This window comes from Nuphar pumila, chromosome 7 (genome assembly GCF_984573655.1).
Source record: "Nuphar pumila chromosome 7, dmNupPumi1.hap1.1, whole genome shotgun sequence".
Lineage (NCBI taxonomy): Eukaryota > Viridiplantae > Streptophyta > Magnoliopsida > Nymphaeales > Nymphaeaceae > Nuphar > Nuphar pumila.
In genome coordinates, this window is record NC_143255.1 from 113,528,303 (window position 1) to 113,600,391 (window position 72,089).

The following is a 72,089-nucleotide window of genomic DNA, read 5'->3' on the forward strand; positions in this document are numbered from 1 at the left end:
TTTTTATTTTTTCTTATTTTTGTAATTTTTTCATTTCTTATTTTTGTTCTTTTTATGTAATATTTCTGTACACACAGTATACAACAGTCATTGTAGACAGTTTAAAAAGATAAGACATTGGGCTGATTCCCAACGTCTCTAATAAGAGCCGTTGGGAATAGCCCAACGACTCTTTAAATGTGCCTTATAAATAAGGGTTATGTAAGCCCATTGAAAATATGTATTACACTAAGGAGTTTTGTCTCTTTAAGCTAATAAACAATATGCATTTATTGCACTTCTTTTGTGGTGTAAAGCTTACAAACACTGTGCATTTATTTTGTGTCTTGAGTATTTGAAGTATCAAGTTATTTGAAAACTTGATTGTTTGCAAGGATTCTTCACATGGTATCAGAGCCATTGGGAATTATTGAAGAAGGAAGGTGATTATTGAAGAAGATTGTGTGCTTTGAAAAGTGTGCACCTACCTTTCTCTTGATCCTCGACGTGTAAACTGCTTGCAATATATATCGCAAGAATCATACCACATCAAGTAAGCTCTAAAGACTCATTTGTGGTAAAGATTATTAAAGAAGATCATGGGTCTCAAAAAGTGTGCACCTACCTTTCTCTTAATCCTTGGCATGTAGACTACTTGCAATATATATTGAAAGAATCATACCACATCAAGTAAACTCTAAAGACTCGCTTGTGGTAAGATCTTCTTCACTCTATATTCCCTTCTTCTCAAAATTGGGGAAAAAGACACTTCTCTCTTGGGTTCAAACTCAATGGCTCAAATTATCATATTTGGACCCGTAATATGGAAGCACATGTCAAGGGTAAAGGGCTTTGGGGATATGTCCAAGGCCCAATACCGAAACCGGAACCAATGATTACTTTGATAGAAAGAGGAGAAATAAAGATTCTTGAAGGTGAAGAGAGAATCAAAGCGCTTGAAAACTACAGTAAGAAACATGAGGAATGGGAGATGAGAAATTTTAAAATCCTATCATGGATCTTCTCATCCGTTGAAACAAGAATCAATGCCAACATTATCAAATTCAAAAAAGTTTCTCAAGTATGGCAATATCTTGAAAAAATGTATGCTTCAAGAGACTTGTCCCACAAGTACTATCTTCAAAAAAGAGCCTTGACCCTCCAACAAGGCGAAATGACTATTAGAGAGTATTTCGCGGAGTTGTCCTCTATTTGGGATGAGCTTGTCATGCTTGAGCCCAAATAAAGTGGTGAAGTCATTGAGCTTAGGCATAAACAATTAGAAAATGATTGTTTTTTTAACTTTCTAAATGGGATTAGACCTGAATTTGAACAAATACGATCCTCCCTTCTATCCACCTTTACTTCCCCTTCTCTTAAAGATGTAATTACTAAATTAAGTGGGGAAGAGACTCGTATAGGTATAAGCAAAAATAACCCAAATGTTCTTGCTACACCTTCCAACCAAGAAGAAGGTGAAGGTGTTAATGTCGTTTCAAGACCGGGAAACAATTTGAGAACCTACAAACCTCCCCACTTCAAAAATCAAAATCAAGGAGCAAGGAAAAATAGTGGGCATGGCGGAAAAAGAGATTATAACAAAATTGTGTGTCACTTTTGTAAGGAATCGGGGCACGTCAAACCGGTTTGTCCAAAATGAAAGAAGTTGCTAGCCATGGCTACCACATCTCAACCCCAAAAGGAAGAAATTTCATCTTCTTCCAATGGAGCTCTCTCTTTACATCAAATTGTGGAAGCGCTTCAACTTCTTCTCAAGGGGGCAATTTTCGGAGTTGTCATGTCAACTTTCTCTCCTCCTGGTAAGACTTCTTGGCTCTTAGATTTGGGTGCCTCCTTTCATATGTCTCCAAGTATTTTTCCTTTTCCGAATATTCAAAAAATTCATCTTCATCCTTTGTTTTAACCGTGGATGGAACTTCTCTTGAAATCAAAGGAATTGGGAATTTTGAAAAACAAGGTTTTTTATCCCAAAAATTAGATTTATACCAAAATTGAACTTAAATTTGCTTTCGGTATCTCAACTCTCGAACCATGGATGTGATATAAAATTCTCATCTGATAAATGTTGGATACAGGATCGTCAGTCCGAGAGGTTGATTAAGGAAAGTTCTAGGAAGGGAGATCTAGAATATGTCGACTTCGTTTAAATTCCAAAAAACCTTTTTTATAATGTTGTACAACATAAAGATATTATGGTATAAAAGGCTTGGACATCCAAATATTGTTAAAATTTCTTATTTACCTTTTGTTAAACATCTTTGTAAAAGTGATTTCACTTGTAATGATTGTACTCTTGAAAAGATGAGAAGTTTATCTTTTAATCAAACATCTATGTTTACAACAAGACCATTTGAAATTATTCATTCGAACGTATGGGGACCGACACTTGTTTTATCAAAAGGGGGGGGGGGGGTTTGTATTATGTGATTTTTGTTGACGATTACACTAGATATTGTTGGATATTTTTTCTTAATCACAAACATGAGGTATTTATGACATTCAAAACATATCATATGATAATCAAAAATCAATTTAATGGTGACTTGAAAATTCTTAGAACTAACTCTGGAGGAGAATACCTATCAAATGAATTCAAAAGATATTTTGAGAGTTATGATATTATCCATCAAAAATCTTGTCTGAAAACACCTCAACAAAATAGATTAGCCGAAAGAAAATATAGACATATTATTGAAACTACTCGAACCCTTCTCATTTCGCAAAACATACAAAAAAAAATTGGGCGGAGGCGGCTCTCACATCTGTCTATCTCATAAATCGGCTTTCATCCAAAAATTTAAACAAAATTTCGCCTTTTGAAAAGTTTTATACAAAAGAACCTGATTATAATAGGTTAAGAATTTTTAGATGCAAATGTTTTATTCTTACGGACAAGAATGACAAGCTTTCACCAAAAGCTATCACATGTGCTTTTCTTGGTTACTCTGAAACTCAAAAAGGGTTTCGATGTTACGATATTAAAAACGACAAGTTATATGTGTCCAGAAATGTGAGTTTTCTGAAAAATGTTAGTGGTTTTGAAAGATGTGAACCTTATAAAGAAAATATGGATTATTCCTTTTTATTTGAGTTATTATCTAGAAATGATGATGCTAGTGATGATGAGTTCCTACATAATGACTCTAGTGATAATGAAGTTAAGGAAAATAACTTTTTATTACACCCACCTACCTATCAACATATTGACGAAGGAACATCTAGAGATCCTATCACATATTCCCATAGAGATAAAAATAGTTTTAGAAGTGCAATAGAAAAGTATAACGAATCTAATGAAACTACATTTTCAAATGAGAAAAATCCACGAAGAACTGAAAGAAATAGAAAAGTCTCTTCTAGATTCATTTCTTATGATTCATTCACACCTAAACATAGAGCTTGCCTTAGTGTCATTCACTCATATGTGGAACCCAAAAACTTTGAAGAAGCCAAAAAAAGTATTTAATGCATAGAAGCTATGGATAATGAACTTAGAGCTCTCAGAAAAGCGAATACCTGAGAATTTCAAGATCTTCCTAAGGGTAAAAAAAACATAAGGTGTAGATGGGTGTTTAAGGTCAAAACCAAGAGCGATGGATCTCTTGAAAGATATAAAGTTTGTCTAGTAGCTAAAGGATATACTCAAGAATATGAGATTGACTATGAAGAAACATTTGCCCATGTTGCACGAATGGTTACTGTCAAATTCCTTATTACCATCGCTTCTATTAAAAAATGAAACATCTACCAAATAGATGCTAAAAACGCCTTTTTAAATGACGATCTTAATGAAGAAATGTATATGGATGCTCCTCCAGGAATGAAGACTCCTAAAGGAAAAGTACTTTGTCTCTAGAAAGCACTTTATGGACTAAAACAAGCCTCCAAGGTTTGGTATGACAGATTTAACTCTGTAATGTTGAAAAATGGTTTCTCCTCATGTTTTACTGACACCGCTTTATTTGTTAGAAAATCCAATGCAGGAATAGTAATATTGTTGTTATATGTCAATGATATGCTAACAACTGAAAGCGATTCTAAAGGAATTAAGAGCATAAAATCTATTTTAAAAGATAAATTTGAAATGTTTGACTTAGGATTTCTGACCTACTTTTTGAGAATTTAAGTTGCATACTCACATAGAGGTTATTTTTTATCTCAAACTAAACTTGCTTCTGAAATTCTTGACAGGTCAGGTATTACAGATGATAAAATTTGTGAAACTCCTGCTATAGTAGGAACCAAAATGAAAATTGATGATGGAATTCTTCTCAAAGATCACACTCCCTACAGACAGCTTGTACACTCCTTGATGTATCTGAGTATTACTAGACCAGATATTTTACATACAACCAGCCAATTTCAACATGCACCAACATCCGTTCATATGAGTGCAATTCTACGGATTATCAGATATATAAAGGGATCGTTGAATAAGGAAGTATTTTTATCCTCTTCCTCTGAATTAAATTTAATAGCTTATACTGACTCTGATTGGGGAGGTGATCCAAATAACCGTCACTCCACCACTGACTTTTGTGTATTTTTAGGAGACTCATTAATCTCATGGAGATATAAGAAACAACAAAAGGTATCGTTATCCTCTACCGAAACTGAATACTGAGCCATGGCAACTACTACCATGGAGATTGTATAGATTCATCAGCTACTAGAAGATATGGGGATTAATGTAGAAGGGCCCACCAAGTTATGTTGTGATAACAAGTGTGCAATTTATATTGCCAAAAAACACACATTTCATGAGCAGACCAAACACATCGAGATGGACTGCCACTATGTCCGAGAAGTATATCTGAAAGCAGTCATAGATCTTCTATATGTAACTTCAGAATATCAGCTAACAGATTTCTTCACCAAATCGTTGTGCTCTCCGCGATTCAACTTCCTTCTTGGCAAACTTTTGGTCATTATGCCATAAGTTTGAGGGGGAGTGTTAAATTGTAATTCATAAGACAATGTATTTTCTATATATATTTTATATATATAAAAGAAGATACATATATATATATATATCATATATATGTACATGTATCCATCTACTTATATATATATATAATATATATATTTCTTTCTTGTATTAGTTGTACGGATATTTTAGTCATTTCTATATTTTACGCATATTCATGTTTTTAATATGATTGTAATTCCTCCTTTTTAATTTTTCTTATTTTTGTTCTTTTTATGTATTATTTTTGTACAACAGTCAGCCACTGACTGTTGTACCCAGTTTAAAAAGATAGACGTTGGGAATAGCCCAACGACTCTTTAAGTGTGCCTTATAAATAAGGGATATGTGAGCCCATTGAAAATATGTATTACAGTAAGGAGTTTTGTCTCCTTAAGCTTATAAACACCGGGCATTTATTGCTTTTCTTTTGTAGTGTAAAGCTTATAAACATTGTGCATTTATTGCACTTCTTTTGTGGTGTAAAGCTTATAAACACTGCATTTATTTTGTGTCTTGAGTATTTGAAGTATCAAGTTATTTGAAAACTTGATTGTTTGCAAGGATTCTTCACAGTCCAACAGAATCCAACATCCTCCCGATAGGTGGGTTAGTTATGAAGCCTTTTCCTTGGACTTTCAGGTTTATGCTACAGCACTCAATACCATTCAAGAGCCGAGATCTTTTGTTGAAGCTAGTCGAAATCCACGTTGGACAGATGCTATAAATGAATAACTTGCAACTCTTCATGAATGTGGTACGTGGAATGTTGTCCCTAGGCCTGCAGATAAGAATGTTGTTGGATGTTGTGGAGAGTATAAAATCAAATGGAAGTCTGATGGCAGCATTGAACTATTCAAAGCAAGGTTGGCGGCTAAAGGCTATACTCAAGAACATTGGTTGGATTTTGATGAAACATTCAGCCCAATCGTTCACATGAGCACCATTAAAATCATTTTATCTCTATTTGTCTCCAATGGATGGGACTTGTTTCAACTGGATGTCAAGAACGCTTTTCTCCATGGCGATCTGTATGAAGAGATGTATATGGAGCACCCACCTAGACATCCTGAGGGAGACACACACCTCGCTGTACTTAAGTTAAAGAAAGCTATATATGGACTTAAGCAAGCATCGCGGGCCTGGTTTGATACATTCAGCACTGTTGTTCGTTCTCTTGGGTTTGAGTGAAGTCATTGTGACTATTCTTTGTTTGTCCACTAGGACAAATCAGATCTCACTATTGTTTTGGTTTATGTGGATGACATAATCATTACAGGTAGTAATGGAACCAAGATTGCGCAGCTGAAATCTATGCTCCGTAGTTGATTTCACATGAAAGATTTGGGTCTTCTTCGGTTCTTTCTGCGAGTGTAGGTTGACCAACAACCAGATTGTCTTGTCTTATAGCAACACAAGTATGCCAGAGATGCCCTTTAACGTGGTGGTATGTTGGAATGCAATCCCGTAAACACTCCTATGGCTGCTCATACTCAATTGGGCAATCTATCCTCTGATGATGAAGACTTTCCAAAACCAAAAAAATATCGCAGCATTGTTAGAGCCTTGTAGTACCTGACTTTAACTCGACTAGACTTGGTTTTTTCGGTGAATCAGGTTTCACATTTTATGCATAAGCCCCAGGTGAAACATATGGAGGCCGTAAAGAGAATCCTCCGATACATCAAAGGTACTCTCTCAGATTATCTTATATATGTCAAACCTGATTCAATAAGCTCCCAAGTATCCATTAAGATCACTGCATATTCTAATGTTAACTGGGCTCATGACGCGATTACAAGAAGATCGGTCACTGGTTATAGAGTTTATCTAGGTTTGCATCTTATATCTTGGGTCAGTCATAAGCATAAACTGTCGCTCATTTAAGTACTAAAGCATAATATCGAGTCATGGCCGCAGTCACTGCAGAAGTTGCATGGATCAAACATATTTTATTCAGTTTGCGTCAACATATCTCCAACTCGTTATTATATTATGATAGTAGTAGTGTAGTTGCTATCTCCACAAATATGGTAAAACATGGCAAGATGAAACATGTGGAGATAGACTAGCACTTTGTCAGAGAGAAGGTAAAGGCCAAAGAAATTTAGCTAGTATTTATCAGAGGAGAAAACCAAGTCACTGATCTTTTCATTAAGGCCCTTACTGTAGATCGTCATTGGTATTTGAAGTTCATCCATAGTCCTTAACAATGCACAGTTTGAGAGGGCGGAGATAGACGTCTATTCAGTTTTCCAAATTCTCTCTCTTCCTCTTTTCTTGTCTGTTTGTTTGTGCAGGACACAACTTTCAACAACATATTTTGCATCATTGAGCTTGGGACAATTGGGTCTTATGTGTTCCGTTTCATAGCAATGGTGACAAATAGCTTTTTTATAATCACCACTATAACTATTATTACCACTATAGTTATTTTGCCTCTCAAAGTGTGGAGGCTTGTAAAACTTCACATGGTTGTTGAGATTAAAAACCGCTAACACTTCATCGCCTCCCTTAATCATACCAAGACGAGTTTCTTCTTAGCATATTTCGGCAACCGCAGCTTTCAAAAGAAGAGGTTTAAATCTATGGAAAAGAAAAGATCTAACTTCTTCGAATTTGTGCCGAAGCCCATGTAAAAATTAAAAAAAAGTATTATTTTTTCATTTGTTCTCTTCTTAACTTCACATCTTCACTAGCAACCCACTTGGGTTCAAGAAGTGTTAACTCATCCCATAGAGGAGCTAGTGCACTAAAATAATCGCGGACACTCATGTCCCCTTGTTTGATGGTTCGTATTTTCTTTCGCAAGAAAAATTGTCTTTAAAGGGTTTTTTTTTGTATACATACCCTTCATAAAGAACTAAGTCTCATTGGCTTTACGAAATTTTGCAATGTTAGGCACATATTTTGAGCTCAACATTATTTATAAACCATGCAAGAATTTTTGCATAGTTACTTTCCCAATCTTCTACCTTAGATTGATGATCTTAAATAGCTTTCATTCAAGCATCTCCTTCTAAGGCCTTCTCTTGATCTCCTTCGCGCTTGGTGAGCTTGAGTTGAAGCTTCGAGATAGTGCTCATCACATATCTTCAAAGTTTCTTTCCTTTGAGGTTATTTTCTATTGTGGATGCCCATAGTTAGAGCCATTTAGCTTGAAGGGGAGATCAATTTTTTGTTCATGTTGCATTTTGAATGATAGAAGAGAGAAAGAGAAAAATGTGGAAGAACATGTTCACTTGAGTCACGACAAGCACCACGAACACACGAACACTTGAAGATGGTTTCCATAATCACGAACACTTGCTGGCCACTTTACATAAGTCCAAGAGCACTATGGCTCACATAATGAAATATGCGAAAAATATAAGCAAAGGCCTTTAAGGGCCTACAAGAACAATCACAAGCACGCAAGCACAAGTCCATGATGGGACAATACAAGAGCCAATAATGGCAACATAAAAAGATAAAGAATATAACTTTATTGAGCATATGCTTGAGCTCCAAGCATTGAAGAATGAAGAGGGGGAAACACCCCTATTTATACAAAATACAAGAGGGAGAGGGAGGCCACTTGGGAGCTCCCAACGGCTCTATGGTCAAAAGACCATAGAGCCCATGCTCTAATATCTAAAAGACTAAAAAAGAAAAACAAATAAAATGGAATAAATACTATTCCAAATGACAATTCCTTATTACATGTAAAAGACTAAAATGCCCTATAGGGCTTTGCATATTACAAAATTGTCTATAACTGAAAATATATACATATAAGTATATATACACACATATATATAATATTCAATTATTCATAACATATTCAGTATAATCAACAAAATATGCTTTAAGCCTTTCACAGAAGTATTGATTTTAACACACATATATACATATACATTATATCGTATAATAATAAGAATATATATATACAAAAAAAAGCAGACTTTCAGCCTTTCACAGAAAAAAATCACAGAAGCACAGTAACACATAAATAAATAACATATTACATAATCAGTAATACTAAACATTCTTTAAGGCTTTTATAAAAAACATTCACAAAAACCCACACATATATACAAATAAAAATCATATATATATATGGGAAAATATTTTCTACTAATGCAGGTAAGGAACTAACGAGCTAGAAATCATAGGTGCAAGTTGTACCGACTCAATCTAACCACATAGATGTGTTCAGCGTGGTTTGTTTGCTAAGGATCAAGCCACGGATCATGCTTTTCAGATGTAAAAATTTGATCTTTTGAGTTATGAAATTTTGGCACATTTTGGGCCGTTGATTTTTGGACCCCTTCAAAAACCTAATTAATTGTCATAATCACATGATTCAAAACAAGTTTCCTACTAAACAAACCATGTAGATCACATCCGTAACATTTGATCTACAAAAATTGAAATTATTTTAAGAAAAGAATGATTTCTACTCATTAGTTCCTTACCTTCATTAGTAGTCAATCTTTACCTTATATATATATATATATATATATATATATATATATATATATATATATATAATTGTCATAATCGCATGATTCAAAACAAGTTTCCTACTAAACAAACCATGTAGATCACATCCATAACATTTGATCTACAAAAATTGAAATTTTTTGAAGAAAAGAGTGATTTCTACTCATTAGTTCCTTACCTTCATTAGTAGTCAATATTTACCCTATATATATATATATATATATATATATATATATATATATATATATATATATATATATATATATATATATATATATATATATATATATATCACTTTCAAGTTTCAACCTTTAACAAAAAAATTCATCCGAAAGAAAGTAACACACACATATATAAAAAACATAATCAATTAAAATTAATTGTGCATAGTTTCAATGCTTCACAGAAAAAAATCCAACAGCAAAGTAACACAAACACACACACACACATATATATATAATTATATATACAAAAAAATAACAGAATACATGTAACAATAATAAAAAATGATTAAACTGCCCTTGCGCCTAGGCGAGGGCAGCTTAGTCGCAGACTAGGCACCCTAGTCAGCCCCTAGTCGGCAAAATTGGTACTTTTTAAGGTACCCACCTAGAAATTGCAAAGCCTAGGAGCTTTACTTACGCCTAGGCGGACTACTCGGTGCCTAGTCAGTGCTTTTGACTACATGGTTAACCGGTGGGCTCCGTAAGGGCTTGGGTAGGGATGGCAGTGGGGCGGGGCGGGGGACAAGGTCTCCACCCCCGCCCCGCCTCAAGATTTTATCCTCCACCCCCGCCCCGCCCTGCCTCCCTGGCGGGGATGGATTTTATCCTCCACCCCCGCCTTCATCCCCGTTTCATGTCCTCCATCCCCGGTTCAAACGGGGATGAGGCGGGGCGGGGCGGGGCGGGGAAAAGTGCACGTCCATCCCCGCCTCCACCCCCGGACGGGGATGGATTTTAACCTTCATCCCCGTTTCATACCCTTCATCCCCGGTCCAAACGGGGCGGGGCCCCGCTTTCCCCCGGTCCACTGCCATCCCTAGGCTTGGGTGTCAATGACCCCACCAGGGGTTTACCTTAAAGGGGGGTGGGCCCATTAAGTGGTCCGGTTCTCAATAAGGGTTCCTCGTTAATCGTCATAAAAAAACATTTGTATCTTTTGAAAATGTCATAATAACCAATAATATGCATGGTTATAACTTCATATCTTTCTTTGACTGCTATCAATGTGAACATAGCACCAACATCCAAAACTTTCAAGACTTGAATAATTTGGAACAATGTTTGTGAGTAATTCATAAGGCGTCTTCCCATTGGGGACATTTGAAGGTAGTTGATTCATGAGATAGGTTAGGGTATGGAAAGCTTCTATCCACAAATATTTGGGAACACCACTGTGTACATAAGTGCCAAACCAACTTCAATTATACGTGTATGTTTTCTTTTAGTTTTTTTTTCTTTTGTTATTTTTTTTTCACGCATACACATGGAAAGTTAGAAACTATGTTAGGCATGAAGAACTAACCTAATCTTCACTTGAGTGTCATTTTAGAAAGTTTTGGCAATTTCTAGGTTTGCCATTGTCATCTCTTCATCCATAAGTACAAGCTCTGCCACCAAAAAAGGTGAAAAGAAAGCTCATTTGGAGATGCATGGAATTTTCCTTTTGAGGATATTGCTGGAATTGCAAGAATACAAATATGAGAAACTTCAGCAAGAAGTAGGCCATTTTTTCCCCTTGAAAAAATTCAGCAGGAAAGAAAAAGAACGGCTTTTGTGTCTCGATTCTAGATGTAGCTTTCATGTGGTTTCTCACTGCTTCATCATAATAATTTCAATTTACTGATAGAATAACCGTTTTTATCAGGGAAGGGATATGAAAAGTAATGTTTGGTCAAGAAGGAAAAACGAGAAACAAAACAAAGCTTAAGCTTGATCAGGTGCAAGAAAGTTGCTACAAATATAATAATTATATTTTTCAGTTGTGTCACAAATTCGGTCCTTATTCAACATTCTGGTGCCTTCTATGGCAACACATAAACTCCAGACCCCCAAGTCCAGAGACACTATATGTGTCAAATATATACCCAATGAAGTCTGTAACATGTTCAATAAAGGCCATAAGAAGATACAAGTATGTAAATGGATGAACCTTTTCGTTCAGCAGGGCAAATAAGTGGGTGAAATGTAGTAGCATACAGATATAAAGAGGAACATGGGAAAAAACCCTTACATCGAAGAAATGTTCCTCATTTGTGATGAATGAGTTACAGAATTTCCATTTACAATGACAGAAATAGATTCAATTGAAGGCAACTGAATGATTTACCAGATTAGGATTGCATTCCACAACATAACTCCTACTTGAGGATCTAAATATATAAGACTCCTATTTGAAATTCCACATTCCTTCTCATGATGCTGATGTGTAAGTGTACCGTGTTTGGGCACCAATAATAAGTTCAACCAGTTTAGCTGCATGCACAATATAAGCAAAATATTATCATGAAAGTGTACTAAAGAATTTCAAATGTACCCAGCTATAAAGTTCCACATTTAGAACACCAGGGAAGGATATGGACTGTTAAAGAGCATAAAAATTATACCTGTAAAAAAACCTATAAAGGGTATAGAATCCAATATTTTCTCAGAGTTCTCAAGATGGCACCTGAAACACCAGAATCAACAATAGTCAAAAGAAGATGTGCATAAAATAATGGTGACTACACTTTAAAAGAAAGGCAATTTACCTAGTATATTTGCTGAAAAAAGGATCTCTCAAGATGTAAAATGCCAATAAGAGCTTTCTTCTTTTTAACTGCAGCACGATTCAAGATGTGCAAAGCAAGTTAGCATAATTACACAACACTGTTCAGGAAATGAGAGATGCTAACAGGAGTAATGCTTTCCACAATACAGGACTGGTCATACTCAATAACTCTTATCTGCAACTACCACTTGAAAGTTGGTTCCTTTAATAGGCATGATCCACTAGCAAACAATATAATAAAATTTAGGACTAGGAACTTGACGAGTACTGACCTCATCTTTCTCAGCAACAGTAAGTGGAAATGAATTCTTGCTCTTACGAGATGGATTCATTATGAAAGAAATAAAGCTAATAGCTACAATGTCCACCGAGAGGGACGACAACCATGGTATCCAGGATCGCAGTCCATACTTTCTAATGAATAGAACATAGATGACTGGTCTCATGATGTAAAGCACTTCTCCAAACACAAAGAGTCCACCAAATAATCCTTTCTCAGAACATATTGACGCAAGTGTTGGTTTTGCTGGTGGTGCACCTAAAAAAAATACAAGCAGCTATAATCAGGTAAAACAGTGCCTCATATACATCCCATTTTATCACCATACTGATAGAAATGTAGCCCAACAAAATTATCATAATAGAGTAACAAACTCATGTAATATACCAGGCAGTTTCCAAATGTTGGACAGTGGTAAAGGATAACTGTGCAGGTAAGGATGTAGTGTTAACTTAAGACTAGCTTACCAAAACGTTCACTATGTGGTCTGTTCAACCACGTTGGTCTGTAATCCATCTTTGCATTCTCCCCAAATCTATTAAGTGCAGCCAAGGCTCTACCTTCAAGACTTTGAGAACCGCTGTATCTAAAATCATGGAAGTTACCAGGACCATAACAACCACCCGGCCTACCAGTAACAGAATGTACAGGAGCATTCCTAGCAGAAGACACTGAAGCATCTACAGCTTCTTCAATGTTCATTGACACCCCTCCGTGCAGAAGCATCTTGTAGCCACTCTCGCGCAGCATGATTAAACGAATCATCGCCCTACATCGAGTACACATGCCTAACATTTAGAACACCACCACTTCTATATTAAACATTCAAAATTAGGAACCATTAAGGACACCATTAGTTGTCCAAATAAAATAGCACTTTTCTGTTTTTCTGTTTCTGTTTTATCAAGGAGAACTAGAGAGAAAACATAAAATGGCTAAGATGGTTTTAAAATTCAAAAAGGAAAGACAGAGATGCATACTTAGTACCCTCTATGACAGCTATTGAATTCCACTTTTTATCATCTCCGTAGAAACTTTGAGCTACAACTTCAACCAGTGTCTCAAACTCTTTGATAGCAGATAAACATAAAGACCACGGGAAACCATGATCTTGAACACCATTTTGAAATTGGGCTGCTGACTGTTCTATAATATGCTGATTGATACCACTGATTATGCCCAAAATGGACGTCACTACAAAAAAATTCGAAGACCCAATAAATCATTCCACATAATAGCCAAACCAAGAAAGTGGTAACCGAGAATCAGATCATAAAAACTACATCCCATTAAAAAATTTACCAAAATTCTACAAAACCTGCTTCGGGAGCGATCTCTGAATTCGAAAATCGTTCAGGAAGAAGCCATGTCAAGCCCTGAGCAAGAATCATACACACCATCAAACCCCTGATTAAAGAGAAACCCTCCAATCTTTCAAACATAAACAGGTAGATAACACCCAGGAGAAAAAAATGGGTGGTTCAGAAACTTACGTTCATGAAGGTTTCCAACGAATGGACGAACTCCCGATTCCTCCAAACCCATCTCTTGTAGGCTTCCATAGTATCAACTATCAGGGCCACTTGCTGCCTCCAAGATCCAAGATAAATAGCTCAACCATTCGTTTGTTAGTATATCTTCAGATTCTTCAAGAGGGAGAGAGTTTTTTCTCCAATTCTAAACAAAACAAGGGGAAACCACCAATTTGTGGATATGCCTTTCAGATATTCTCAAAGCAAAAATATGGGGAATTTCATGATGCATCAGGGATTATGCATTAAACGAGGAAATGGGTAATGAATTACCATCCATTCTGAACGAAATATATATATATATAGAGAGAGAGAGAGAGAGGCCTGTTTTAAGTTGAGAACTTACGAGCACCGAATAAAAATCAGAGGGTCCAAACAGAAAACGATTGGCGATATTTGCTTTTTCAATTTAAAGCTGGGAGTTGGGGTCTACTCTCCGACGGGACCACAGCCGGTATCCAACTATGTTGTTCCAGCCAATGTTGGGTTGTAGGGTTTTTGTGTTTTTTTTTTAATTAGCATTTGGCATGAATATAAATGCTTGATTTTGGTTAGAATATTAAGGTTTTTATTTTTTTGTAATTGGAATAAATCTATGATTTTTTAAGATTTAGGTTTATTGATTTGGATTTTTTCAAATGACATGAATATGTAATTAGGGTTTATTTATGTTATTTTCTTTTCAATTATCATTATGCATAATTAAATTATGAATGTTTGATTTTAATTTTCAACCCCTAAATTTGATTTTTGTTATGATTTAATCTTTTTATTTTGGATTTTCAAATGACATAAATATTTAATTAAGGGTTTTGTTTTGGTTTTCAATTAGCATAACTATGAATGATGTTTGTTAGAATTTAGGGTTTTGATTTAGCTTTTTTAGAATGACATAAATGTTTAGTTTATGATTTTAAGGGTTTTTGTGAATATTTTTTAATTTATGATTAAGCATTAATCCATGAATATTTTGTGACTTGATTTTGGTTAAATTATTAGACATTTTTTATGAATTAATATGAATGCATAATTTATGATGTTGGTAGAAACCAAGGTTTCGATTTGATTTTTTTTAGAATAACATAAATGTTTAGTTATGGTTTTAGGTTTTTCTTGTGTGTGTGTTTTTTTAATTACCATTAGGCATGAGTTCATGAATATTGCATGATTTGATTTTGGTTAGAATATTAGGGTTTTTCTATCAGTTAGCACAAATGCTTAATTTATGATGTTTGTAGTAATTAGGGTATTGATTTTTTTGGTTTTTTTAGAATCTCATAAATGTTTAGTTATGGTTTTAGGGTTTGTCTATTTTTTTTTTAATTAGCATTAGGCATGAATCCATGAATATTATGTGATTTGATTTTGGTCTGATATTAACATTTTTTTTATCAATTAGCATAAATACATAACTTATGATGTTTTGTAGGAATTAAGGTTTTGATTTGGTTTTTTAGAATGACATAAATGTTTAGTTTTAGTTCTTTAGTTTTTTTAATTATCATTAGGCATGAATTGATGAATATTGCATGATTTGATTTTGGTGTAAATGTTAAGTTTTTTATCAATTAGCATAAATACATAATTTATAATGTTTTGTAGGAGTTAGGGTTTTGATTTGTTTTTCTAACTCTAAGTGCATTTTTTTCTTGTATAATTTAAAGTTTTTACTTTACATGCTTGCATATACAAGTAAAATCTAGATGCAATTGTGCCCAACCTAGTCTAAATTACTCGCTCCAGTCTTGGATGTGATGTCAACCTTGCATAAAAATTGATGCTTTCAGCACTTCATCTCATATTATTATTTCATGCACGGACTAAGGATGCAAATGGGTCGAATCTAGGATAGAGGTTTTGCAAATGTTGGCTAATTTGGATCGTTCCCCCCTAATGTATTTAGTTGTTCCAATTTGAACTATTTGCATCCCTATTACAAACCCATGCCGGCTCCACTCATCTGGTAGGAGTGGCTTGCGCATATCACCAAGTGCATGGATGTTGCAAATTTAATACCCCACACGTATAGTGTGTTGAATAACTAATCTCTATCCAATATAATAATGGAAAGTGATTGTAATGCCTTTGCAAAATGGCATTTTTCCCGAAATACCTACCCATTTGACAAAATCCATCATATATCCAAAATCCTAGATTCCTGATTTTTTAAGATATGTTTACCCTTCGCACATACAAACATGTTGAGGTTCGTGTGATATATAGATATTTTGTAGGAAGTTCACAACCTTTAAATAAAAATAAGATTCTACGAATATCCACAAATACAGTATGACCTCCTTAAATATAACTTGCAAACCTCACTTATGTAAATACTTCTCAAGGTACTAAACAAATGTGTGTGACATTCGCAAATACCTATTATAAATGTTTTCAACTTTTGCACTCTGATGAGACCTTCACAAATATAATACGACCTTCGCAAATATAATATGACATTCGCGAAAAAAACTTGTGAGCTTTCTTTAACTAAATACTCCTCGAGGAGGTCTGCAAATTTCTGTTGACATTCAGAAATACCTACGCCCTCGTGACGTTCGTAAGATGATTCACGAACATCCTTTGTATATGCGGATCTTATGACCTCATTTGTGGACTTTTCAAACATCCGCATATTGGACATGAGATTCACAATTTTTCTCAAGACTTAAATACAAATCTTTACATGTTTTTGCGAATATATATGAGCATTAAATGCAACACTTCATTTTTTTTTTAAATGATGGTTCACATTTTAAGATTTTTTTTGTGGTCTCCTACCCCTTTTGCCCCATTGTGTTTCCATGGCAAAACTATTTGGCGCTATTGCTTGCTCTTCGTCGCGTGATGACACTTTATCAATAATTTTTTGAGTGTCTGGAACATCATCGGAGGTGAGATATTTCTATAGATACATCTTTAACAGTTGAATCGGTTATTTTTTTAAACTTTTGGCAGGAATCAATTATTTTAAAACATTGGCACAAATCAATTATTTTATGAAAGAATTGCATGATTCTTAAGTTATCTTTGTATGTTCAATAGCATATTCTATTTTTTCGTTTGCTAATTCATTTTCATGCGAGTCTTTGTTTCATGCTTTATTACCTTAATTTGATATTCATTCATTTTCATGCGATTGTTTATTTGATATGGTTATAAGCTTTATATTACAGAAAATTTGTATTTAGTACATTTTTTTCTTGATTATTAAATTTATTTAATATAGTTGTTTCTAAGAAGTGACTGATGGATTATAAACATCTTCAAGCTTATGAGCCTATACTTTTTCATAGAACCCTATATGAAAAAATTTACATGAGGAAGAGTTTCTAAAAGTTGAGAAAAGGTTATTGGTCCCGTCATGTTTTACATAATTAAAACCATAGTGAAACAATCAATGTCATGATATTTTTTGTTTTTCATTATATTTTTGTATTTTCTTTTATGTTTAGTATAAATTATTTTTTATCCTTATCGTTTCATGATAATCATATGTTATATATATTGCTATTAACATATATCTTTTGTTTAGATGATTGTATTATATCTAAAAAAAAACATAAAAGAAAAGTATAAAAGTGAACATTTTGTCTCAATTTTAATGAATATTTATTATATGCTTTATCTTCTTTGAGAGCTTTCATTTTAGAAAAACTAAATTAAAAAGATATCTTCTTGCAATGCATATGATTAGGCATGTGCAATATTTGATGTTATTTTTAATATAGAGTTGATGCCTACTTTTATTAATTGTCATGAAAAAATGAATTTTCAATCACCGGTTTGGTCATCTTGTTTGTGTAGAAAAATCTTCATTTATAAATTATAAAATGACAACTAAAGAGACTCATGGAGGCAACAACACCTACGTCAATACCTATTGATGGGACATAGTAAACCAAAGAGTAGAAAAATTAGGCACTGGCCAATATTTCCTACTATGAAGTACAAAGGAGACTTGACACATAGATAGAGAGAGAACCTACTATATGACCAAAAGTATGGGTGGCTGGCATGACACAATAAATGCAACATGAGTATGATGAGGCCCAAAAATTTATGCTAAAAAAAGAAGCAACAAATACTTTAAGTGGTACCAAAAGAAAAAGTTGAGAAGCTTGTAAGCAAAATCATGTCTCTCATCCCAAAAGCATCTAAAAAAGGTAATTCATACGTTCAATCAATAGTGAAAAAGCTGAAGGAGACATTAACTGTGTTTGAGGTTGTTGCTAACCTCAATGACCGGTTAGAGGAAGCAGGAGACATAATCACTTGCTGTGACAATGGTGAGATGCATATGGAGAGTGCAGATACCATGACGGTGGAGAGGCTGAATGGGGTATCTCAGTAAGGAGAGGATGTTATAGCTGAGGTGGAGAATGATGTTGATAGTTTTCGGTCAAATGAAGAGAGTGGGGGTCATTTTGCAGAAAAGGTACCTTAGCAAAAGGAGAAGGTTGTGGTGGAGAGTGTGCATAAAGATGCTCAAGAGTTTAAGAAGGTGGAAGATCAGCCCTTGGAGGAGCAAGTGCATGTTCCGAGAAAGAGGTCGCAACGACAAACAAAGATCATGGTTTGTGGATAGGTACTTTCTTTATTAGTTATTGTGTGCAATATGATTGTAAAATGTTTGCAATCAATTTCAATGTTGCATTCAATCATTCATTAAATTATCATATATACGTGTTTGTATTGATTTTTGCAATTCAATCTTTAGAACGTTATATATTATTGTGTGAAGCATGTATGTAAGATCACTATTTTGAAAAGCAACTTAATCCTCCAACTTTGATATGAAAAAAACAAAGTAAGATCTGAAAAAACAAAATCCTTGGTTCTCAAATATGAAGAACCTCCTCAAATTTGAGAACAAAGGTTATCAAAACGTGACCCTCAATTTTTTCAATTTCTAAAAACAAGTTATCCACTTTACTCTAAAATTAAATATGAGTTGGTTCAATGTGGTATGCTGTTTGGAGTCCAATCGTTGGTGTTATCCACACACACCTAAACAAAAGGAAGTTGCATTGGGTGATATGTTGTAGTACATGTTGAAGACTATTAAGGTGCATTGAGGAAGTAGCATTGGGTGCTATGTTGCAGTACATGTTGAAGACTGTTAAGGTGCATTGAACTCCGCACATCTCAGATATGAGGATTTGAGGCCCGCCCCTCTCAATCGGACAATAAATCCTTGAATTTCCTCCCTTACTCCCTCTCTGTGAAGGATCCAATGTTTGAATCATCTTAGATCTTGGTGTGGGTTTCGTGCTACATTAGCATGCCTCATGGCACCTCCCGTCCTCATATCCGAGATCCAAAGGATTCAAATGACAATGGATTAGGTTCAATGTGATTGCACGAAAAACATGTGTAACTCCATCTCTTCGAATGGCACCTATTGAATTCACGATACATTTTTGGGCTGAAAGGTACAGTTGTCACTCAGGGAGATTGGGCAGCACATGTTTTTTGCACAATCACATTGCACATTGGGCAGCACATGTTTTTTGCACAATCACATTGCACCTGATCCGCCCTTGATTCAAATAGGGTGTACTTGAACCCCTTGGATCTCAAATTTAAAGGATCCGACTTTGAAATGCTTCTCTGGCTTGACACCACATCCCCCAGATTTTTGTTTTCGTGTGAGAAAACGTGCATTTCAGATAAAATATGAATCCCAAATCTCTATCTTGGAGGGCATCTGAGATTCAGCATTTGAATATCTTGGACCTTAGGATGGCCCCAATGCAAAAAATAGATCCTTCGGATCCAGGCAATCAAGTGCACCCCAAATCATTCAGTGCAACCTCACAACACTTGAGGAACTTGTTGAGCTTGCAAGGGTCCCATTTAGCCGTGCAAAATCATATTTCAGGATAGTATGATCTACTTAAACACCTTGGACAATCCACTTAATTCAAGCTGATGTTCCTGTTCACACATGCTTAATAACAGCCAAGACTATGAAAATGGCAGGAGAGGCAGGTTTTTGGGAAAAAAAATTAAAACAAACTAATTTTTTGACTGATGGCTGGCCGAAAAATAGCAAGAAAAGCAGTTTTTTTTTTAAACTATTAGCCATTCTCTGACCATCCACCAGCCGTCTGAAAAATGGCTGGAAGTTCATCAATGATGTCATGACGCAATGATGTCATGACGCAGAATAAAAGACTGTCTCATATCATATTGATGTTGATGCCTATCTGGTGTATCTAAACGTATACACACATTGGCATCCAGTAAAAGGAATAGGACATAACATACCAACTCCAAACATAGCACTGGACAACTTGGCATAAGCCTGCCTCTTCATCAGCCCTACCTGTCATCTCTGAAAAGGAAGCATGGCCCTCCAACCTAGAGTTATACCTGTCATCTTAAGCCCAAGTCATCCAATCCCAAGATGCTGTTTTGCATTTGAATAGGACCACTTTTGCAGTTAACACCCACAAATATAAGAATGGCTTGTGAAAATAAATTAATTAGCATACTTGAGAGTGATTCACACCATGTTCAAACTGAACATCATCTTGAGCTACAGACCACCTGCAATACATCCAATGTGAAAACTACCAATTTCTCACAGCTGACTGGGGATCACATCGATCAATGAGCATTCAGTACACCATTTTCACAGCTGACCTATCAGCATCTTCACTTCCCGATTTCTTGGCATAAAACCTCCGGTACATGGAATCAACCTCTGTGAGATAGAATGTTCCGTTAGACAGCAAGCGCCTATCGTTGGTTGTCACAAATCCCTTAGCTCCATAGTGATGTTCCATCACATTCATATTTTCTACAAACTTTTCCGGTGAAAACTGAAAAAGAAAATTAAACTTTTAGACTTATGGAATGAATCACTGTTTTAAAATGATAAATAGCAATGCCAAATTTTGAAGCAGAACAATAAAATGAGAAGTACTTTTCAATGCAACATCAACATAACAAAAATGCACGAGAATCATGGAACCCGAAATAGGCACAATGGAAGGAAAAATCAATTTGAGATAAGCAATGATAGCATAAAACAAATAAAATTAGGTCTTGCAAGAAATTGTCTGGTTACACTATAATGTAATGGGAAATAATACATGGCCATCGAAGAAGCTTAAAGAAAAATGGAACATGCAAATAACAATAATCTCCTCCTAACATAGCTTGATACAGATAAGTTATGCTTGCTTAATGTCAGTGACAACTGTAGCAAGAACGCAGGCAAATTACAAAAGTGGATATCCAAGACAACCAGAAAAGGTACGATTGAACTGGCACATAAGCTTCCATTTCGTTGATGATAAAATAAAATGTGCTTATTTCCATAAGCTAAAACCTACCATTCGCACTCTTAGTGCTCCCTATTTAAAAATACCATCTCTGATAATCCTAATACCATTTTAAGTAGATCCACTTGGCTATAAGAAGACAAGTTGCATTGTCCACCTTTCAAAAGGAATGGTTGTATAGTGTAGTTTCTATCAGGGGAGGATATATAGCTAGTTTGCCTATTGGAAAATTAAAACATAAGAGAAAAAGAGAAGAAAAAGGAAACTGCCCTTGGTTGGACACCCACATTGCTTAAGAGCATAAGAGACTAATTCAGTGGTTTTTAAAGGGATCTTCAGTCATTAATAGCTTAAGGTGCAATAAACCTAGGAAAGATGTAGCTTAAAATGTGAGTCAAGTGACAAGATGTCAATGTAGAACAGTTCACAAGGCAGTAACAAAAACACAAAGCGTTTCTGAGCTAGTCTTGTGCCTTCTGTAATCTATGTGAATTCATTACAATATATAGTATGACAATCCAACTAGTACTAACTGAAAACATAATACAAGCAGAGTGTTTCCAAATTAATCGTGTGGCTTCCGTAGGTTATGTCGATCTACTCAGCTATTCCACTATATGATAAACTAAACAGACTGCTACTACTATGCCAAGTTGAGTATACTGATAGTTCCACCATGAAACAGACTGCAAGAATAGTAACTATGGAAAAACATGAAACTGCCATATCTAACATGCTAAAAACCATAAATGAGTCTCCAACAGCCAAACTAAATGTCAAAACATAAAACAGAACACTTTTCTCCTAATATAGATCAATTTCCTTCTACAGTGAGCAATTTAGGTCTTCCTATAAAATGACAATAAATGATAGGAAGAGAAAATCAGGTAGTCCAATGGACCAACCATCAAGTCCTAGTTTTACATATATCTCTATCGAAACTTTGTTCTACCAGTTTCTGACGCAGCCTATAACCCAGAAAAGTATGCACCTAGTGTAGGTACAGAAGTAAAGACAGCAACGTAATGAGGTCAGATTTTGTGAAGTTATAAGCAAATAACAAGATCCAAATCAGATCCAGATCCAAATCTGAGAATCAGGTTGAGTTACCAATTGGCTATTACCATACCCTAATCCAATTATCCTATACGCTTATAGGGTCAAGATTTACAAGTAAAACAACTTGCCTCAATTTGCATATTTCTAAATATTTCACGCTGGATTTAAAACCCAAACAATATCTGAAGATTTTTCTGTCCAGATCTAGTATGGGCACACAAATCTGATCAAATAAATGCATTTACAACATCCGTAAGTAAAAAGACAGTTGTAAAATGGTGGTCCACTTTAAGTCGCAAGACACCACAATTGTTCAATTTCAATAGGCACACCAACTTTTCTGGTCATACCGAAATGGAGAATGTACATCTCTGTTGTAGTCTAGGAACTCTAAAAGAGCAATATTTTCATACATGTTGTCTAAGTTCGAGTTTTTCATTAATTTGCTTCCCTAATGCTATGCCACATGGGCTACTTTTATACATTTTCCTGGTAAAAAATAAAAGATCAGTATGGTAAACAGAGTTAACGGATCAAAGGTATACTGAGGGAGAAAAAGACTAAACAAGTAATCCTAAATTTGTCCTTGCGAGCTTCCTTCAAGTCTTCAATTCTGTCAAACATTACATCTAATTCCTTTCCCATAGGGCTCCATCTAATGCAACAAATTTTCATGTTTCACCAGTGACATCCAAATAAGGGGCTTAACTTTAATTTTATTCAATGGTAAAGGAATATCAAAATCTGCTCATTTGGCTGTAAGCCATATAGGCTCATTTCTTCGCCAACCTAAGGCCATGTTACCCCAAGCAGAAAGGTATTTCAAGTACAACCATATTAAAATATCTTAAACAATGTCTTCATGCCTGCAGCAACACAGAGATATAGAAACAAAAGTATCAAGAAATGCAGTTTTCCAATGCACATGTAACAAAAAATAATAGACATACCACATGTCTAGACTCCAGTTTTTCAGAGATATTAAGCACGTTGGCAATATTTGATAAACTGAATGGATGTTCACCACTATGTAATCTCAAGGAGAACATGGTCGAAGCCAAACCGCTGCCATAGGAGAACATTAATACTCTTTGACCTTCCTGTAAATATTGCAAGAAGTTGAACTATAGTAAGCATATGCTGGATGTGTCCCCTATGTAAACCAGAAAATTTAGCAAAAAACTTTACCAATGATTTATGCTTGTTATAAAGAATGGATGCAAAAGCTGCATAAATTGATGCAGTGTATATGTTGCCAACTTGCTTTGGTAACAAAGTTGATGGTTGTACTTTCATATCATATAGTTGTTTGGCCAGTTGTTGAGATACCTAAAAAAATCCCATGGAAGAATATAAGCTAGTAGAAATGACAAGAAACGAAATTTGCAAGCATGATAAAAGAATCACAGAACAATGTGATTCTTAAATTGACCCAAGTCATAATCTTAAAAATGTGGAGGCTAGCAAGACCTTTTCAAGATTACGGTTCTGATAACTTTCATCACCAGAGAGGGCAGCAAATGGCCCAAACTTTTCTTTGGCATTCTCATCAACTGACCTATGAACAAATGTACAAGCATGAATCTAATAAAACAAATTTCCAGAGTACATCCGACAGTTGTCTCCAAGAGCTCGAAAAAGAAAAGCATATGGAAACTCATTACAACATGCTACGATACGTAGAGATTTTAGAAAACATCTATTTCTCAAAAAAATCTCAGATATTTTGACAAAAAATGAAATTAACAAGATAAAAATATAAGTTTGGTTATAGATTTTGGAAAAATATCAAAATAATCCCATGATAATAACATGATAACAAGGATAATATAACCATAAATTTAAATTCTGTGATATTCTGAAGTTATCGAATTTTCAAGATCTTATTATTTTGGAAATACTTTGGCAAAAACTGCAGTACATTCAATATATTGGAGATGTATTTGCTAGAACTGCAGTTCACAAAGCAGGGAAAATTCAACTTGAATGAGCATATCGGAACACATTACATGTACTGGGATAGAACGAAAAATGCCAACCAAATTATGAGGCAATTCTACCCATTAGGCAAGTTCCCATTCATTTATTCAACAAAAGTTACTACAAATTATCCAAAACTAACAAAAAACATACAATGCCTATTGAGTTGTTTAGGCCTGCACAGGCCACCCTGAAAACCATAGTTGGCAAACCTGGCGATGCGACTTGGGAATCACCCGAGTCGGATTGGATCGGTAGGTTACTGGGCCACCGAGTCACCCCAATCCTGGTTTACGGCTTACCCAGGATGGGGTGTGAATCAGTCTGGAATCGCTCGACTGGGCGACCCAGCGAGTCAGTCTTGAATCGTCCGATTCAGAACTGAGACAGTGTGTATCGGTTCTGTACAAAATTATTGAGTCATTTCAGGTTATGAACCGGTTCTCCTGATACAAACCGGTTTTAAACATTATAAAAGTTTGTTTTTTTATCGAGAAATCTCTCGCCTGCCTTCCTCTCCTCAAACCCTAGCACCAGGCCACTGACCACTAGCGACCACTGCCGGCAGCCACCAGCGACTGCCGGCAGCCAGGTCTCTCTCTCTCTCTCTCTCTCTCTCTCTCTCTCTCTCTCTCTCTCTCTCTCTCTCTCTCTCTCTCTCTCTCTGCAAGGCGAGTTCAGCCTCTCTGTGTCTCTCTCGACAAGGCGAGCTCAACTACTCAATGCCTCAACCCTCTCTCTCTGCGTCGCTCGCTGAAGCGAGGCCCTTCTTTATCGTGTTTGTGTGTGTGTCCATTGTGAGATTGAGTGTGGACAGCAACAAAACCCCCCACATTTAGGGGTTTTTTATCTTTTATTTTATTAAGCATGCAGTGTGCACCTACAATGCACGGCTGCACCACAACAACATAGTTTGTGGCTTCAGAATATGTAGTCTTGCACAATCAGGGATGTTTGCACAAATTTTTTGTCCGTGTGTGCATACTGCATGCTGCATGCTTTTATTTCATGCGCTGCATTTTTTTTTTTACTTTTTGTCTTTTTCTAATTCAAATTGACATGGTAGAAATTAGAACATGGGAGACACATCAAAGGTCGGCCAATCGAAGGATAGAGATCCTGGCTAGGACCATGGAGTGCTCATTGACAAAAAAGAAGAAGAGAGTTATGCAGATATAAGATATTTTGTAGTTTTTGTTCTTTGATGCTTTGATTTAGTGAATTTGCTGCTTGGAGTTTGATTATTTGCATTTACATTGTAGAAAACATAGTGTTATATTCAATATTTAAAGTACAAAGTGAAAAAAAACACTTAAAAATTTAGGCCCTAACCCACCCGGAGTTACTGAGTCGACTCGCTGACCCGCAAAACAAGGGTTGACCAATCCAAGCCTGAGTCGCAGCTTTGCCAACTAAGCTAAAAACAAGATTGTAAGACATGGCAGGTAGAGTTCACACATCATCTTTATTACGAATCCACAAAGCGACACGTAATATGAAAGGCAGAGAGGAAAATTCTCATAGTCTGAGACTAAAGGACTTTAGATTTTAAGTTATTGTGCCTGGCTCAAAAGAGACCATTGGGGTTACTGGCTGGAATGTTATGGACCCAAAACATTAGCCCAATGCTAATGTTGTCTGTGTTGAATAAGAATCAAGTTAATTCACCTATGCACGCTAACATATGATGTGGATGGCCACTTAAAAGCTCAAGGATCAGATCTTGATGCCCAACTGTTTCCAGAGTTGAGCCCTGTTGTAATGGACAAAAAGAACTCAGAAGAAAGGGACACAAACATTGCAATTTGACAATGCCCATGCCTGAAATTACTAGGATTTGATGATTACTTTTCAACACCATACTATCCAACAGAATGCATAAGTAAATTTTCTAAAATGATCAGATCAAATGTTTCATAATAAAATGTGAAGAAGAAGATAAACATATATTACCTCATCCAAAATGGCTTAATGTTTAAAGCCTTTCCTAGAAAAAAAATAGAGCAGTGCAACCCCTTTGCTACAAGATGATCAGTAGTTTCTGAGTTTTAGCTCAATATCAGGTTGATATTTAAGTAGTTAGAGCACATTGAAAGAATCCTCATGACAACCAGGTCTTCAGGCTATAGATGAGTAAGCTAGGTATATAATCATAAAACCTTAGGTATATATGGTGAAAACCTGGCATTCCGCAAAAAGTCATTGAACAAAATCCGGGCAAAGCTTTTCTGCACAAGCTGCATTACAATTTCAAACAAAATAATACAGAATTAGATTAGAAAATTCTTCAATAAATAGACAAAATAGATAAATAAATGCAGGCAACATACCAGGGAACTTCATTCAAATTAGCAACATGATACCTTATTGTATGGAGAATGAAAGGCTACATAATCTGCATCAAGAACAGAAAATTGCTTTCCCTCCAACTTCTCGTACCTGACATAGAATCAAGCAAGAAATGATTAATTAGACAATGATCAACTCCTGAATATCAGATGAAAGATTCCACAAAAGAGAATTAAGAAAAAGGAGGGAAGAAACCAAAAGAAGAAGAATCCATATGTATTCAGTTATCTTACTTGTTACAAAATCGTTTATAACAAGAGTCAAGTGCCATAAGGTAGCAAGTTTGTGAAAGTTTCCCATCCACGATCTATACAACAAGCTTGGATTTAACATCTGTTTGACATTGTTAAGTAGCAGTGGAACAAATGAACGGAGCAGAAGCTTCCATATACAACAATAGATGAAAAATGGGAACATTATATTCAACAAAACAAAATTATGGGTGAAAATTCATTCACAAAATCCATAAACACCCATACTCCATTGAGTATGATGTATCTTTCAATAAAATCAAATAAGTATCAGCTTGAGTTACACCTATACTTGATCCTCCCTTAGTTTCACTGTCCACAATTCAGCTAGTCAAATATCAAAACACTACTACAGTTCACTAGTTTAAAGCAACTGAAGAAGTATCAAAGGCATTCAAATTGCTACATTGGAACAAGTAAATCGAGTGAGGAACCCCTCTATATAAAGCATGGACACAGATATCGCCCATATTCTGAAAATATCGTGATATTAACACTATAAAATAGAAAAATAATATTAAAGGTAAAATATCGCGATATTTTGAAAATATCGACCATTTTTATATATCGCGATAATATTGTGGGACATTTTGGGAGTTTTTTCAAAGAGTTAGTGTAAGGGTATTTTAAGATTTTAGAAAAGGAGGATATATATGTTGTTAGTAGTTTTTTAAAAGGGTACTTTTGGTATCAGTTTTTTTAAAAGACCCCTTAGGGTTTTAACTTTTAGTGTAAATAGAAGGGGGGTCTCCATGGCTGCCTTGCGACAGGGGAAGAAAAACGGAAGGAAGGAAAGAAAGAGGAAAGGAAGGAAAGGAAAAAGAGGAAGGGAAAGAAAGAAAGAAAGAAGGGGAGGAAAGAAGGAAAGAAAGAAGGGAAGGAAAGAGTGGTTTTTTCCTATTTTTTTTATTTTTTCATTTTATTTTTTAAATCCCAAGATTTTCCCAAGATTTATTGGAAAATCTATAATATCCCGATATTATACTTCACCGAGATATAGCCCAATACCGATATTTGTGACTATGATCTAAAGTCAAGGGGTTCTTTATCTGCTCTGAAGGACAACATTTGAATTAAAGTTGAGTTAGGTAGAGGACAAAATCAGTGAAAATTCTAAATGCAACCACCATGCCCCACGTGCAATAATGGTCAAATTCTTTCATTAAGATTATTGATGTGCTAGAATATCCCGAGTGTTCACATATATTCCATGATAATCACTATGTTAGCATCTAACACTGGATGCCTCAGTTGGAATTATCCACCAACATAATCACTCCATGTCTAGAGCAGTAACATGGGCTTGACAACAAACATTGACTCATTTGGATGGACACAACATGAAAATTAAATATACTTAGTGTGTCATATCAGCATCAAGAAATCAAAAAGGTAAGACATGATATCATGGAAGTCAACATGATGCATGGTAGATCTAAAAGGTGTCCTTTCCCAGTGAATACAACAAGCACAAAATGATCAACAGCTACTTGATACAGCTAAACCTAAATCTCAGTATGTAAATATATTATGATTGACAAAAGAAGGCAATGCAATGTTTTTTCAGGTAGATATTTGAAGAATCATAATCACAAACAGAAGACACATGCCAAGCAAAAATTGACAATACACAGATGAAAGACAGAGATGCTTACTGGGTATTCAAAGGCAATAGGAGCAAGATTGGGCTTACTGGGTATTCAAAGGCAATAGGAGTCAGAGATGCTTACTGGGTATTCACTTGCAAGATTGGGCTTGTAAAAATCATAAACATGAGCCATGTGAGTTCCCCTGAATTTACTTTCAAAGGCAATAGGAGCATTGGGGCCAATTAACATTGCAACAGTAGCAGCTCCTCCTGTAGGTCTGGCAGGTCCTTCTGCATAAACCTACCAAATAGAACTGTTGAGTGCTTAAAACAATCCAAAATTGACAGAAAATTAAAATAAACATTCATCAGACATCCACATAAGTCTAAGCAGTAACAATCAGTAGGTGAGTAACCAATGAATACCTTCTTGTGAACATGGATTCAGACATACAAGCACACATGCATGACTGCATACACCAAAGTAGTTAGTCAAGTTACAGCATTCTTAACCAGGCACATGAAGACTTTCCTGTATAAGTACGCTAATGAAGACATTAGATGCATTGTGTAACAGTCACCGTGAGGAATGAAGATTGATCACTAGTGGTTGGAGCCATATTCCCAAATGCAGATTAAAATCAAAATTATAGGACCCTTCATAGAATGCATACATTACCTCTTCATGTCTAAAATTTAGTGCTAATATGAAAAGCTAAAGCCGCATTAACTTGAGAGCAATATTTATAAAATAAGAATCATAATTTCCAAAAGATAGTATTATATCATAATATACCATAATGTGTTGTAAAAATCATAAATTGTCATAATATACAATTTAAAACTAAAATAAAAAAATCATATAACGACTGTTATAAATGAAGCCAAATAATGAAACAAACATACAACAGAGTAGAGTCAACAAACGTAATTATAAATGACTAAAACACAGTCTTAATATTCAAGTTGATGTGAAAAGTCATAGGATGCATAAAACATTTCATCTAACATCTTAATATTTTAATTTTCTAAACTCTAACTCTAAACGCCCCAAGACTAAATTATTTCCAAAAGATTGGGATGTAAATCTTCAAGTTCTTATTTCTAATTCTCTCCATTGCTTCTTCATAAGCATGGAAACTTTCTCCAAATTCTGAAGTTGGTGGCAATGGTAGAGATGGGTCATCTTCATCAAATATTTTATCTTGAAAATCCGGGATAGTTTCTGGCAGTGTTTGTGCAACTTGTGCCTTCTTCTATCCGTTTTTTCTAACCTTGCAATAATCTCCGCACAAACATTAGCTAGAATATTATGATTATTACAGCATGACATATCTAGAAAGATGCCTTTATAAACATGAAGTTTTGTTGCATTGGCTACAAGATGACATTTGAACTAATATAGTCTGACACAAATAACGAGATCACAAAAACAACACTAAAGCAATCTCTTTGCAAACTCAACCAGTTTGCAGTAGCACCATGCTGAATCATTTTCATATCTTCTGCCTCTTCCTGCCTTTTATCATAGATCTAACTCAAAAACCTTATAGATCTAAGCAAAAGAGAGGTGCTGTTTGTTAAGATGGATGTATTCTCCTATGTATATATATATATTAATATAATATTATATTTAATATATAATATATATCTTAGTCAACCTATGTTGACATCTTCTAGTCGTTGGAGAGGATGTCCAACGGCAAGATTTTTAGCCGTTGGACCCTCTACAACGGCTATAAGGGAATCTCCTTTTTTGCTCTTCTCTCGTTTAATCGCTTTCTCTTCTCCCTTTTTTGTGTCTATATATATAGGTGGGTGTGTGCTTTTGTAGGAAGAAAGAGAGTGATGGGTAGATTATAGGCTTTTGTGTGTTTGAGTGTTTGTAGTGAGGTTGTTTGTAATTTTTCATTTCTTTTTGTATTATTTTAATTTCATACTTAATGAAATAATTCATTTTATAATTCTTGTATTCAATTGTTACTTCTATGATGAATGTGTATTCAAATACATTGTATTTTTGGTTCTTGGTATCCATTCTGGAGTACAACGGGATTCATGTCATTTTCATGACATAGTATCGAGGCATCGTGGTCTTGAAAAATATTTGTATGGCATGGATTCATGGTCTTTGCATTCCGGTATGTATCTTTGATCTTTTTGGTTTCATATGTATGGTAGGTATTTTTAAAAGATTATATTAAAATATTTTGTTTTGAAATTAGAATTTGTTGTATTTTGATATATAAAGTATATGTTTTAGATTATGGAAATATACATTAAAAATTTATATTTTACAAAAGTATGTGATTTCTTGTATTCTTATATGTGTCTCACGTTTTTCAAAAATACTAATTTTTTTATGTTGTTTTTCTCCCTTGAATGTCTCTTAATGTATGTTTATGCTTGTTTTTATGCTCATATATGTGGATACATGGCTTATCCTTGAGATTTTTAGTGTATCATGATGTTTCCTTAAAAATTTTAATTATGTGACCATACATGATTTTTTTTTGTGAACTTAAGATTATGAATCTTAGAAAATTTTTGCACAGTATTGTCTTTAGTGATAACATGGATATCTTCCATGAGTTTATAAGGTCCTTCTATCGTTATGTGAATGTATTATTCCATATATGTTTTAGTGATATTGCTTTTTTGAAAAATATCTTATTGAGTAAAAATTATTCTCAAGATTGATGGCTTGTGTATAATGTTGATTTAAGGAGTTCTTGCAATGTATTCCTAGGTATATGGATATATGTTTGTTTTCAAGTGTTTCATAGTAGACTTATGATTTAGATCTAACTTCTTAAAAGTTTTTTTTAATAAGATCATATATATTGTTATCGTCTCCTTCTGGAGAGTTATTGGATCTTTTGTATGTGACATGCTTCAGGGAACTTATTCCTTGATTGGTGGATTTATGATTTCATTTTAAAGAATTCTCAAACTTCATCTCTTCTATGTAGATTGCTTAATCGAGCATGATTCGTGTTTGCTTATTCAAGGTAGTAAAAATTGTTATGTGACATATTGTTGTGCATATGATTGCACTATATTCATTCTAAGATTTCATCTCCTTTATTGGATTTTGATTTGAAACTTTGTTTTTTTAAATTGATTCTTTTTTTATGAACTCATTTATTTGAAAATTGATTTCCTTATGTATTTCCCTTTTATAGCATTTGGATTGTCCATCACTGAATTTTATATAATGCATCATTTGTTTTTGGCCTTGCCCTTATTGGGTCAAGGTTAGCCGTTGAGGTGAGTTGTGTGTGCACCTCATGTCATCGTATCAATCTAGATTCTCAAGTTTATGAGTGATGTGTTGTCATTTTTCTTGGGTCTGATTGATGGATGATTAGCCTCTGAACTCATTGTTGTTGAAAATCCAAGTTAGTGGTTGGGGTGAGTTGTGTGTGCACCTCATGTCATCTTGTCAATTTAGGTACATATCTAACTAATAGGTGATTAACCTTGGTTTCTATGAGTGTGTTTTATCACTCATTTTTTTATATAACTATTGTTACAGTATTGAATACTTGATATCTTGTTTTTCCTGTGATGATAGTTATGTTTTTTTTAAACCATGAAGTTTTGAAAGATATATTATTTTCACCATGTGAGCTATTGGTGTGTATTTTCATTTTGTGTATTTCCTTGGTTCATATCTCATTGTAGCCTTTGTGGCATTTCTTTGAGATATTGCTGGTTTCGTTAGTTAGTTTTTTAAGCATGTGTTCTTGAAAGTTTTTCTTTTTTTGTTATCTCTTAAAATTAGTCCAAAAGTGACCTTTTTAGTTGTACGACTAATATTGCTTATAAAATGAAATTGATCTATGTGTATTTGACTTTTCTTAAATCTTTTACTGAGTGATTGAAATCATTTCTTATCTATCGCTATGTAAAAATGATTTGTCATTTATATTTCTTTCTGAGTTATTTCTTCTTGGTATTGATAATGTTGAAAATTCATGTCTGTTATGCATTAATGTCTTTTGTGATAGATATATATGTGCATGATTTTCATGAATGATTAAAGTGATTAATGACTATCACGTTTGAAATTAATGATTTTTTAAAATTAATTCTTAATTTAAATGATTTTGAAAATTATTAAAATTGACTTATTAAATATCTTTTATATATTGTATGTTTGTGTGCTTGGCCTTCCTCGCTCTATAATATATAACTAATATAGTTATCCTTTGAAATCTTCTTATGATATATATGTGTATAGTTGAGAGGTTTTGTTAGTTCTATTTACAGGTTTTCAAGAATTGATGATATTGAAGATCCTCTGTATAATGAAAGCATATGATTGAGTACTCCTTAAAGAAGCACCAAATGGAAGAACTCGATAAAGTCTATGAAGACATTTTATATAATGAGTTTCTTCTTTTGTAATTTCAAACTTAGAGTGAGTCATTGTAAGTTTGAGGGGGTGTTAAGATGGATGCATTCTTCTATGTATATATATATATATATGTGTATGTATGTATGTATATATATAATATAATATATATATCTTAGTCAACATGGGTTGACCAAGTCTATGTAAACTTAGGTTGACATCTTGTAGTTTCCAACGGCTATAAGGGAATCTTCTTTTTCCCTCTTCTCTCCTTTAATCTCTCTCTTCTCCCTTTATTGTGCCTATATATATGGGTGGGTGGGTGCCTTTCTAGGGAGAAAGAGTGATGGGTAGATTATAGGCTTTTGAGGCTGTTTGTAATTTTTCATTTATTTTTGTATTATTTCAATTTCATACTTAATGAAATTATGTATTTTATAATTCTTGTATTCAATTATTACTTGTATGGTGAGTGTGTATTCAAATACATTGTATTTTTGGTTCTTGGTATCTATTCCGGAGTGCATTGGGATTCATGTCATTTTCATGACACTGTTAACTCAAAGCCTCGAAGAATAGATAAAAAATAGTGTCATCTTAATGAACGTAAATCTTGTGGAGAAGTGTAATATTAGTGTATTACTATATTGTGTAGCACCCATTCATGTAAATACTCTTATTCATAAGGGTATTCTTGTATTCAAATGTAATTTGAGCAAAAATCAAAGGTAGATAGTCATTTTAGTCCATTTTGTATTAGGAAGTTAGTGAGAGGGTGTTGACCCTTATATTGTTGTAACTGATAGAAATCGTGGGTTCCTTCTCATACACAAGACTGAGCACAAGGTGAGGGGAGAATACGTGAGAGCTGCAGAATCCTCAATAGTATTGGCTATCCCTTAAGTATAAGGTGTTACAATTACTAGGGTACGAAAACACCCAATACACAACAGGAGAAATTTACAATATGTCATGTGCTTAAATATGTAATTAAGTAAACTGGAATTGGGTTTGCATAGGATCCAAACCCAGTCGTGAATGAAGACTTTTCATCCTCCCTCAAGTTGTACATGGTTTTGAACCATGAACAACTTGCCTTTCAACATCCAAAATCTGTCCTTGATAAATCCTTTGGTAAACAAGTCAGCAACTTGATCAACAGTCTGAACAAAATATGGTTCAATTTCCTTCTCTTCAACTTTTTGTCTCACAAAATGTTGATCAATTTCAATATGCTTAACACTACTGTGGTAGATAGGATTAAACGACATGTTAATGGCACTTTGATTGTCACATAAGAGAATACATTTAGATATCGATTCGCCTACTTCTGTCAACAGATGTCTGATCTATGTTACCTCAGCTGTAGCAGCTGCCATTGATCTATATTCAGCTTCGGTACTCGACCTCGCAATAACCCTTTGTTTCCTACTGCTCCAAGAGACAAGATTTAGGCCAATGAAAACACAATATCCTAAGACTGACCTACGCTCATCTGGATCTCCTGCCCAGTCTGCATCTGTGTAAACAAGAAGCCCATGCATGTGGCGTTCATTCATACTCTTTCTGTACAAAAGACCATCCCCAATAGTTCCCTTCAAATATCGAAGAATGCGTTTAACAACTTCCATATGTCTCATGCATGGTTCATGCATAAACTGAGATACCTGATTGACTGAATAGACAATATCAGAGCGAGTAAAGGTGAGATATTGAAACATCCCTACTATCATGCGATATCCTGTAGGATCCTCATATAAATCTCCATCTTGGGAACTAAGTTTCTGATGAAGTACACTGGGTGTGCTTAGAGACTTGCAATCTTTCATACCTGCCTTACTAAGAACATCAATAGTATACTTATGTTGGGTAAGTGTCATGCCTTCAATAGTTTTGTCAACTTCTACTCCAAGAAAATATCGCAGTTGACCAAGGTCCTGTGAAAATATCTCAAAAATGAGATAAAGTGTGCGATGAGCACAACACCACCAATGTGCACAAATGCACAAGAACACTTAGAACAAATGTACACAAAGGTACAATAAAGAAACTCAAATGCACAAAGGCATACAAAATATAAAGAATTTTATTGAGAAGCTTGGAGAACAAAAGCTCCAAGAAGTGAGTATTACAAAGGGGGAACTCCCCTATTTATAATGAGAAAGGAAGCCTTGGAGAGGCTCCACTAGCTGTTGGAGCCCCTCCAACGGTTAGAATTCTAACCGTTGGAGAGGCTCAACAGCTAGTGTTGAGCCCTCCAAGTTGACTTTGAGTCAACACAAAAAAGGACAAAAAACGAAAAAGAAAAAAGAAAAAGAATAAAAGTGAAAAAGCAAAAAGAGTTACAGCATATTCATAATTATGAATATGCGCAAAAGGTGAATGACTAAAATACCCTTGCGGGTTTTACAAGAAAAGAAAAGAAACAAAAAGAAACATACATATTTACATATATATAAAGATAGATACATTTACATATATACGTGATATATATATGTACATGTATCTCTCTTTATATATATATGTAAATATTTACATAAAGAGAGATACATTTTAACAGGTCCTTCATCTTGAACCTGTGATTCAGGAGTTCTTTGACCTATTCAATATGTTCATTAGAGTTACCTGTAATGATTATGTCATCAACATATATCAATAACAAGGTAGTTGTGTCTTTACATTTGAATATGAAGAGAGAATGATCAAGAAGAGATCGACTAAAACCATATTTCTCTATTTCAAGAGAAAAACTGTCAAATCAAGATCGAGAGGCTTGCTTCAAACCATATATAGCTCTCTTTAATCGACACATATATTCTTTGGAGTTCCCTTCTGCATACTCGGTGGGTTGATCCATGTACACTTCCTCCTTCAATAGCCAATGATAATATGATTCGAATAGTGCTCATTTTCACAACCGGACTGAAGGTCTCATCATAGTCTTGTTCTTGCTCCTAGGTGAATCCCTTGACAACCAGTCTAGCCTCAATAGTACCGTCCGGCTTATATTTTATTTTATACACCCACTTAGACCCAACCACATTTTGATCATGTGGTCTGAGAACAATTTCCCAAGTGCCATATTCATGAAGAGCCTCCATTTCTTCATTCATAGCTTCAATCCATCGCTTAGAATTTGCTGCTTGATGAAATGTTGTAGGTTGTTCTTCCTTACCTAAAGAGGTTAAGAAGAGTTGGAAATCCATAGTGAAATTCTCATAACTTACCTATCTATCAATAGGATGTCGGTGTCGAGTGGATCTTCTCGGAACAGATGATGGAACAAAAACAGAAGAATGTTAAAACACATGTAATAATACCATAATACCCGATAGGGGTATTATGGTCATTTCACAAAGTACCCCATAGGGGTACTTATTTTGTTTCTCGTATTTCACTATTTTTTATTTTTCTTTTTAATTTTATTTTTGTATTTTTTGGATACCGAAAAGGGGCCCCACAATGGAGTCGTTGGGGCCCCCAACGGTCACATATGTGACCGTTGGGGGCTCCCAACGACTCTATTGGGAGCCCCTTTGGTCTCCTCTTCTTATAAATAGGGGGAACCCCCCATGTATGTTGTATTGCTCTTGAGAGCTCCTCTTCAATAATAGTGATATTATTTTTCATGTGTGTAGCCTTTTTATAAGGCCCTTTGTATATCCCTTAGTGGATTTTCTCTCTTGTGCTTGTTGCACTTGTCCGTGTGGGACATAGTGAATGCTTTAGCATTCTTGGTTACTTCCGCTTATTTCATTACATGGTATCAGAGCCATAAGATCTTCTAAAGGTAAAATCTTGTCTCTCTCTACTTCTTTTCTTTCTCACATCTTCCTTGTGTAGCAATGGAAGTCAAGATCGATCTATCATTCAAACTCAATGGAAAAAATTACATGATGTGGGCATCCGCAATGGAGAATAATCTCAAAGGCAAGAAGCTTTGGGGTTATGTAATGGGAACCGTTCCGGAACCCCAACTTAAGCTCACAAAGATGGAAGGAGATCAAGAGAAAGCACTTGAAGGCGATGCCCGTCTCAAGGCCATTGAAGATTATAATCATCAAATGGAAGATTGGGAGAGCAACCATGCAAAAATCCTAGCATGGTTTATGAATAATGTCGAACTTAAGGTATGTGCAAATATTGCAAAATTCCGCCGGGCAAATGAAGCTTGGTTTTTTATGAAGGGTATGTTTACCCAAAAGGATCTTGCAAGAGCTTATTTCTTGCAAGAAAAAGTAAGAACCACAAAACAAGGTGACATGAGCATACAAGATTACTATAGTGCTCTAAATCCTTTGTGGGATGAATTGGCTCTTTTAGAGCCTAAATGGGTATCTATGGAGGATGTGGTTCTAAGACAAAAACAAATGGAACAAGATAGATTGTTTCAATTTTTATTTGGGCTTCGTCCCGAATTTGAACAAGTGAGATCCTCACTTCTCCATAGATCCACGTTTCCTCCCTTAGAAGAAGCTATTGCCGAGATTACTCAAGAAGAGACTAGGCATAGCATGGGAAAAAGCATAGAGGAAGTTCTTGCCGTATCTAAACCCGGCAATCATGTTAAAACATACAAACCACCTCATTTTGGTAAGCAAGGGAGTGGTGGAAGAAAAATGATTATATGTCACCATTGTTATGAGCCGGGACATATTAAACCCGTTTACCCAAAGCTAAATGGGGCATTCAAGCCAAAGGTGGCTTCCGTTGAAGAATCCACCACCAAAGAAGATGACGGGAAGAACGGGGATCTCAAAGACACTCTTGGACAAATCTCCTTGGCTCTTCAACAAATTTTAAAGGTCACTTCTTCCACCTCCGGTGCCGCCATTGCCTCATCATCACCTCCCGGTACGTACTCTTGGATTTTAGATTCAGGAGCTTCTTTTCACATGACCCCTCATGAAAATGCATTAACCAATGTGCACACCAATTCAAAAATGTCTTGTGTCTCTACGGCCGATGGAACTTTTCTCAAAATAAATGGTGTTGGAACTCTTGATTCTAAAAATGTTCAAAATTTCCTTGTTCCAAAAGTTAGAATAGTTCCAAAATTAAATCTTAACCTCTTTTCCGTTTCTCAAATAGCCGACCATGGATGTGAAATATCTTTCTCATCCCAAGGGTGCTTTGTGCAGGATCTCCGGTCCGGGAAGCGGATTGGGCAAGGCCATAGGAAGGGAGACCTTTATTTTATGGATAATTTAATACTTCCAAATACCTCATTTTGTACTTATGTCCAAGACAAAAATATTGAAACTTGGCATAAAAGGCTTGGACATCCAAGTTACTCTAAAATGTATCTTTTTCCTTTTGGACACAAGTTTTGTAAAGAAAAAGATATCAATTGCAAAGATTGCATTTTTGGCAAAATGAAGTCTACTCCTTTTCCTATTAGATCCTTTGTGACAACAAGACCTTTTGAATTGGTGCATTCCGATGTTTGGGGGTCATCTCCGGTTCTATCTAAAGGTGGTTATTCATATTATGTTACTTTTATTGATGATTATACTAGATATGTATGGATTTATTTTCTTAACTTTAAATCGAAAGTTTTTAACTTCTTTAAAGAATTCCATGCAAAAATTCAAAATCAATTTCAAAGTAAAATATCCATTCTTAGATCCGATTCGGGTGGAGAGTACTTATCAAATGATTTTCAAGCATATCTAAAACAACATGGCATTTGTCATCAAAAATCTTGCCCAAGAACTCCTCAACAAAACGGTCTAGCGGAAAGAAAACATAGGCATATTTTGGAAACCACTAGATCCTTACTCATTTCTAAAAATATTCCTAAAAATTTTTGGGCCGAAGCCGTGTTAACCTCCACCTATTTAATCAATAGGATGCCATCTTCAAAATTGAATAATATCTCTCCTTATGAAAAACTTTTTAATATGACACCCGACTACAATCGTCTTCGGATTTTTGGGTGTAAATGCTTTGTTCTTTTACATAAAAGAGATAAATTGTCACCTAAAGCAATAGAATGTGTATTTTTAGGATATGGTGAAAATCAAAAAGGCTATAGATGCTTTGATCATAAAAACAATAAGTTATTTGTCTCCAAAGATGTAACCTTTTTAGAAGATGAAAATGGATTTGACATATTGGAAAAATCAAATGAAATTGATTATATGTTTATCAATGATCTTTTAGAAGATTCAAATGATGACTCTTTGAGTCATCCGGAAATTTTAGAAAATACTCATGATTCTCATGATGATGATGTATCACCAACTAATGGTGACAATCTCCAAGTATACACTCAGCGTGAGGAAGCCCAACCTATTAGTGCTTTAGAAAAATTCTTGCGGCTTAATGAACCCCTAGAAGAAACCTCCCTTAGGCGTTCTTCTAGAGAATCAATTCCACCTAATAGGTTTGTCTCATATGAAACTCTTTCACCTAAATATAGAGCTTGTCTAATAGCCTTGCATTCTTACTATGAACCCTCCCATTATAATCAAGCAAAAAGTATACCTCATTGGGTTGAAGCAATGAAAGTTGAACTAGATGCTTTAAATAAAGCTAAAACTTGGGAAATAGTTCACATTCCTCCAAATAAGAAAGCTATAGGATGTCGATGGGTCTACAAAGTCAAAACAAAAAGTGTTGGTTCCCTAGAGCGCTATAAAGCTAGATTAGTTGCTAAGGGATACTCACAAGAATATGGCATCGATTATGAGGAGACTTTTGCTCCCGTGGCTCGCATGACAAGCGTTAGAACTTTAATTGCGGTAGCATCATCTAAGAAATGGCCTATATTCCAATTAGATGTTAAAAATGTCTTTCTTAATGGTCAGTTGAATGAAGAAGTATATATGGACCCTCCGCCGGGAATCAGTGTTAACCAAGGTCAAACCCTTCGGTTATTAAAAGCCTTATATGGTCTTAAACAAGCCCCTAAGGCTTGGTATGATAGATTTAGTGCTATCATGTTACAATTGGGATTTCGCTCATGTTATACTGACACTGCTCTTTTTGTTAAAAATGCAGGTAATAGTATCATCATCCTTCTGCTTTATGTTGATGATATGATCATCACTGGCAATGATGAAAGCGATATTCTTAAAGTTAAAAATATGTTAAAACATAATTTTGATATGTCTGATCTGGGTTTTCTCAGGTACTTTCTTGGTATAGAAGTTGCATACTCTCCTCGAGGGTATATACTGTCACAGATGAAGTTTGCTGCCGACATATGTTCCAAATCTGGGATTTCAGATGATAAAAAGGTGGAGACTCCCGAGGTTATCAATGCTAAACTACGACTGGAGGATGGAGTTCTGCTGGACGATCCTACGCCCTACAGGCAACTCATAGGCTCCCTCACCTATCTGACTATCACCAGGCCCGATATTGCTCATGCTGTGCACTCTGCAAGCCAATTTCAGCATGCTCCTACATCTGTGCATATGAGTGCTGTGCTCCGGATCATTCGATATATTAAAAATACTTTGACTAAAGGGCTATTCCTATCATCAATCTCTTCCTTAGATTTACTAGCTTATACTGATGCTGACTGGGGAGGAAACCCAAATGATCGAATCTCAACTACTGGCTTTTGTGTGTTCCTAGGAGATTCGCTAATTGCTTGGAGGTGCAAGAAACAGCAGAAAGTCTCATTGTCTTCTACTGAAGCAGAATACAGGGCTATGGCAACCACTACAATGGAGCTGGTGTGGCTTCGAAGTCTTCTTCAAGATATGGGAGTCGAAATTACCGGGGCTTCGAAGCTTTGTTGCGACAACAAAAGTGCTATCTACGTTGCCAGCAACCACACTTTCCATGAGAGGACGAAACATATTGAAATGGACTGTCATTATGTACGTGATGAATATCTTCGTGGGACAGTAACACTGCCATATGTCACTTCAGAATATCAATTTGCCGATTTCTTCACCAAAGCCCTGCCTGCTCCTCGCTTCTTGTTCCTCCTTGGCAAACTTTCGGTCATTCCCCCGTAAAGTTTGAGGGGGGGTGTTAAAACACATGTAATAATACCATAATACCCGATAGGGGTATTATGGTCATTTCACAAAGTACCCCATAGGGGTACTTATTTTGTTTCTTGTATTTCACTATTTTTTATTTTTCTTTTTAATTTTATTTTTGTATTTTTTGGATACCGAAAAGGGGCCCCACAATGGAGTCGTTGGGGCCCCCAACGGTCACATATGTGACCGTTGGGGCCCCCAACGGTCACATATGTGACCGTTGGGGCCCCCAACGGTCACATATGTGACCGTTGGGGGCTCCCAACGACTCTATTGGGAGCCCCTTTGGTCTCCTCTTCTTATAAATAGGGGGAACCCCCCATGTATGTTGTATTGCTCTTGAGAGCTCCTCTTCAATAATAGTGATATTATTTTTCATGTGTGTAGCCTTTTTATAAGGCCCTTTGTATATCCCTTAGTGGATTTTCTCTCTTGTGCTTGTTGCACTTGTCCGTGTGGGACATAGTGAATGCTTTAGCATTCTTGGTTACAAAGAATTCATCTCCTGATTAGAATTGGAGAGAGCCCCCTTTTTACGTCGAGAGTCAACAATACCTTAATACCTTTCGGGGGGGCAAGGGTGGATCCGAAAGTATACTTTCCTGAGTCCTTTGTACATCATCAGGCATGTTTCCCTCATCTCTTTGATTACATTCTGAAGGACAAACATCATCAACACTGGAAAAGAGATCAGAGTTCAACCATGGATGATAAACTTCAATTTCAAAAAGATTGTTAACATTGTGGTCAAAATTCAATTCATCAAATACAACATTCCAGGATATTTTGATATGGTTGCTCGGGGGATCATAGCATCTGTACCCTATATAATCATCAGCATAGCCCACAAATCTGCACTTCAAGGACTTATCCTGAAACTTGTGTCGCATTGAACTGTCAACATGAACATAACATACACACCCGAATACTCGCAAATCATGATAATTTGGATGAACACCATGCAAAGAAAGGTAGGGTGATTTGTTTTCCAGGATATTCATGGGCAATCGGTTTATGATATGAACGACTGAATGAAAAGCCTCTGCCAAGAAGGTAACTGAAAGGTTACTATCATGCATCATGCTCATTGCACTCTCGACAATATGGCGATGCTTTCGTTCAGCAATCCCATTCTGTTGAGGTGTATGAGGGCAAGACACTTGCCTACGTATTCCATTTGTCTGGAGAAAATTAATAGTCATTTGAAGAGAATTCACCCCGTCCATCACATTGGAAACAAAGGATATTATCAGAGAATTGATTTTGAACAAAGGAATGGAAGTTCTGAAATAACTTGAATGTTTCAGATTTACATTTCATAAAGAAAATTCATGTATACCGAGAATAGCTATCAACAAAAATGAGATAATATCTGGTGTCGGACATAGAGGGGACGGGAGTCGGACCCCAAACATCAGAACAAATGATTTCAAATAGTCTTGAAGATCTTTTATTAATAGAATGAAATGGAAGAACATGACTCTAACATTGAAGACAACTAGAACATTTTTTATCATTGACATTTGAACTTAGACTTGACTTGGGAATAAGACTGCTTGAAGCAAGCTTTTCAATAAAACGACTACTACAATGACCCAGACGACCATGCCAAAGTTTCAGCTTATTACACTCAGAAAGACACAACATTCTCAGGAGAAACTGAAGAAGACGATGATGTGAGCTTCAAGGTGAAAGGATTCTCTTGGAACACGTACATATTCCCTTGTCGTTTTTCTTCAGCGAACGTTTGCCTCGTATGGAGGTCCTTGACACGAACAGAAAAAGGAGTAAACTCAACTAAAGCATTGATGTCATCTACAAGCTTAGAGACAAAAACAATATTTTTCTTGATATTCGAAGCATAAATGACATTTGAAAGAGCAAGAGAAGAAGTAGACATAGGAATGACAGAGTTTCCAATGTGAGAAATATGATGGTGAGACCCGTCTCCAGTGACTATACTATTTTTACTAGCATAAGGAACAAGAGTTAGGAGCTTACCAGCATCACCAGTGACATGAGTGGTTGTACCAGAATCGACATACCAAGTGCCCTGATTATTTTGTTTTAAATTCAATTCAGCTAGAGCAGATAGTAACTAACTCCTTGACTTCACCATTGTTTTTCAATTGATCTAACCCCTTTCTTGTCTCTGGTTGTTTGCCTCTATTTTGAGGATTAAACCAACAATTAGCTTTGATATGCCCTTTTTTATTGCATAAAAAACAAGTGGATATTGATCTTTGCCTCTGCCCATTAGGAGGAATATTGGGTGTAGGTAATATTCCATGACTTCCTTGTCCATTTCTTTCTTGACCCCCTCTTTCCCAAAAATCATACCTACCACGTCCTCGTCTATAGGCAACTCCTGTGACAAGGACATCGTGTGCTCCAACTTGAGCATGAGTATCTTCAGAAAATCTCTTCAAGGTCATCTCATACTGTAAAAGCTTGGCACGAAGATCTTCAAATGTAGGTAAATCTGGCAAACACAATAAAGAAGTAACCATCATATGATAATCCGAACCCAGCCCACTCAAAGTTTGTTGCACTATATCTTTGTCACTAACTGCGCATCCCACAATGGCCAACTGATCTGTAATTGTCTTCATTTTGTTCAAATACTCCATGATAGTCATGGAGTCCTTTCTCAACATTTGAAACTCTTTCTTCAAAAATAATACTCTGGCCTGAGAAACCTGAGAATATGTCTGAACCAATCAGTGCCATAATTGCATTGTGGAGCAGTCATCTAGGATTGCCACAAGCACTTCCTATGACAATGTAGAAGTGATATAGGCAACCAACGCTTGAATTCGCTTCATCTAGGATACATACTCTGGATTTTTAACATAGGTAATAGAAAGATCTCCTTCACCATTCTTTTCTTCTTGCGGTATGAACTCTGGAGGAAAAGGAACAGAACCATCCAGATGTCCAGAAAGGTCCTGACTTCTTATGAATGGTATGATTTGTCGCTTCCAAGTTAGGAAATTGGAATTGTTCACTTTTTCAGACACGAGTTGGCTAAGAAAGTTTGAGGAAAGGCCAGACTGAGAATGAGGAAATGAGTCCATATTCTATCGAAATCAAGAATAGGAAGAAGTAAGAAATAAGAAAATGGCTTTACGACAAAAACCCAATTTCTATTGAATTCTAATAAAATTCAGAACAAAAACTCAATATCAAAGAATTCTGTTGCCACCGTCTTTTTTTTTTATGATTGGTATGATAAAACCGAGGCAAAAAAATAGAACTACGCAGTAAGAATTTGTTCTGAATTAAAAATTCAAACAAAGGGACATGTTACTTGGAAAGTAGCATGTTTTCTTTCAGAATATGAGAGAATATAGACAAGCAGTGTAAAACAGAGAAGAATATAGAGAGTCAAGACAGATCTGGGATCACTTCCAGATCTGGGATCACTTCCAGATCTGAATCTGATATGCCGTCAGATCGCAAAAGGATGTGATCCTATTCAAGCTTTGAGATCACGCAAAGATCGAATGGTTTAAATTCGAGCTTGCGTGATTATTTAGGTTGTTAAAAACATGTGCAGCAATATGACAATACAAAAGCATGAACAGAAAATCAGCAAACAGAGAATCCAAGTTTTGGAAGAGAAAGACACTGGATTTTGTAAGAAAAGGGAATACGTTATTTGAATGAATTGATTTGAAGACAAGGGGAATAAAGGAGGAAATCAGAAGAACAATAAGAAAAGGAGTAAGAAGCTATACCGGATGGATAAGAAGAAAGAAGAAGATCTAGAAGATGAAGAAGCTTTACCGGATGTTCATAAGAAGACCATGATCCTTAAGGCTTGATCTGGTGCTTTGATACCATGATAGAAATCGTGGGTTCCTTCTCATACACAAGACTGAGCACAAGGTGAGGGGAGAATACGTGAGAGCTGCATAATCCTCAACGTGAGGCTGCGGTATTGGCTATCCATTAAGTATAAGGTGTTATAATTACTAGGGTACGAAAATACCCATTACACAACAGGAGAAATTTACAATATGCCATTAATGAACATGTGCTTAAATATGTAATTAAGCAAACTGGAATTGGGTTTGGATAGGATCAAAACCCAATCGTGAATGGAGACTTCTTTTCAGTAACCTCTTTCATTTCTGAATCAAGATTCATTTTCGGGTTTCCTCTCTATGCACTTGTTCTTGTTTTCTCTCTTCTTGCTTTGATAAATCCACCTCATGTTCATGATAAAGTGAAAATAGAGGAGGAACCCTACAAACCCCAAAAATGATTACTCTTGCAAAAACCATATATCTCACACCCAAAGCTCCCAAAATGACTTGGGCTGTGTTTGGGGTCAAAAACAGCCCCTTATAAGTGAAAACGTTCAGTCAAAACTGGCTAGACCATTGAAAAAAAATGTAGAAGATGCTTTTGGAAAACTTAAATTATGGTGGTAGCATCAATATCATAAGATACATCCTGCATCATGGTGCATGGTACAATACATGTATTACAGTACCGATACACACCTAAAACTAGCCAGGTTTTGCTAAAAGTAATATATCCTGACATATTGCATGATATGTTATGCCTTTTACAACATTTCTTGAGAGACAAAAAACGGAAGTTAGAATTGAGCACAAGTAATGAAACAAAAGGTTTCAAAACATATGACATATACATACAAGTTACAATCTTCTGATGGAATAAGCTAATCAACAACCTCAACCTTATTTAGATAAGTCTGTTCATGTGGCTTCTTGTTTATTGCTAAATACTAAAAGTAAAAATATAAAGTGACTCACATGATTTTCTGTTAAAATTCTTCATGTTTATCTTCTTATGTGTTTCCCATTTGTCTTTCTAATTCTTACACCCCAACTTGAATTTATTTTCTGCTGTCATGATGCAAGTTCCATTGGACAAATTTTATACTTACGTGCACCAATGGAAATTTACCTTGAATTAACAAATTTTCATTTAACTTACAATAGAAAAGCAATAGCATACCACAAAGTAAACAAAAGCAACATAAGATCCCTTTTTTCCACTGACAGACTGTTTTGAAATTGAACACTCAGAGTATACAAGCTTTTGATCAACAAGCAATGTCAGTTAAGAGGAATATGCATGTTAGACAAAGTTCATACCGCACTATCTGTGCAAACAACAAGACCATAGCGTCCATCCCATGAGCTACTCTCCACCCAGTTCACACAATTGAATAAAGCTGCAGTTCCTCCATAACATGCATTCGTGGAGTCAACTCCTTCAACATCGCTGTTACCGCATTCCTATCAATTTCATATTGATAATAAGCACTAGGTCTCCAAAATTGAAACCATGTGTGTTTTGTTAGCATATATTTGTACAAACATAATGTAGTGAAGAAAGCATAAGGTACAACATGGCCCCAAAAGAGGTAACCTTCAGTTTCATGCATGCAAAATTGAGAAAAGGATATTGAGGATAGATGAGACACTTGCAAAGGGATTGAGATCCAACCTCAAATATGTGCATAAGCCAGGTTTTGATGGATTTGCTCTTGTCTATCACAGTTTCACTGCCTACCTCTAGACGGCCAATTTGTCTAGGATCAACCCCATACTTCTGAAGAAGAGATGTGACAACTGTCAAGCTGAAAATGGTTGTGTTGCAGTTAGAAATCAACATGTATCAAGTTTGGAAGAAAATAACTGAAAACATACTAACCAATGGACAATGTTAAGACTAAGATGATAAAATCATAACATTGAAAACAGTTTCTTGCAGTTTATTTAATTCTGAAATCTGAAACACTGGTGGCAGGAATATTCTCTTCCAAAGAATCCAAATTCTGTGGATTTCATACCCCTGAAGTACAATTCTGTTTTTAGTTGACAGAAAAGGTTCTCAATCTAAAACTAAGTACTTAAACTAAAGCTAGATGTACCTTATATATGTATCGGATCCAGGACAATTAGTTCCAATGTAGCCCTAGATATGGTGCTAGAACTAGAATGAGTTTAGCAATCCAGGCATATTTGTACCAAAACTAGGTCTGAGAGTATATTGATATCAAGGTTTTGACACAGAGATGGGTCCAGGCTATGTAATAAATATAATTGAGATGTTGAAAATCATGCAATAATATCATGTGAAATTCACAAACCATGAAAAACCCAACAATGTCATGAGATATTCAAAATCTGCCTATATCCAATATACTCATCAGGCTCCTGGTGGTTTGACCCAGTCTCATTTAGATATGAGCCCAGAACTGCATCATGATCTGAAGAAAACCCAGATCAATATACAAATGCAATAATTGGTCTAACTTCACACATGTAAAGGTTCACGCGAAGATTTGGCTTAAGGTCATGCGGATTTTGTGAAACAGGTACATGTCCAGATGAAAAGACAGAGAAAGGAGGGAAGGTGTTAAAAAAACAAAAAACCTCATGGAAATGACATCCTCCAACTCGGTGCAGAAGGCCATGCAGTTCTGCCCCAGCCCAATCGTGTACTTGCCTTTGCTCGCCCCATCGTACGCCTCCAGAGCTTCCTGCATACCGTCCATCCGTCAGATTATCATCAAGAAACCCCTACATGCAAGAGAGAGAGAGATGCGTGCCTGCTGAACGCAGGAAGGAGGGAAGTAGATATCCATAGCGAGGATCCCCACATTCTGCCTCTGCTGAGACTCCATTCTCCCTCCAGAGATTCAAACGCAAAATTAAAAGAGAAGGAAGCAAAGACAAAGAGGAGAGAAAGAAGGAATATATATATATATATATATATATATATATATATATATATATATATATATATATATATATATATATATAGAGAGAGAGAGAGAGAGAGAGAGAGTAAGGAATTCCCCGGGAAGACCTGCTCTCTCTCACTTCTTATTCAAACGTTATCTCCCTCAAAGCGGCAGTGACGTGGGATCCGTAGAGAAGTCGCAAGAAATACAAATAAATAAGAAATACCAAAACCCGTGTCAACGGGTCGGGCTTGTACCAGTTACCTGATCCGACTTAACCCGAATTCTCGATATAAGCACAAAAGTGCCGATTCGAGTAGGGGTGTCAACGGGCATGGTTTACCCGGGCCCTACCCGAACCAAACCTTATAAATAAGAAGACACGATTAAGACCTGGGTATAGTTTGTGACATTTTATACCAGACCTGAACCTGACCCAAGTTTCCATTAAGACCAGTAAATTTTTAATATAAAAATGATAAAAATATGGTTTTACTGGGTATGATTCGAGTTTGGTTTACATAGTTTTTATCAAGTCCGGGTATGTTTTTTCTTATAATGGACCTGATTAGACTAAAGTCCGGACCTGATACCGTACCCAAAAATCTGGTCTAAGTCTGGTTTCACCTAAGTCCAAAACAAACCCGATCAGTTGACACCCTTGATATGCAGGTTGGGTTTGGGTTATGATTTTTGTGAGTACTTAAACTCCGCTTTTTTGCCCGGTGTTTTATATGTATCTTAGGCAAAATTAAACTTTTGAAATTATATGGATCCAAGTTTGAGATTTCATTTTCATGACTGGCAAAACCTGAACCAAACACTTTGTTAGTTGGGCGGGACAGGACGACAGTTTATGGGCCAGTTATCCAAGTCTCTCTCCCTAAATAGCTTGAAATACGATGGCAGATATTTTTTTATTTTATAAAAAAAATGTTTTTTTTATTTTTGAAATATAATATATATTTTTACTAAAATAATATTAAAAACTATTTAAAATCAAATAATCTATGTGTTAGGTGTCACATTGTGTCTGACTAGTGCCAAAGTCTGTGTCATTGTGACATAGGCTGCCGGGTGAAAATGGATCGATTTAGTATTTGGTAACATTGACTAGAATCTAGTGGTGAAGCAGGTGAACGAACCCAACAGAGGGTGTTAAAGCTCGGCTATATTATTTCAGAGTTGAAAATAATAGGGTTTATACCCTAAACCTACTAAGTCCAACTCAAATCAGTCCATTTACGAAATAATTAATTGTTTCAAACTTGAAGCCAATAAGATTTGAACTCTAAATTCATTGCAAGCCAAACACTTCAACTATATTCCCTTTATGATATAAAATATATGTAGAATTGATTTGTTATTAATTAACGAGCCTATACAGATGAACTGACTCGAGCACAGGTAACATGAAACGAACCATGAGTGGCTTATCTCCCTACTTAGATCCAAATGTGTATCAGGCATTCACTTAAATCGGTTTGTTTTCCAATTCCGATATATCAAATTTGATGTTAGATCTAAATTAAACCCAGTTCCTTTATGGTTTTCTACATAAAAACGCTTGTTTTCCCATCTTATCTTAATTAAACATTTCAAAACTTGATCTAATCCTACTTTATCAGACATTCGAATCCACACCCCTATTTGGATTAAATGAGTGCACTTTATATTCAAATTGGGATCAAGCATGATTCGACCCATATCCAATCTCTTTGCACTCCCTAGTAAAAAACACTTATCAATGGGTCGGGTATGTGTTGGGTGTCTAATACAACTTGGATTCAAAATTTCAACTATGGGATTAAAATGGGTGAAAATATTTGCTTCACCTCATGGGTTACAAATCCTATAGTCAAAAACTTAAAAACATTTTTAATTTTTTTTTTTTGTACATCTGACCGTCCATATGTGATCTACCTGCTTGGTTTACTATAAATCAACTTTTAAATTATGTTTTTTCTGATATGTATGTCAGATTTTTTGAAAATTAAAAAATCAAACTACTTCCATTACTAAGGATGAAATGACAAAAAAAAATTAAAAAGAAGTTTGTTCAGGGATGAAAGTTTACCCCCAGCGGGCATGAATCTTTCATTCTATGCCATTGGAGTCGACTTCCCCTACTCTCATCAACCGACTACCGGATGGAAGTGAGCGACCACCAAACTTCCTTCTCCTCTAAATCAACCTATTGCTAGGCATCTACAATATACTGAAATTTCAATCCTCAAAAATCATATTTTTATGGCAAAAAACTACAATATAAGAATAGGGATGGCAGTGGACCGGGGCGGGGGACAAGGTCTCCACCCCCACCCCGTCTCAAAATCTGAACCTCCATCCCTGCAGGGGGATGGATTTTAACCTCCAGCTCCGAACCTCCATCCCCGTTTCAAGTCCTTCATCCCTGGTCCAAATGGGGGCGGGTCGGGTCCCGTTTCCCCTCTATCTATAGTCATCCCTTGAAGGATTGAGGACGGGGTGGGGCAAGGCGGGGATTGGGATGAGGATGGGTTGGGGCGGAGGAAAGCGTAAGTCCATCCTGCTTTCATCCCCGCACGGGGATAGATTTTAACCTTCATCCCCGCCTTCATCCCCGGTCCAAACGGGGCGAGGCGGGGCCCCATTGTCACCCGGTTCACTCCTATCCCTATATAAGAATCTAGTTTTATTATTTTGACCAAGTTGAACACGTTTGTGATGTTAGATTTGGTCAAAACTAGTTCCCCAATGAAATTCAACTATAAGTTTTGGACCAACGAGAGTAGCCAATATTTTATCCTAAAATAGTGCTCGAACTAATATCTGGGTCAGGTTTGAGCTGCCCTATTTTTCAGAAGTCTGACGAGAACAAACCCTAACCTAGAATTTTTTTATGTACTTTCAAGTAAAAGATATATATTTTAAACATACTTTATGTTATATGGATCAGGTATGGGCTTTTATGTTCTAGAGCTGACATAACCGACCCGATTGCACTTTATTTGGGCAGGTGGTCCACCACCTTAATGGGCCAGATAAAAGTCAACTGCCTTAGAGGGAAGGGATTTTGTATGATGTTAACGGAACCATGAACGCATGGCCGGTGAAAGTACACGGGTGAGGTCCATGTAATGGGACCCGGTCCATTTCAGGACTGCTATTTGGATTTTCATGCCAGTCTGGTTCAGACTCCGAAAGACAGAAAGAGGACTTTGTCGTGTTTTCCACAGTTCTATTACATGTAAAAGTCATTGGGACCCTATCGGACCCAGATCCGAGACTCCTAATCATTATTTTAACTTGCTGATTGGATCTAGATAAGTAATCAGGTCCAGATCCACAACCCAAGATTTATCTAGTTATGAAAAGGAGACAGATGAAATTGGTAGGGATTCAAAACGTTTTAGATCTGGGTTCACGTTTGGACCTTTATTGGATCCGGAACTGATCGGCTGCCTCCTAGGAACTGATCTAATTGGATAAACATTTTGAGGATTTCTGTTGGATTTGGATTCGAAAAAGGTCTCACGGCTTGTTGAAGCTGACTACATGGATCCAAATCTGTTATAAATCAAACCCAATGTCCCAAACCCATAAAAGTTCATGTCCCTAGCTAGGGTCGTAGCTGCGCTCGACTGGTTTAGCGTAAACGAAGTTCATCCTATTTTTTACCTTTCCAATTTCCATACAATGGATTGGATCCGGTTTTTAATTTGGGCAAGAAATAATGGATCTGGATCCTAAGCAAGCGGGGCACGTTAAGCTTTTCGGACCCACTTGGAGGGCCTTAATAAGCCCTAACATATGGATTAATAGGGGATAAAAAATAGTGGTGTTCAGAACACCTAGGACAAAAACCAAAGAAATTAAAAGAAAAGGCGTGAAACACCTGGGACAAAAACTCAACTTGTCTAGAACACCTTCTTGCTCGGACAGAAGTGTCCATTTAAACACGACTGTTCTATGCAGTTGTGTCCATGCAATCAAATGCCCCGTTAATTCCCACTGTAAGTTAGAACCAGAATTGGTTAATTTGAACGTGGATTTTAACCAACCTCACCATAATAAGTTTTTCGGAACCGACTAAGGGGGTCCTTGTCCAGTCCAACTCATGACAGGTCTAGTGATTGCCAAGAGTTCCTATACCCGGGGTGTGCATCATTTGATGCAAGGCCAAAGCCTAAAGGAAAGTTATTACTGGTGGACAAAGGGGAGAGTACTCATAGAGTTTTACACTGCAAACACCAACTTAAGTCATTGAACCACTTTCTTTCCCTTTTTTATTTTTTCTTGAGTCCCTATCTAACTCATCTTTGCTTCTTCTAGGAGGGATTTAACTTTCTTGGGAATTTTTTCTTTTTCTGACGAGTCATTATATTTTCGGGATCTTCTCTTTTCGATGCCCCTATCATAATCTCTTTTGTATGATTTTTCTAGTTATTTTGACTGTCTGGGGACATACTCGTCATCAGATGAAAGATCTACACCCTTTTTGGACTTTCTTCTTATTTTACAATAAGTTTCATCCGTGTGGGGTTTCAAGTGGGATTTGGGTTTTCTATGAAAATATTCTTTATCACTGAAAGAATCATAAAATTTTCCGTGTTCCCTTGATCTCTGGGTCTCATTCTTTCATCCCTTCTTTTATCAAGGGACTTAGTTTTCCTGAGATGATATTCCTTTCCACTAGATTCATCTTCACTCATTATTTTTATCATTCTTTGGAGCTTTCTCATTTCCTCCATGAGATCTTCCTTTCTCAGCTTGTGGGATTTTATTTTCTCATCCCTTCCTTCCCTCTATAACTGGGTTTTTCTTCCTTTATTTTCTTTTTCTTTTTCTTTTTTCTTTTTTCTTGCTATCTTGGGATTTTTCTTCCCTGAGAATCTCTTCTTCCTGTTTTTTGGATCTTCCCCTTCTTTTGGGATCTCCTCTTAGATTTCAAATCTTTGGATCTTAGCCCTTTGTGCCCTTGTGAGGGCCCTTGAAGGATCCTTATATAGGGCATCTTCCTCAAATCTATACCCTTAGCCTGAATAACAGCACCACTGGTCAAACCCTTACCTAAATTTACCCATGGTTTGTGATGACAAACAAGGTTACACACAATAGCACCATGCAAGCAACTTAGAAAATTGAGTTTTTTAAGAAAAAGATTTCTTGTGCAAGCTCGCTTCAGGGTTTTAATATGTAAGGGATCACTTTTAGATGTCCACTATATACCCAAACTAATGCTTCTAGTACATGTGGAACAATTCTGACTCCTTGATCACCCATCAATATACTTGAGCTAATTCTCGTGGCATGAGCAGGCGATCTTTCGATTCAAGAAATATGACAAAAGATTTTGAAAAATGAGCACCTACAAAATTGACCTAGGAAGAAGTAGGATAAAAAAGAAGAGAGCAAACACAATGCACACATTATTTTTAGACACAGTTTTAAAAGTTACTGGGATAGAAAAATATTTTTCTATGATCTACCTGACATGCAAAGCCTTAATAATGTGTTGATGCTCACAAGATGCTTAAGAAAATCAATTCCTAAGAAAACCTCGCCAAGAGAATAACGAGTCCCACCAGACATGCCAAAATATAATTGTAGAACTGAAATCCTACCTTAAAAAATAGAAGTTTTATTTTGGAAATATTTTAGAAAATATTTTAAGAGATGTAGAGTCATCACATATATGAGGTTAGGTTGTTTCTCCTCAAGTGGAGGGGATAACCCGACCAAGGTGAAGATTTTGCTAAGAAAGTAATCCTTCGAAGCCTCCTTGAGTACCTATGAAGTAAGTCTAGAGTGGTGGACCCATCCAAGGCTCAATTAAGAGAAAACAAGTGTGCACAAGTTAGTGACAATGAGTTAGAAAAGAAAATTCATAGGAAAATTAACAATAAAGAATAAGAGAAGGAGAGAAAATACTTACTCGAGCTTTTGGCAAGCCCTAGCTCTTGCTCGTGCACCTGTACAGTTTCTCTACTTGACCGCAAGCCAAAGATCCAGCAGAATCTTCCTACTATAGCTGAGAATTTCTATGTGGAAAGGGTATTCCCCACAAAAAAAAACTACTCTAAAAGTAGGAAAGTAGTAGAAAAGTAAACTATTCTTATTTAGGAAGAGTTTTAAACACTCTTTCCTATTTCTCAGGCTTGGTGGCTAACAAAATGAGAAATTCAGCCTAAAACTTATGAAAACTAAATAGTAAAGATACATAACCTAGGAAGAAAGTTCAAAATTTTACTTGGAGGGACTGCTCCCCGATGCGAAGGAAAGGAATGAAGAAGGTAAATGCTCACAATTCTCTACAAAAACTAAAGCACACAAGTGGAGGAGCTCACCCAAGCTCTAAGATGTTCAAATGAAGACCTCTAAGGAGTATTTATAGTTTCTAGTTGAAATGCGCCTGAGCTTCACACCAGAATTGGCATATACCCATTGGATTTGGATCTAAAATTCCTAGACCCATCCTAACACTCTGTGGAAACAACTCTATATCTTAGGATTTATAAACCCATTTGATAAGAAATTTTTGGCATTTAAAAGCTAACATCCTTCGCTACAAAATTCGTTTTAGGTTTAAAACCAAATTCAAGAATTTGAAAGCTCAAAAATTCTCTCAAATGTGACCTTATTTTTTCGAACAAGTCATTTTTGAGATCCAAAACTTTGTTTTGGCTATAACTCTTCACTCTTATGTTCAATTGAAATGATTTTTGACTTGTTGGAAAGCTAAAAAACCCTACTTTTTGGTTGATAGGGGTTGAAGATGTTATTTTACTAGTCAAAAGTTCAATAAGACCAGATTTTTTTTGAAATGACCTAAAAACATTGAAACCTTCAAAAATATTCTTTTAAATCCATTTGTCAAATAGGACTTTGAAAATACCCTCTCAAAAATACTTAACCGTGCTTGGACATGGATGAAAAAAAAGTGTGTGCTTGAAGAATTCTCTCTTAACAACCTTTACGGTCAACCCAAACAGACTAGTGGCCTATTCATACTACCAGGTAGTTATTCAACCACTTATATACGAGTGGGATTTGAACTTGCAACGTCCCATCATATGGTAACTTGCACAAACTGCTCCTACCAGATGGTTGGAGCCCTTGTTGGTAGCTTAAACACAACACTTGCTAAGATAAAATGGAATAAGATAAACCAGAAAAAATGTTTTCATAATTATGAACAATATGAGGCTATAATGACTCGAGATCACAAAAGTGAAAAATTGATATACTTAACCACTTTAAATAAAATTCAAAGATAAACTAAGAACAAATATGCCTAAATATATCAAAGATTTAAAATATCTGTTGGCAAATACATATGTAAATGAGCCAAGGTCATTATTGGTGTCCTCTATCTCCTCAAAAGAGAACAAGAGAAGATTGAAATAAAAGGACACCAAAATACAACACCAACTTGACCAACATATGGAAAGAAAAACAAGGACACATATCCTTTTGCTCTTTGTTCTTCCAGATCATTTAAAAGGTAACCTTCAAATAAAAGAGTTTTCCCCCAAAAACAGAAAATTTCTTCAATTCAGAACCTTTATGTGGTGTACCTATAATTGCAAATGCATGGTGACATATGAAGGCGACGTAGGAGAGCCTAATATAGACTATTACAATGTTCTAAAAGATATTATCATATTTAAATATATAAAACAGAATTGGGTGTATACATTTAGATGTGATTGGTTTGATAATAGACACATACTTAAGGATGAATATTTTACATGTGTCAACATGTCTCACCCAGCATATCAAAAGGATTATTTTATTTTAGCCTCTCAAGTTATATAAATATTTTATATTAGAGATCCCACAAAGAGCAAAATACATATAGCGCACTAGATAATACTAAAAAATGTGTACAAGATTCTACTATCTTCATCTGAATGAAACAATGAACAGGCCAACGATACATATCAGAAGGATGATTGCGAAGGGGTTGATTCATTACCCTCCCACACTATCAACAAAGATCCCATGTCATTACACCAAGATGATCTAGAAGATGGTTTATAAATATTCTGATGCATAATTTTGTGGAAGATAAAGGTTGCAACTGAATCCAAATATCATCACCACAACTAGAATGACTTTCATGCATCAAAAGAAAATCAAGCAACGAAAGACTTTAGTAACTATCAAGACTGGTACATTTTTGTACCTCCAGAGTTATCATACGAGGGTAAGTTTCTTATTTTCTAAGTTTTTTTTTAATATAGTATAGTGCTAAATATGTTTGATCTAATAAATTCTTAATTTGTTCATTGTAAACTATAATAGATGGACAGAAACCGACAATAAGTGTATTCTATAAACTAGTGGATCGCCTTCGTACTTTCAAAAGTATCATACGAGGGTAAGTTTCTTATTCTCTAAGTTTATTTTTTTTATATAATATAATGCTAAATATATTTGATCTAATAGATTCTTAATATATATATATATATATTAAATTAAAATTTTAAATCCTCTTGAATATGAAAAAATATTTTGTTAATGTTATTTTTATATATTTTCTAAATTCTGATGGAAGTGCAGAAAAAGGCAAAAACATTATTGAGCCTTCAATCATAATATAATTAAAATATCAGTTCAGACTGAATTCTCATATTGCTATCATTATCATTAATATTGTCATAATTGTTTTTTTTTATGATTGTTTTTTAAATTGTCAGATTGTACTCATTCTTGAAGTGTGTTCGTTGCAGGTTTGGAGAGGATGTATGTTTATTTTTTAAAGTGTATGCTTATATTTGAATATATGTTTGAAATTGAATATTTGAGGGGGTAGGAGAGGATGGATGTTTGAGGAAGTTGGAGAGAATGGATGTTTGAGGAGGTTGGAGAAGTGTATGTTTATATTTGAATGAATGTATATTTGAGGGGGTTGGAGAGGTGTATGTTTATATTTGAATGTATGTTTTATGATGTATAAACAATATTGTATGTTTTATATTTGAATTGATGTTTGAAGTGTATGTTTATATTTGAATAGATGTATGTTTGAGGGGGTTGAAGAGGATGAATGTTTGAGGAGGTTAAAGAAGTGTGTGTTTATATTTGAATGTATGTTTCAGGATATATAAATACTAGTGTATGTTTATATTTGAATGAGTGTATGTTTGAGAATGTTTGAAGTGCATATTTGAATTGTATTTACCATTTTGTTTAATATAATGAAATTTTTTAAAACTAGTATAAACAATTTATTTTTGCAGGTTTAAGGCCTATAGCGACAACATTTCTATGTCGTTGTTATCGGACTTAACCGTATGTCGCCATTATAACCTATAATGATGACTTAATTGTCACCTTGATATCCTATAACGGTGACTTACTTCTCGTCGTTATCGACTATAACGGCGAGTTAATTCTTCTCGTTACAAGTTATGAAGGTGACACATAAATGTCATCGTTATAGGCATGTCACCATTATATGGTGGGTCACTGCTATTGGTGTTCTCAGTTCCGATGAGATTCTTTGTCAGTGTTAGGTCACACGTTAACGCCAACTTATAAATGTCACCATTATTATTCAACTAAGATAAAAAATTGGCAGCCATTTTTTGTCGCTCTTATAGACCTATAGCAATGATAAATTGGGTAATAGCGATGAGAAAAGTTGCTGCTATTGACCCTCATCCTTGTAGTGACATCTAATATATATCATGTTGAGTCCATGTTCATGACAAAATAAAGATCAATCATAGGTTATTGTCCACTTGTTCTCGACCATTTAACCAATTTTGCATTCTATGCATCGTAAAGCAACCTACCTTCATAAACCTTTCCCTAGAACTGTAAGTTGCATCCAATAATTATGTAGGCACTTATGTAGATTAAATTTTAAGACAGAAGAAAAAAAGCTATATCCAAAGAATAAACACCATGCAAAAGTGAATTGGTTTTGGGTAGCTAGATTTAGGTATAACATAATGTTCACCTTAACTACAAGATATTTTAAGACCATATTTAGGGATGGCAGTCGACCGGTGTGCGGACGGGGGACAAGGACTCCACCCTTGCCCCGTCTCAAAATTTTTCCCTCCATCCTTACACGGGTTTTGTTTTTAACCTCCATCTCCGGTCCACTCTCTATTTCATGTCATCTATGCCTGGTCCAAATGAGGCAAGGCGAGGCGGTGCTCCATTTTCCCGGTCTATTTGTTGTTGTCGCCTTTTGTTGTTAGAGGAAGGAGATGAAGGAAAGGAGAAAAATGGGAGCTCATGCGGCTCGTTAGAAGGAGAGAGGAGAGATTCGAGAAAGGGTTTTATTTTAGGGTTAGAATATATATATATATATATATATATATATATATATATATATATATATATATATATATATAAGAGTATAATAGTAATTTTCTAAACAGGGATTAGGGATAGGACAAAACGGGGGGAAGAGTAAGTCCATCCCTGCACAGGTTTTTATTTTAACCTTCATCCCCGGTCCATTCCTCATTTCATGTCCTCCATCCTTGGCCCAAATGGGGCGAGGCGGGGCCCCATTTCCCCCTGGTCCATTACCATCCCTAACCATATTACCAACATGGGAGTTAGAACCCGTGGAGAAATGCATATAATAAGACATTTTATATATGATCATACAACTGGACATTCTACATAAAAGTCCAATAATTCAAGTTACAAACCCAAGCATAGGAAAAATCAGGATATGAGGCCTTCAAACAATGAATAAGGTAAAAGCCTATGAAGCAAGGGAAGAGTTCCTATCCAGGTATTATGCTATTCTAAAATTGAGCAAATAAATTAAATATACTTACACTTGTTTTAGTAAACTAGAAATGTTGAAATATAACTATGAAAGGTGGAAGAATAAGTTAAAAAAATTGTACTTAATGACATGATTATGTTCATATCAACTTTTGCTAAGGGCAGTTCCAAGCCTGAATAAAGGATGGTTGGCATCAGTTGTTGGACTTTTTGGATCGAGTCCAACTGGATGTGACCCAATTTGACACAGGGCACACCAAGAGATGCATAAGAGTGGGAGGGCTGTTACGTAAATATGAAAAGTTCACAATTAATATGAGCCCATAACTCAACATTCAATATGGGAATGTGAAAGGTTCACATGCATGTAACCCTTACTCTTCTCCCACTATATAAGGCGATCTATGGTAGCTTGATGAGGACCACGAAGGTGATCTCTCTCTGGGTTAAAAGGTCCTGCTCACCATTCAACCTGACGACCTAGGTTCGTCGAGGGCGTCGATTGGCTGAGGAGAACGACAACCACCGACGTCTATCCAAGCTTCAATCAGATTGACCATGGCGGCTTTCGATAAGTTTCATTCTTTATTGTTTTTTGTTGACATCAATAACAACAAGCTTTGAAGCTTTTGTAAGGAAAACACCACTAATCCAAGTGGTGTTCCTCATAAGCAATATGTAGGATAGAATCCAATTGCAAAAAGAAGCAAACAAGACAAGACATAAATATGGCATAATCTAACAATTGATATAGACAAGGGACTATCAGAAAGATGCTAAAGGAAAATACGTAGGAAATTGAATTTTATATAAAATTCAAGAATGATTTAGGATTTACCTCGAGATCCCTCAACAAACGTCAAAGGTTGCATAGGTTGTCTTGGGGTGGCTCTTCAAGAAGAGAGAGGGAGAGATAAGAGATATTTAAGAACCAAGGAAAATTTTCTCACCCAAAGTCTCAAAAATCCCACAAATGTAGAGAAAGATTTTTCAAGCTTTCAAAAGAGACTTTGATGTTCAAGAGAGCGCTTGAAGACTTTGCTTGAGTTTAGATGAAAAAGAGGAAAGGCAAAAGGCCTATTTATCAAGCGTGCGAAGCTTGGTTGATAACAAAGAAGTTGACACACTCAAAATTTGATCCAATCAAAGTTGACGATTCCCTTTACGAGAGAATAATCCAAAGACAGAGATATTTTAAAGTTAGCGGGGTTTGATTTTGCATGCCTTGTTACTTGAGGGTGCCTACCACTCTCTTGTTGAGTCAGGATCCTGCTGAACTTGTGTTGGTGCCCAACGATCTTTTGTGTTTGCTTTGCCAGGACAAGGTAAGCGCCAAACACTCCATCTGAGGCAAGTTCTTCGAGTCTGGACCTGGATCGGATCTGGATAGGTAGGCCATTAAGGGATTTGATTTTTAGTGACTTGTTGTTATTAAAAGAAAGACTTGATATTTATGAGTAGTAAGTTCATTTTGTATAATGAAAATTTTATGCAACCTAACCATATCTGCAACATTTTATTAGGTAGTAACACGTCCAATTATATTATATAACACTAATGGTACTTCTCTATATTAAACAAAAAGCCAATAAATTTATGCAACAATTGCATTAAGAATTTCAATTCTTTCATCTGAAGATTAGTCATGATTCCTGTACATGGAGAATCATGATTCTTCATAGTAAAAATTGAAATTCCCAACAGTTTCATACTCATCTGGAAATGGGTGAATTCACACTTTAAATTGAGCTTCATAGGAAGCAAGATTCCCACTCTTGATAAAAAATGTTCGCCATCATGGCTGACCTATTTGGCCCGTAAGGCAGCACAATTGATCTTGAATGGGCCAAATCTAACTAGAAATTGCAAAACAATGTTGTGTTATAGAAAGATGCTTAACTTTTCATTTATTTGCATATATAAATTTTTAATTTTAAATTATATCATTTAATTGCATACTTTTTCATTTCATTCTATTTTTTTTCATTTTGCTTAAGTTTTCTTTTTTCACATACCTAAGAATTTAAGTTCTCATCTAGTTCCAACTGATCTATCATAAACGGGAGTTCAGCTATAGATGTAGATCTCAAAGTTGATTCTTATAGTACTAGGTCCACTGAAAATGGATAAACTTTAGGGGGTGTTTGTTACACTCTCACCCAAAGAAAGCCTCTTTCCCTTGAAAGAGCCACTTTGGAGGGAAAGTGCTTTTCCATGGAGGCAGATATGAACCCATTTTGTCAGGAAAGTTGTTTTTTTGCATTTATCATTTGGGTCTCACCATATATTTTGCATAGGATTGTTTCATCCTTTCTAGAAAATAGGTTTTATTTCTTATGAAAGAGAGTCTTTTTTTAGGAAAGAGCCTGAGATAAAACCTTTTAATAAGAGAAATTAGGGGCTTGTCACATATGGTGAGAATCCATAAATTAAAGTTCTCTACTATATTAGATGTTAAAACATCTATATCATTTTACTGAAAAGTGACTGTTAGCCCAATATTTCGGTTTCACGTCAGTGACAACATAATTGTATGCGGCTTGGTTTTGCTCGCAATTTTTTTGAAGAAAATAATTGCATTATCGTCTTGTGGTTGCTCAAGATGCACTCCACCAAAATGCACCGAGTGGCGAACTAAATTTCTTAGAAAAGTTCTCCGTCAAATGCTTCATGCAATATCCAATATGACATGTAGGTCACGTGTGGGACAACATACTTTAGATCTTCATGCCTATCTGAGACAACAATGAGTTGTATTCCCTCACTATATTATCAAAGCATATGAGTTCTTTCTTTAGATGCTTCAAAAATCATGCCCATGAATCCTTCTATTCCTTATCAACAATAACAAATGCTACCAAAAATATCTCATCACAACGATTAATACTACAAGCTGACAACAATATACCCGTATATCTCCCTTTTAGGAATGTGCCATCTACCATAAGAACTGGAGGACATCATTTTAAAAACCATCGATGCTTGAATGAAATGATAAAAACACGTAATGAAATTGATCTTTTTGATCGGTCTCAATGTACACTAGTGATAATCTGTTAGCTTTCATCAAATGATCCAAATAGGTAGGAAGCATCTCGAAGGACTCTTCGAATGAATATATAGAGCCTCTTTAGTTTATTCTCATTCACACCATACTTTTTTGTAAGTAACCTCCACAACTTTCTCGCGAGTGATGTCATTCATGATTTCTCTTAGAGTTATCTTTGGGTTGTTGTGTATGCGTTTGTGAATAACACCTGAAATCTACTTGAAAGACATATTTTTCACTACAAGGTTGCCCAGTGATCCATCACATGTATGCTCGCTTTGATACTTCACTTGAAAAAACTTTGTTCCGTACACCTTTGTGTATTGGATCTTCTAGGGGCAATCAACCATCATCTGCAGGCTCTTTCTCGTACATACGACAATAACTCTGTTATTGCAGCTCTTTAAAAAATTTTCTTTATAGTTATTCTTAATTACATGATCTTTCAAAAATTCGCAATAGTGCTAGAGATTATTAAATTTTTTGCCAAAGATAATTTCTCGATCGTTTGAGCCTATTCTTAGCCGCTGAAATTGTTTGCAATCATTAAGTTGTTTATTACACAAGTCTTCATATAAATGAGATGCATCAATTTTAATGATTTTTAATTGATGTTCATTGTATGAGAATCCATCGAACGAGAACTTATTTAAACTATGTATCATTAGTGTAATAACATAAAACAATTATACTGCAACTCTTTAGGAATTTTTCTTTAAAGTTATTCTTGATCACATGATCTTTCAAAAACTCGCAACAGTATTAGAGATCATTAAATCTTTCGCCGAAAGCAATTTCTCGATCATTTGAGCCTATTGTTAGCTACTGAAATTGTTCACAATCATTAAGTTGTTTATTACACAAGTCTTTATACAAGCGAGGTGCATTAATTTTAATGATTTTTAATTGATCTTCATTGTATGAGAATCCATCGAACAATAACCTATTCAAACCATGTTTTATTAGTATAATAACATAAAACAATTATATTGCCCAAAAAATGTTCATATAGGTTACATAATATACCAAGGGTTCAACTTCTCAAAAGTCATTTATCCTATGTCATTAATATCTTTCTCTTTTTCTATCGACATGATATAGTCATCATCATCGATATCATTCAATTCTCTACCATCGATGCGGTAGTTGCTACCACTAATTAATTATTCAATTGTATGAACTAAAAAAAAAATCATTGTATCTATCGCTTCTATTGTTTTCATGCATTCAACATTTCTGCATTTTCAATATTCAAGATTAACCATAAAAAACTTCATATCCATCCTAAATTACAAGCATAAATTACAAAGTCCAACAACTTGTACCTAGCTTTGTCATCTGCCTAAAAAGGATGGATGCCATTCAAATTACTGTGATAAAGATCATTGTCATTCAAATTATTGCAATGAAGATCACTGTCATTTAAATTAGTGCGATGAAGATTATTTACACTGGTTTGTCCACATGGTTCTACATCCTTTGCAGTGATTCTTTGATTATGTACAATATCAGTTATTCGTTCTTCATTGCCTGTACATCGTACATCTATATCTCTAATCGGTTCGAGCAACTGCATGCCCTCCCTATGCCTGAACTGAATGTTTAGGATGTCAATATCTTTCACCGCTTGGTAAAATTGGATGATCGCCAAAAGACTTAGCTCGATAGATGGTACTTCATATAGATGCACATTTTCATGTCTTCTTTAGCTTTGAGAGCAACTAAGTACACGTTACCATAAAGTAACAACGATTTCACATCATCATCGTCCAACACATCCATCCATATATGTTGGTTATCTAGGTTCGAAGAAAAACCGTATTGGATGATTATTGACTCTTTCACATATTTTGTTTTATGAGGCATCAAAGCTAAAAATTCATTATAACTATTGTATTTGAAGATGATTATAGATCTTCAAGTAGGGTAATTAGTGCTATAGTAGTGTATTCTAACTATTTCAGAGTTCATCATTAACTACCTACACCAACCGCACAACATATCATTTATCTAATGAAAATAACATGTGAAAAAAAAATTCATATACACTTAATACATTCAATTACCATAACTACCTACAACCATTATCAAAACTAACTACCCACAATATTACCTTAACCCTTTTTTTAATGGTTGTGCATAATAAATGAAAAAAATATCAAATATTAACTAAAGGGCAAGCAAACACATAAACATAAAACAACTACAATACAAACAAATATATATATATATATATATATATATATATATATATATATATATATATAAACTCTAAACATAGTAAACTATAAACGATGAATCTGGTGGTAAATATTAAATAAAATACAAAAAACATTCATAGCAACAACCAAACATAAATGCATATAGGGATATTAAAAGCTCATATATATAAAACAAAAAAGTTTGAAATAAAAATAATAATATACATATATATTGTTCGTATGGAACTCAACTTTAAACCAAACAGGGAAAGTTGATAAGAAGGATGATACTGCAACTTGGATGGAATGCAACGGTTTTTTTTTACGGTACTAGCTTAGATGGGAAGAGGGAAAATTCTTAGGGTTCTAGAGGGAAAAAAGTTATGGTTCTTTTCAGAAACAAACAAAAAAGAGAAATAAAATAAAAAAACTTTATATATGATTCAACAAAGCATGCAAACTTAGTTAGGTATATGCGAAGTTCGCATATTTAAGAGCAAATATTTAGAAGAAAATTCACATATGCGAGAGAGAATTCACATATTTTTTAGGAACTTTGCATATTTAGAGAAACATCACATATTTAGAGGATATATATGCAAACTTAGTTAGGTATTCGCGAAGTTTCAAGGTTTGAGTTTAAAAGGATGTTCACAACTATTATTATGTGAATTTCACGAGGTCTAAAAAAAACTTGCAAAACTTCTTTTAAATGGGAGTTTGGGATACCCGACGAGTAGAGCAATATATCGCGCGTCGTTAGTTTTCACACATGCGAAGGATAAAAAGGTCCTAACAAACTTAACTATTTACGGTTTTGGTCATTAGGCAAATTTTAGCAAATTGTGGTGTTTTTAGTAAAACACATCATTTTTATTGTAGAAAACGATCATTTTTCACGTTTTACATATAAAACCTTGTTTTATTCTTTGTTGGATCTGGTTCAGACCCAGGTCGGTCTAAATTTGGATCTAAGTTCTTTTGGGTCCGATCCAAATTCTAATCAAACCTCCCTTTTTATCACCAAACCCTGACCTTATAAGGTTTGATACGGGCCCAACCCATTGACGCCCCTAACGATCAGGTGATTGAGGTCAAATTATAATTCGGATTTCAAATTCGAATCCAGATTAGTAGGACCCGACCATCTCCCACCCGTTCGGACCCGACGGTCCGATCCACTGTAATAAGAGAGAGAGAGAGAGAGAGAGAGAGAGAGAGAGGTCTCTCCTAGGGTTTTCTGTTCGGGCGTATCAGGATGCATTTGACTCTCGAATTCGGGTAAGTTTCTCTTCGATCGACCTCTATATGAAAAACTATCTTGCTGAAGTTGGGGTTCGATTTATCATCTGATTTTAGCCCTCTTCTTTCGGTCCTTTTATTAGGGTTTCTGTTCAGTATTCGTTCGTTATTCTAGTGCTATCTCTGTTTCGCTTGATCCTTTTATGGTTTAAAATCCGGATTTTGTGATAAGGTATGCTTTCTAGATGTGATTTCGCTATGCTGGGATTGAGTTTTTCTGGACTTCGAGTTTTGGGTGTGGAATAGAATCGAGGAACAAGAACAGGTTGGTTGTGAATTCAAGGGTTTCTCTTATCAAATTCTTATCAAATTCTTATGTTTCTTAATCTTATTCAATGAGTTTTGGGAGAAAAAAATGGATTTTCCATGGTGGTAGTTCTTTTTTTAGTAGTACCACTCCTCGAAAGCATAGATGGTGTGAAACGTGATTTCTGGTAGTTACAACCTAAAGCTAGACTTCAGGATTTGATGCGTGCAAATACTGGATTTTGGTGTACTTCCTGAATTTTTTTCTCATTGTGGAAACAACGCTTTGAACGTTAATGAACGACAATTCTCGTTTATTTGGATTTGTAATTCTCTGTGACTACCCGTGATACTTCCTTGAAACCTATCTCCAATTTGCAATTCTTTATTCTAATGTAAGATTTTTGCATTCGTTAATCGTTAGAAGAATTCCTTTTCTGTTGATGGCATCTCATATTTACTTGATTCATCAGGGTATAGGCGCCTTATATTTGTTCGTTATTGCCTTCAGTGTTGGCATTGTGGATCCCAAATCTCTCATTGGCAAACCAGGATGTGCAAACTATTAGATAGCTGAGAAACTGATGGCACCTTAATATTATTGAGTTCAAGATGATTGACTAATTGAGAATAGGAAAACTAGATTACCCAGTAATAGTCCCTTCTTCCACTAATGTGCTTTCTGGCAGCCAACAATTGGTTACTAGCCAGATGAACTTCTTAGGATTATGGCAAATAAGATTGTGATCTATAGGAGGGAACTTCTAGAATTGGTTGTTAGCCAGGTGAACATCTTAGGATTATGGTCAATCAGATTGTGATCTATAGGCGGGGAGTTCTTGAACATGTTGCCATGTTGGGCGCCTCCATCAAGCAGTTGGAACTTGGAAGCATGAAACGTTCTCTTTCTTGTATTTTTTACTGATTGTCACCTAAAAACCTTTGTCATTGAATGAAGGATATTATTACTTTCAGATTTTGAAACCACACATTATGTTTTCGTGATGGTTTCTCAATCATTCTTCACACTGCCTTTGTGTAATTAACTGTCTTTGCAAGCTCTTGATTGGCAATTTTCCTTCTTGGGTGTAATCAACTAATCCACATTAACATCCACTACATCCATAAGCTCGGGTGATGGCAACCTTGTATGGAGCTAATGTGCATCCTTATTGTGCAAACCCTTTTTCCCTTCTTCATTTTCAGGCTTTGACATATCATCAGCTTGACTTGAAATGAAATGTATTTGCTTGATATTGATTTGTAAATTTTAGATGAATTTTTAGTCTTTAAGATAAATATATTCACTTCTGAAAATTAGCAATATAACTCATCTATAGGAGTTTTCTTCAGCAGTTTATGGAAATTACACAAGTTAAATAAAGTATTTTAATCTGGTTATTGTTATTATTTTTTTGAAGCTTGTTACCAAGTATATCTTTTGCTCATGCTTCAGACTTGTTTTTTAAATTGTAGAAGTGAGCATATTTTCTTAGTCATTTCCATGAATCTGTTCTCTTCTCTTTATTGCATTTATTTTATGCTTTAACTTCAACTTGATGTTTTGGTTATTATGTAGTGGCGGCTTGGAGCTTCTTTGTGCGTCTGTGAAGATACATCATGTTGATGTTAACCTGAAAACTGGTGAGGATCAGGTAATATGTTTTCCTCTCCTCGGTGGTTGGCATCTTTCTATATGACCAAGAATTCTAGTTTCTTATGTAACTGTTCACAAATATTGTAGTTGACAATGAAAGATTTACTGTCATGGGTCCGTGATAACTTGATCAGGGAGAGGCCTGAAATGTTCATGAAAGGAGAAACTGTGTATGTTGTAAGCTACATTTTTTGTCTGTTGGAATTGTTTCTCATGGATATGTTATTGATACACTCGAGGGTTTTGTTTTTCTTTAGGAGACCTGGCATTTTGGTGCTCATAAATGACTGTGATTGGGAACTCTGTGATCAGCTTGACGCTTCGTTATCAGAAAAGGATGAGGTAATTTTTATCTCAACCTTACATGGAGGTTAACAATTGCAGCAATAGTATAGCCTGCTAAGAGTACAGTTGTGCGTCATGGGCCATCCATGTAGACCAAGTTTCCAAATCTGTATTAACTCATAATTCAATGGGACGAGAGCTGTAGTATCTGTAAATCTCTATATCTTAACCAGCCTACCTGACAGCATGTTATGCAGTATTGGATCACAATGCTCATTGGTCCTCAAGAACTCGCTGAATTGGCTTTATTAATTGGAGCATGGCTTGGTAAGGGATGATGGTTAGCCCGAATTAACTGAACCACATCATTCATTTCCCAAAAGATTTTCTGAAGAAAAAATAAATTGTCAGGAAATTTGTCCAACACGTCCAGCAGCTTGATATGTTAAATTTGTCATAAAGGTGGTTAGACCAAGCTTTGAGTTCACTCACTTTTGTCTTAAGCTTCAGGTTGGCAAAAAAGTGCAGCTTCATAAAGAAAATAATGAGAAATGCTCCCATTATGTTCTGATAAATGCAGCAATCTTTTAACTGTTTTTTTTGGATTAGCAATCTTTTAAACTGTTAGTCCGATCATGTTCATTCAGAAATCTGAGAATGATATTGAGACCAATTTTCAGCTGTACGGCAAGTCATTGACTGCGGGAAGCCTTGTGAAAAGGGGTTTTCTTTCTGGAGTCATTGTTAAATCAATTCGGTCTCTGTTTGGGTGGAGAGGAGATGAGAGGGGTGATTGGTGTGGAGAAGAAAATGAAAGATGAAGCTGGAGTTGTCAACTACATTCTTGTAAGGATGTTGGAAATGACCCATCTCCACCCAGTTATTCACTTTCAACACCATCTTCATCTCCCAAAACAGGGTTCCCAACATGGTAGCCGACCTCAGCAATTGATTGTTTGAATCATCGATAAATCGTGAGTATTCAATTTGGTGAGGATTTGAAGGACGATTTTCTAAAAGTTTGGTAGATCTTTTCCTTCTCTGATTCTCGCTATTGACCATCCCAAAAGCATTATGAGCTCCTTCACTAAGAAACTATGAAGCTGCCATATGGCAGCCCCAAGAGGGGTTGGCGTAGTGAGGTGGGGCCTTGGCTGCTAGACGGGCAGTCAAGGTTTGATTCTCATAGGCATCGCCCTTCTGCACAAGCTAATGCATAACATAGGACCCGGGGGCAGCAGTCTTAGCCTCAGAGTTTTATGCTGCCGGTACAATGACTGTAGGTATGTCAGGCTGAGGCAGCACGACCAGGTCTTGGTACGGGTGCGGTTTCTTTGTGTTATAAATAAAAAAAAACTGCTATATGGCACCTACGTTTAAACCATAAAAACCAATGTTCAGGATAACCAAAGTGGTATAATTTGTCCATAATTCTACATTTGTAAGCTATCGCGTTTTTCAGATTTTTTATTTTTTTTGGTTTTTATCTTTTTATGGTTAATTAATGTTAATTTTACATGCACTCATAAATAAAAACCAGATATCCAATTTAAAAGGTGAATAAGTTATTTGAGTTTCTTTACTTATTTTGTTAATTTTTTTATAGTTAAGGCTTAGAGAAAACTAATCATGAAAATAAATATTAAAGTTGATATAAAATGAAATTTTGAAAATTGAGCCTCAATTTTAAGAAAAATTAGTGATATATCAATTTTAATATTTTAAAAAGTTATGTTACAATTTATAATTTCAATCACTTTCCAATTGTGAAAATTTTGAATAGCTATTTGTATGACAATTAATCATGATTTTCTATTTTGCCGATTAATCACAATATGCCAATGAATCCAAAGGCTGAGATTGACCGATTTTTTTGCCGATGAGGACACTTGCCGAGGACAAGTTTGGCTACTATGGTTCCCAAACACCTGAAGGGATTGGTGGTATTAATTAAATCCTCATTAAATACCATCTCCCCTTCCATCTCAAGCTCCCAAACAGGGTCTCAATTCAAAATGTGTCTCATTTGATCAGGTGAGACCGGGGCAGGGGTCCCAGCCTCAGAGTTTTACGCTACTGGCATGACGACCATAGGTATGGCAGGTTGAGCCAGTGCTACCAGGTCTTCGTGCGCGGGGTTTGGTTTCTTCAGGTTATAAAAAAAAAAAAATCTATTAGTTGTAATGGATATATATGGACCAAATGTCCCCGCACTAAGACCTGATAAGAATCTCACCAATGGCACTCTCATGCTCAACAACCCAATTAAGAAGACTCCTATTCGTGCATGGCGTGTGGATAAAAACTTCTGCCCTGAAGATACTCTTAAGAGATAATAACCGGAGTCTACACAAGGAAACTCACCTGGTCAAGTCTACATTGCATTTACATTATCTCAAGCTAGACGTCCATCCTTAATAGAGTCCCTGAAAAAGTTAATTGAAGAAGTTCTGTTGCTCAAGGCTACTGAAGATAGACGTTCCATCAAGAAGAGATCGACCTCTTCTTTTGATAATAAAGAAAAAGCAAAAAAATAAAAATAGGGCCAATGGATGTAATATAAATTGTAAACAGGCTGAGGCCTGCAAGAGTTGAGAAAATAAAAACCTGCTTGTGTTGGGTGGGCTGGGGGTTTTTCGGCGAAGCCTCAATCGGCATTCCTGTGTGGCGGTGGCCCTGCATGAAAAAAAAAACACAAAAAAGCAGAGCGTACCTGAGGCGGCCATTATCGGAGGGCGGAGGACATTGTCGGAGAAGGGCTCTCTTCAACTCAGCCAGTCTGCAGCCACCACAAGCGCAGGCCTCCGTATGCAGATGGTGAGTCAACCTCTTCCCTCCTAATCTCTGTATTTTTGCACACTTCATGGGTTGCTTATGAAACCCTTTTTATAATCACCGAATGAAAACGGTTTAAGCAACCATTTCTCTTTTATTCGGTAATGGGTTTAACGAAAGGAACATCATTATGCGTTACCCACATCATAGGTAACCACTACCAACGTGGTGGTTTATCCGCTGGTTTTTCGTGGACATAGGCACAGGCACGTATTGGCCGAACCATGTAAAACTCTGTGTTTGATCTCTCCCTCTATCTCTCTCTGTATTTTTTTTCCAAAACCGTTTATGGTATGAGAGCAGGTCGTGTGACACCTTTCTCATCATCAGTGGCCAGTACATCTGCTGCAGCAGCTACTCCCAAGTTCTAGTACCCTGTGACCCTCAATGTTGCGAACTTTGTTTATATAAAACTGTCTCACTCGAATTATTTGCTGCGGAGGACCCAACTTTTAGGGCTAATCAAAAGTCAAGATCTCTAAGGTTTCATTGATGAAAATATCAAAGCCCCAGAATTATACCTTGTTGGTACTGATGGAGTTCAAGTAGCGTTTGCCCTTGACTCTCAAGAACAAGAGTGTTATCTCCTTTAAAAATTACAAACTTTTAGAAAGTAAAATCTTTCGTTTTATGATATTGCTGCTTTTAAGAGCACTTGTGATGAACTTGCTGCTATAAGCAAACCTCTCGAGGATCGTGCAAAGGTATTTTTGCTTCTTAATGGATTAGGACAAGGTTATGAGGCCTTCATCACCTCTATGATGAAGCCCCCGATTCCTACATCTAAGTAACTTGTATCGTTGCTTCAGGGACAAGACTTTCAGATCTATGCAATCTTCAAAAAATACTAGTCGACCAAACCAAAACATTGCCTTTTTTAACCAACGCCAAGACAGAAATAATAATAGGCATGGTGGTTTTCAAATCGCTTCTCATCTAGAGGGCATGGATTCTCCCAGAGGAAATCAACCTCCTTGTTAGATGAACCAAAATTCTGGTCAAAGTCAAGGGCTCTTGAACAACCAGAACTGTCAGATTAAACCTCCTACCAATGGCTGGTAGAAGGATAAAAATATGGCATGCCAAATATGTTTCAAGCCTATTCACACTGCCCTGAAGTGCTACCATCAGATGTATCAAGCAGGTGATATACCACAGGCCTTGACAAACAACTATGTCAATTTCAGATAGTCAGGACAATGCTTTGTTCTCAGACACGGGTGCTAGCTCTCGCATCACTGCTGATCCAGGTAATCTTCATGTTTTTTCTAAATATTTTGGTCACTAAAGAATTATGGTTGGAGACAGCAATAAGTTGTCGATTACACATGTTGGGTCTACTAAATTGAACATTGATTCAAGAACACTGAAACTTGAAAACGTTTACCATATTTTTGTTAGTCAATTAACATGAGCAAGACTTATTTTTTGGGTTTTATGCTGATAAATTTCTTATAAAAGAGAAAAAGAGCAAGAAAATGATTACACCTGGCGTAAGAGTGAAGATCTTTACATCTTAGAGCAACAAAATAAAGAGACGTTTTTCTCTACCAGGCAGCAATCAATCAGCAGGGATATATGGCACCACCATTCAAGAAACTCTAATATGGAAGTAGTTAGCAAGAATAAAAACATTTGTGATAGTTTCATTATGGCTAAGTCCTTTTTAAGTTTCTGAATCTTTTTGTAAGACTTCTTTTGATGAAATTCATTGTGATATTTGGGGCTCTACACCTAAAGTGTCACATCAAGGATATAAATTTTATGTGGTGATGGTTAATGATTACACGCATTATATGTGGATCTATCCACTAAAATTTAAATATGAATTCATAAAATGGTTACCAACAAATTTTAAAAGAATATTAAAGTATTTTAATCTGACGATGATAAAGAATTTATGAGTCATGAATTTCATGACTATTTAAAGCATTATGTCATACATCATCGTATTTCTTGCCTTGATAGGCCTGAACAAAACGGACGGGCAAAAAGGAAGCATCATAGTATAGTTGAGTTGGGTCTTGCTATGTTTTTTCATACTGGTCTTTCAAAACGTTACTGGGTAGAAGCTTTTCTCATTGTCATTTGACTTATTAATCGCCTGCCTACTTTAGTTCT

General features: G+C 35.7%; 3 protein-coding genes across 3 annotated transcripts; 1 reads left to right on the top strand and 2 right to left on the bottom strand.

The window, feature by feature from the left end:
• Nucleotides 1-11,404: 11,404 nt before the first annotated feature.
• LOC149832993 (peroxisome biogenesis protein 16-like) lies at nt 11,405-14,208 on the bottom strand. Its single transcript, XM_090014832.1, has 8 exons — nt 13,997-14,208; nt 13,822-13,879; nt 13,484-13,697; nt 12,971-13,272; nt 12,496-12,761; nt 12,204-12,271; nt 12,060-12,121; nt 11,405-11,928 (listed from the first exon to the last, which is right to left on the bottom strand). The coding sequence occupies exons 1-8, from the start codon at nt 14,063-14,065 to the stop codon at nt 11,867-11,869; spliced, it is 1,101 nt and encodes a 366-aa protein (XP_089870958.1). The 5' UTR covers nt 14,066-14,208; the 3' UTR covers nt 11,405-11,866.
• A 6,298-nt stretch (nt 14,209-20,506) lies between these two features.
• Nucleotides 20,507-47,776, bottom strand: LOC149832994 (hydroxymethylglutaryl-CoA synthase-like). Its single transcript, XM_090014831.1, has 12 exons — nt 47,516-47,776; nt 47,340-47,446; nt 46,408-46,540; nt 46,053-46,196; nt 28,697-28,855; nt 26,949-27,022; nt 26,730-26,805; nt 26,548-26,603; nt 23,857-23,944; nt 23,575-23,715; nt 23,337-23,486; nt 20,507-20,862 (listed from the first exon to the last, which is right to left on the bottom strand). The coding sequence occupies exons 1-12, from the start codon at nt 47,588-47,590 to the stop codon at nt 20,659-20,661; spliced, it is 1,407 nt and encodes a 468-aa protein (XP_089870957.1). The 5' UTR covers nt 47,591-47,776; the 3' UTR covers nt 20,507-20,658.
• Nucleotides 47,777-64,857: 17,081 nt separating this feature from the next.
• LOC149832995 (ubiquitin-related modifier 1 homolog 2-like) lies at nt 64,858-67,418 on the top strand. The gene is made up of 4 exons (XM_090012671.1): nt 64,858-64,924; nt 66,771-66,846; nt 66,936-67,018; nt 67,106-67,418. The coding sequence occupies exons 1-4, from the start codon at nt 64,902-64,904 to the stop codon at nt 67,221-67,223; spliced, it is 300 nt and encodes a 99-aa protein (XP_089868797.1). The 5' UTR covers nt 64,858-64,901; the 3' UTR covers nt 67,224-67,418.
• Nucleotides 67,419-72,089: the final 4,671 nt, after the last annotated feature.

Coding starts and splice junctions, on each gene's coding strand:
- LOC149832994 (XM_090014831.1), bottom strand. CDS start 47,590: ATGGAGTCTCAGCAGAGGCAGAATGTGGGGATCCTCGCTATGGATATC. Junction 28,856..46,052: donor TTGTTTGCACAGATAGTGCG/GTATGAACTTTG, acceptor TCTATTTGGTAG/GTTTATGCAGAAGGACCTGC. Junction 26,806..26,948: donor TATAAACGATTTTGTAACAA/GTAAGATAACTG, acceptor ATTCTATGTCAG/GTACGAGAAGTTGGAGGGAA.
- LOC149832993 (XM_090014832.1), bottom strand. CDS start 14,065: ATGGAAGCCTACAAGAGATGGGTTTGGAGGAATCGGGAGTTCGTCCAT. Junction 13,698..13,821: donor AGAGATCGCTCCCGAAGCAG/GTTTTGTAGAAT, acceptor ATTTTTTTGTAG/TGACGTCCATTTTGGGCATA. Junction 11,929..12,059: donor CTTTATAGGTTTTTTTACAG/GTATAATTTTTA, acceptor TTGTGCATGCAG/CTAAACTGGTTGAACTTATT.
- LOC149832995 (XM_090012671.1), top strand. CDS start 64,902: ATGCATTTGACTCTCGAATTCGG. Junction 64,925..66,770: donor CATTTGACTCTCGAATTCGG/GTAAGTTTCTCT, acceptor GTTATTATGTAG/TGGCGGCTTGGAGCTTCTTT. Junction 67,019..67,105: donor TTCATGAAAGGAGAAACTGT/GTATGTTGTAAG, acceptor GTTTTTCTTTAG/GAGACCTGGCATTTTGGTGC.